Below are 56,914 nucleotides of genomic sequence, written 5' to 3'. Positions count from 1 at the left end.
GTTTGTGCATGGTTTGTTGTTGTCACGTTCTGACCCCGCTCCTGCTGGACATTTGTGCAAAAATAGCTTTTATAGCTCATCGAACGCCCGCTGGCAGGAGGTCACGAGACAGACCCAGGTGCCCTGGGTTGACTGACTGAGATGACTGTGCCGATGCAACACCTGTGCCCCCTTACTGTGCCAACTCATCACAGGGACAGATACACGCGACAGGGACACCACACGGACACACACGTGGGGTGGACGCAGAGATGCAGTGGCGGACGAGGAGTCGGACACGTTGATGATGGAGGAACGCAGGGCACTCCGAACCCGTTTAATCCGGGTACGCAATCACTGGGAGGGAGCAGACGTCATGGGCCCGGCTACGGCCTAACATCAGTAGTGAGCGTGATGCCGGCCCGTGGCGGTGTAACGGTCAGCACACCGAACTCACTCTTCAATCCAGAGGGCCGCAGGTTTCCATTGCATCTTGAGGCCACGGCAAGTTCAATGAATCTCGAGCAATACAATGGCTTCTTCAGCACCGTAGCAGTAGTGAGTGATGTCTGGTTGCCAGAACCGGCAACCAGACATCACTCACTACTGATGTTAGGCCGTGGCCGGGCCCATGACGTCTGCTCCCTCCCAGTGATTGCGTACCCAGATTAAACGGGTTCGGAGTGCCCTGCGTTCCTCCATCATCAACGTGTCCGACTCCTCGTCCGCCACTGCATCTCTGCATCCACCCCACGTGTGTGTCCGTGTGGTGTCCCTGTCGCGTGTATCTGTCCGTGTGATGAGTTGGCACAGTAAGGGGGCACAGGTGGTGCATCGGCACAGTCATCTCAGTCAGTCAACCCAGGGCACTTGGGTCTGTCTCGTGACCTCCTGCCAGCGGGCGTTCGAAAACTTCACGTGGCCTTAAAGTGCACCTAGCCTGGCACAAGCGCCGTGGTGACATCACTGCCACTTAGCGGTTGTTGTTGTTGTTGTTGTGCGGGGGAGCGGTAGCGCAACGGTTAGCGCGCTCTCGCTACGATCCAGCTCATCCACATTCGATTCCCACTCACGGCCAACACCAGTGATGTACGTGCATGTGTACGGGTGTATGTGACGATTAATTGAACTGGTCCTTGGCCTTCCCTAGGTCGACTCAGCCTCAAATGAGTACTTGGTACGTTGTATAAAAACATCGCCACTGGGGAGACAAAGGCTGCCGGGCGTGGTGGTGGCCAACCACCCCCTCGTGTGTCGTTCCGGCACTCATAGGTGCTCGGTAACAGCACTTTGCCCCAAAAGTCTGTTAAAGCTATGCGGGGGATCTTTGTCTTTATTTATTTGTTGTGTACACGCCGCACTCGGAAAGGGCCGTGTGAGCGCCACGTCAAGTGCCCTCGATCTTCTCGACCCCCCACCCCACCCACCCCCTACCCCCCCCCCCTTCCTCCCTCCCCCCTCCCGTTCCCTGTGAGCGCGCACAGGAGGAGCACGGAGCGCGGAGGAGGCACTCAGCCACTCGAACTCAGCCACTCGCACCGGGGACACGGGCGGGGGGGGGGGGCGCGTGAGAACCGTGCCCCCCCCCCCGCTCCCTTTGTTTCTCGAGTGGCATCCCCCGCTCCGCCCCCTGCTCCGCCCCTCCCCCCATTGTCACCCCCCCCCCCCGCCGCCTCCCCCCCCCCCCGGGCTATGGCGACCAGAGTGGCACATTGAGCGGTGACACAGAGAAGGGGGCGGTGCAGGCGAGATGAAAGGGGAGATGGTGGCGGAGGAGGAGGATATGAGAGGGGAGATGAAGGGAAGACGCGGGAAGGAATTAGAGGATTAATAATGATGATGATGATGACGGTGGTGGTGGTGGAGTTGTAAGGAGCGATGGAGGAGGAGGTGTTGGAGCAGGAGGATGAGGTGATGGAGGAGCGACGGAGGAGGATGAGGAGGTGTCTTTTAAAAAAAAAAATCGGAATTCTTCACCCTCGCTCCACTGGCCGCGCTGAGGCTGCGGGAAGCCAGTAAACAGCCCCTGTCTGCGGTCACGGAATTTCCCGGTAGCATTAAGCCACTAAAACATAATGTTTTACCAAGTAAGGCCCACTGAGCTATAACAGCTCTTTTTTCAGAAGCGACCTGGCCTGCAAATAATGACCCAACGAAGTGGCTTATCACGCGGAAATGTACAGCAGCCAAACGCACGTTTCTAAATGTGGTTGGAAAAGTCAGACCACGGGGAGAGAGACACGCAGACTGCAAATATACACAAGCGTCCGGGTCCGGATCGAAACCACGACCTCCCGCATACCGGGCGAGGTAGTAAACATCTCGCCACCGTGGTGCCCCTTGGCCAGGCCAGTGGCAGATTACACTCGGGGCCACGTCCCAGGCCTCCCGCCACCTCCACCGTCAAAGGGGAACACAACAGGCGGCGTCCGCTGCTGTGCGCAGGAGGTGTCTGCCCCCACCCCCACCCCCCAAGGTGTCACGCGCGACGCCACAAAGTCTCCCCGTGTCTGCCACAAGTCCTGGAGGAAGGGCGTGGGGGGGAGGGGGTTGGGGCGATGAGAGAGTTGGGGGGTTGGGGTTGGGGGAGTTGAGACGTGGGGGGTTGGGGGATTGGGGGGTGGGGGTCAAGTGGACGTCAAAGGGTTAAACTGCCGTCCGCTGAGTGACGACGCGCGACTCCCCTGCAGCTGTGGGAATGAGACGTCGGTGGTCGCGGAAGGGGTTAAAGAGTACGTTAGAGATGGTCCTGAGATGTAACGCGCGCGTGTGTGTGTACGTGTGGGTGTGTGTGTGTCTGGGTTGGAAACATTTAGTCTGGCCTGCCTACGATCCATCCTGGGTTTAACCAGACTGGATTGTGTGAGGAGCTCACAAATCCTTGAAAGATCTGGGCAAGGTCCCATCGGTGAGCTCCTCCGGCAGGCAAGGCTGCGTTGGCTGGGTCATGTAGCCCGCATGGCCAGCCACCGCATGCCGAAACAGCTTCTGTTCGGCCGGATGGAGGGGGCTAGACGGGCGCGGCACGGGCTAGAGAAGAGATGGAGTGATCTGGCACAGGAGGACGTGGAGCTGAGTGGACTTGCCAATGACTGGTACCAGCGGTGTCAAGATCGGCCTTTGTGGAGAAGGCTCGTGAAGGACGCTACTGGGCAGTTGGAGGCAGTCGTCCTCCAACATCAACGGAGGGCGGAGGAGCGACGATTACAACAACGAGCGGAGCGCCGGGTGGCTAAAGCACAGCAGGTTGGCACAATAGGGGGCACAGGTGGTGCACCAGCCAGTCATCTCAGTCAGTCGACCCGTGGCACCTGGGTCTGCCCCGTGACCTCCTGCCCGCGGGCATTCGACACTTCACGTGGTCTCAAGGTGCACATGGCATGGCACAAGCGTCGTGGTGACGTCACCGCCACTTAGTGGCGAATGGCGTTTGTTGTTGTGTGTTGGTGTGTACGTGTGGGTGTGTACGTGTGGGTATGTGTGTGGGTGTATGTATGTACCTGATACGATGTATAAACATCGCCACTGGGGAGACAAAGGCGGCCGGGCGTGGTTCTGGCCACCCAACCACTCGTGTACCGTGCCTACCCTCATTGGTTCTCGCTAACAGCACTTGCCCCTATAGATTGTTAAGGCTATACGGGGGATATTTGTCTCGTAGACATTTTGAACTTCATTCGCACCGTACGTAGCCAACCGTGCTAATCGAAGGTGCGGTCATGAATTTTGTTTTTTTTTTGCTCCTGAACTTTGGCTACAAAAATCCAGCTCTGAGAAGAAACAATAAATATTCTTTGGTTCTTTCGGTAAAGTCACGTAGATAGAAAAAAAAAAGTGAATAAAAACTAATGAAATAAATTAATAAATCCGCACTAATGCAAACAATAAATATTGAGTTTCGCCATCCGGCCACGAAGGTTATGCTCGGTGGCAGGAGGGCCGGGTGTGCGTGGGAAAGTGTGCGGACCAGAAGTCCCTCGAAGTGGTCTCAGAAGTAGCTCTGTGATATCCCGCATCGGTGGTCCGTTCCCCCAACGCGAAGGGCGATGGCACTGTCCTGCGAGCGATCTAAATGTGGTGTTTCATCGCAGACAACCTCGCGTCTCGTGTACGAGACGTTACGTGTCTGTTAGGCATGATGTTAATCTGCTCCACGTGACCAGAACTCGACTCCGTAGGTGACCGAAATATTCTCTGAAGACACAGCTTGTTTCCCCTGACCCATTGAGTGGGTGAGTGAGTTGGTGAGTGGGCGAGTCATGGAGTGAGTGGGTGAGTGAGTGGGTGAGTGGGTGAGTCAGTGAGTGAGTGGGTGAGTGGGCTGGTGAGTGGGTGAGTGAGTGGGTGAGTGAGTGGGTGAGTCAGTGAGTGAGTGGGTGAGTCAGTGGGTGATTGAGTGGCTGAGTTAGTGGGTAAGTCAGTGAGTGGGTGAGTGAGTGAGTTGGTGAGTGGATGGCTGGGTGGGTGGGTGAGTGAGTGGGTGAGTCGGTAACTCTGAACCGTGGGTGACCGAGCCTGTGCATGCACTGCGCCAATACTCAGGAACTCCCTGCTGCTGCTGCCACGCGTGGCTAGACAGGCGAGCTCACTCACCCCGTGTTGAGTGGGTGAGTGAGTGAGAGGGTGAGTGGGTAAATGAGTGGGTGGGTGAGTGAGAGGGTGAGTGGATAAGTAAGTGAGAGGGTGAGCGAGTGGGTGGGTGAGTGAGTGGGTGAGTAAGTGGGTGAGTGAGTGAGTGAGTTAGTGGGTGAGTCAGTGAGTGAGTGAGTGGGTGGGTGAGTGAGAGAGTGACTCTGAACCGTGAGTGATCGAGCCTGTGCGTGCGCTGCGCCAATGTTCTTGATCCGCCTGCTGCTGCCACTCGTGATTCGACAGGCGAGGTCACTCGCCCTGTGTTCACGTCTTTTCTAAATACTCAGCCTCGTTCCCCTGGCCCATTGAGTGGGCGAGTGAGTGAGTGAGATGGTGAGTGGGTGAGTGATTGAGAGGGTGAGTGGGTGAGTTAGTGGGTGGGTGAGTAAGTGGATGAGTGGGTGATTGAGTGGGTGAGTGGGTGGGTGAGTCAGTGAGTGAATGGGTGAGTGAGTGGGTGAGTGGGTGAGTGAGTGAGAGGGTGACTCTGAACCGTGGGTGACCGAGTCTGTGCGTGCACTGCTGCTGCCAGCAGTGACTCGACAGGCGAGGTCACTCGCTCTGTGTTCACGTCTTCTCTAAAGACTCAGTCTGGTCCCCCTGCAGGCCTACACCATGTATGATCAGTGGACTCCAGACTACCTGGTAGAATTTCTATTTCCTAACTTCTTGCAAGGCGCACTGAGATCCCTGAAATCAATTGTGCATATAAATCTAATCATTATTATTAGATTCTCTCTGGACACCATTGCAAACGAGATGTTCTATCTAAAGGGATTACCCAAGTAAAATGTTTTATGTATATATTTTTTTAATGATGCCGACAGCACAATGGGGGTGACATTTTTGGTGGAATAAAAGACCACACTTTTTTGTTTAAGTGTTCGGCGCCGAGTCAGTCCCATGACGATTTCAAGAGGGATTACATCATTGGGCTGGCATAGTTCAAAGGGCAAATCTCCCTCTGACCCTCTGGCAGCCTCTTAAGTAAGCAGTGACTGCGTTTTCTATTTTTTTTAATCTATTTGATCTATTGTGCATTTACTTTTACTTCAATTGTTCAATCCTGCCAACTTGCAAAGTGGGACCCTCTGAAGGGAATACACTCCACCGATTAGTCAATAACAATGTTTTATTTGCTTAAATGTGCGTTATTCGTGCAAACTACGTCTCAACGTCGCCGTAGAATCTGTAACGCGTGTAAGTTTCGCAGGGAGGCGCTAGGGGAAAGCACAGAACGGCACCGCCGATGAGCACGCCTTGGCTACGGAGGGCGCGGTCCAGGGCTAATGTTCGAGTTCTGTCCAGGGTTATGGCCGGGGCCCAGCGCTTGAGTTACGGCTGGGTCTGCGCTGGGGTTTGAGTTGTGACTCGACGAGGTCTGTGCAATCTCGCGTCGTCTCACGCCAACACCATCGCAGCCCTGCTCACCCGCTCGTCGCAGCTGGGGGGAGGGCTGGGTGGTGGTGGTGGTTGGGGGCTGGAGGTGACGCTCACTGATAAGGGGCCATCTGCAGTCCACGTCTTTTCTGCCCATTCTCCATCCACTGCTCTCGGAGCGATGAAACTGTCAAGTGGCTTCTAGACGCGGCGGCGGCTGCGATTCGTGGCAGCTGCTCGACGCTTCGCACGGCCATGGGGCAATAGATAAATAAATACACAGATCAACTGAGACACGACACAGACGCGGGCAATTGTAGCCTCTCCCCCATGCGGTCTGCACGTGACGCAGCCTCTGAGCGCACTGAGTTGTTTCAATCCAGCAGTGGTGAGAACGTGGCGCGAACGTGAATTCGATGGATGCCGCTGATTAAGATTGTCAACTTTCCCAACGTCTCTTTATTGCAATTGTTTTCATCCACAATGTCCAGTGTTACCAGGACACCGGAGTCTAAAGTGCAATCTCCAGCCGGCGACAAGTGAGTGAATGACTCACTCTCCCTGTTTCTGAAGAAGGAGCCATTGACCGAAACGTCAGCCTACTGCGGTGTATCCTCACGTCGCACGGCAGCGTTAATGACTGGGACGTGTAACGGTTAGTGCGGTGTGGCCTAAATCCGGCAGCAGCCTGAGTTTGATTCCCGTCCATGGTCAACATCCGTTGAGAGCTACAGTACATCTGAACCGACATCGCACCCCCGCCCAACTTGGTGAAGTATGGTCAAGCAACCCACAGCCCCACGACCCTCACGGCAAAGGGAGTACGTCGTCCGCCTGGGCGAGATGTTATCTCCCTCGCCTTGTGTTCAGGAGGTTCGTGGGTTCAATCCCAACGCTGACGCCTGCTGTATTTTTGTGGTTTGCGTGTCTCTCTCTCTCTCTCGCTGTGGTCGCGTGAGTTTTTCTCCAGGTCCTCCGGTTTTTCCACCCACGTTTAGAAACATGCTTTTAGAGTATTTAATGATACCTCGTTGAATCCCAGCACCTCATCGCGTCTAATATCGGAGATGAAATGCAGAATCTGGACTCGGTGGCAGTCATTCTCTGTACCACGCCGAGAAGCAGGGGCGGGAGGTGGGGGCTGAATTCACATGACCACTTAATTCGTGAATTCGTTCATTCACTGAGTCCCTCGTGGATTCGTTCGCCGAGTCGTTCGTGCATTGGTTCGTTCACCGAGTCGTGCACCAGAGTCCCGCGTTCTGCACAGCGCGTGGCAGCGCATTCCCACCCAACCCAGAGAGAGCTCGCTCGTCTTCTTGTAAAGAGAAACACTGTCCACGGTGCATACATCTCCCCCCCCTCGTCTCTCCTACTTTCCTACTCTCTCACTCTCTCCCACTCTCTCTCTTTTTACGATCAGAGGAAACAAGAAGATGCTCGGTGTAGTCGGCACTTTGCTTCGTTCATCATTTCGGTTTTTTTCAATGCTTTGCTTTATGTACCCTCCCCCCCTTTTTACCCCTTCCCTCTCTCTCTCTCTACCCCTCCATCTAACCTCCCCCCCCCTCTCTTTTTTCCCCACTCTCTGTCAGGCTCTCCGACTCTCCCTCTCTTCTCCCTCTCGCCACTATCTCCCCCACTCGCCAACTCTCCCACGCTCGCCCTATCTCGACCACTCTCCCCCAGTCTTCCTTCCTCCCTCGCGTTGCGCAACAGGCGCGCGTGTTCCTCCTCGCCGCCGCCGCTGCTGCTGCGAGGAAGGGGCGCGCCTCTTTCCCCAAGGGGTGGCGGGGAAACGCGGAATGCCCTCCCAGCAGCAGCAGCCGCCGCAGGGAGCCACAGGTAGCCACAGGAACGAGGAGGGCGGTGGGGCCTCAGGGGTTCACAGCGGGGTGCCGGTGTCTGGGTGCGTGCGAGGAGCGATGGCGCAGCGGTGGGCGCACCGCGCTGCGAAACCTCGGGCGGTAGTGTAGAGGTAACCGCGCTACGCTGCGCTATGAACCTGGCGACCCGGGTTCGATTCTCGCTCACGGCTAATACTCAGTGACGATTCTCTGAACCGGTCCTGGGCCTCCTCTAGGTCGACTCAGCCTCAAATGAGTACCTGGTGCGGTGTGTAAACATCGCCACTAGGTAGACATATAGGCGGCCGGGCGTGGTGCTGGCCACCCACCACCTCGTGTGTCGCTCCGGCCACCATAGGTGCTCGCTAACGGCACTTGCACCAGCAGTCTGTTAAGAATCTTTGTATTTTTATGAGAGAGAGGGGGGGGGGGCTAGCGAGGCGAGTGTGTGAGAGAGAGTCGGGAGAGCGAGGTGAGTGAGAGAGAGGAGAGCGAGGTGAGTGTGAGATAGAGAAGGGGAACCGCTTCCTCCAGGGTTACCGGAGTAACGCCGCTTCCCGTCAGCAGTCGGGGGAGTGCGGCAGCGCAGCTGCACGATTTGCCCCCGTGCGAGCGGTGGCGCAGCGGTTAGCGCGCTGCGCCACGAAACCCCGACCATCTGAGTTCGATTTTTTCGGATCACGCCGAATATCCGAACCGGCTCCAGGCCACCTTTATACCGAGTCGGCGCTCACTGAGTACTTGGTTACTGGGTGTAAAACAAATAAAATATCAGCGGTGGGGAGGCAAATACCCCCACCTCCCACTGGCCTTTCGTAGGTGCTCGCTAAAAGCCCTTGGCCAAAAAACAAGTATGTTGAGGCTATACGGGTGATCTTTCGTGCGTGCGTACGTAGAGTACATGTCCATCTAACTCTGCGTCCAATGAGCACCTGGTGCGGTGTGCAAACATCGCCACGGGGAAGAGAAAGGAGGCCGGGCGTGGTGTTGACCACCCGCCCCCCTCGCGTGACCGCAGTGCCGGCCTGCATAGGTGCTACTCGCTCACAGCACTTGCCCCAACATTCTGTTAAGGCTATACGGGGGACCTTTGTCTTGTTTTGTGTGTCGGGGGTTTCTTCCGATTAATTCTGTTCAGGCTATTCGTGGGGCAATCTGCGTCCTGTTTGTGCGCCTGTACGCACGTGCGCTCGTCTGTTGGGGCAAGTGCTGTTAGCGAGCGCCAATGCGTACGCGCATTTGTCTGCCCAGGCTAACGCAAACGGTGCCAACGTTAACCTCTGTCTAAGTTCACGAGGGGTAATCCGGGATAACAGCTGGACACGCGGCGGTCGTCGTCATCATTAGCCGTCGTATTATTCATCGCGATAATGTCATCATCGTCCTTATTAGTGTTATATTGCCGCTGCTGTTAGAGAAGCGGTTTCAGTCGCAAGTTGAGCGTAACGTTTCAAGGCCGTTCCACTTGCAGTGCAGCCAGGACAATAAATATGACGGGAAACTGGAGCCCTCCAGAATATTCCACAATATAATGCCAAAATAACAAAGGGCCAATAAACCAGCCCCCCCAGCCCCCTTTTTACTGTGGGTGCATGCGTGCGCGCGTGTGTTTCGGGGAGCGGTAGTGTAGCGGAAACCGCGCTACGCTGCGCTATGATCCTGGCGACCCGGGTTCGATTCTCGCTCACGGCCAACAGTCAGTGACGATTGTCTGAACCGGTCCCGGGCCTCCCCTGGTCGACTCAGCCTCAAATGAGTACCTGGTGCGATGTGTGCTCGCTAACAGCACTTGCCCCTACAGTCTGTTAAGTCTATACGGGGGATCTTTGTCTTTATTTCAGCAGTGGCGCTTGGAACCCTTGTTACCTGAGTTCGATACCAGGCCGCCACGGCTATCATAACAGCCAGTGGCGAAGGATATATGAATCTGTGCAGGGGGCACCCCCCCCCCGCCCTTCCAAATCCCACTCTACCTACCGCCACTTCACCAGTAATCCGCACTGACCAGCGTGGTGAAGTATGGTCAAACAACCCCCCATGGCCAACATCGGCCATGCGGTGGATTGATACACCTGATATTGAAATACTCTGCAAGACTCGAATTTCTATTGTATTATTAATATTTTAATTGCCTACATTACCAGCCGTCACTCACAGCCAAGTGACCGTAACTCAATTTCTAGTTCTCTCCTCCAGTCGGCAAACGGCAGTGCGGCATGAGCGACTGTCAACACGTGGCATTGATGGACAGAAGGCGCTCACATGGGCAGGGCACGGGCTGGGGAGGAGGATGGGCTGATGCGGTACAACAGGATGTGGAGTTGGGTGGACGTATCGATAACTCGCTACCTATCAGCGGTGTCAATGTCGGCCTCTGTGGAAGCAGGCACACGCAGGACGCTGCTGCTGCTGCTGGCCAATTGGAGGCAGTCGCCTTCCGGCAACAACGCAGAGCAGAGGAGCGACGCTCACAACAGCGAAGCGGAGCGCCGGGTGGCTAAAACGCAGCAAGTTTGCGCAGCGGGGAGCACAGGTAGCGAACATCTGCCCAGACATCTCAGTCAATCAACCCATGGCACCTGGGTCTAACTCTGTGACCTCCTGTCAGCAGTGAGCCTTCGACACTTCACGCGGCCTCAAAGTGCACCTAGCCTGGCACAAGCGCTGTGGTGACGTCACCGACACTCAGTGGCGAACGGCTGCTGCTGTTTCGCCCTCCCCCTCGTCTCTCACACTCACCTCGCCCCCCCCCTCTCACTCACCTCGCCCCCCCCCTCTCACTCACCTCGCTCTCCACCCCCCCTCTCACACTCACCTCGCTCTCCCCTCTCTCTCACTCACCTCGCTCTCCCCTCTCTCTCACTCACCTCGCTCTCCCCTCTCTCTCACTCACCTCGCTCTCCCCTCTCTCTCTCACTAACCTCGCCCTCCCCTCTCTCTCTCTCTCACTCACCTCGCTCTCCCCTCTCTCTCACTCACCTCGCTCTCCCCTCTCTCTCTCACTCACCTCGCCCTCCCCTCTCTCTCTCTCTCTCACTCACCTCGCTCTCCCTTCTATCTCACTCACCTCGCTCTCCCCTCTCTCTCTCTCACACTCACCTCGCTCTCCCCTCTCTCTCTCACTCACCTCGCTCTCCCCTCTCTCTCTCTCTCACTCACCTCGCTCTCCCCTCTCTCTCACTCACCTCGCTCTCCCCTCTCTCTCTCACTCACCTCGCTCTCCCCTCTCTCTCTCACTCACCTCGCTCTCCCCTCTCTCTCTCTCACTCACCTCGCTCTCCCCTCTCTCTCTCTCACACTCACCTCGCTGTCCCCTCTCTCCCTCACTCACCTCGCTCCCCCCCCCACTCTCACTCACCTCGCTGTCCCCTCTCTCTCTCACTCACCTCGCTCTCCCCTCTCTCTCTCTCACTCACCTCGCTCTCCCCTCTCTCTCACTCACCTCGCTGTCCCCTCTCTCTCACTCACCTCGCTGTTCCCTCTCTCTCACACTCACCTCGCTCTCCCCTCTCTCTCTCACTCACCTCGCTCCCCCCCCCCTTCTCTCACTCACCTCGCTGCCCCCCCTCTCTCTCACTCACCTCGCTCTCCCCTCTCACCTCTCTCACACTCACCTCGCTCTCCCCTCACTCTCACACTCACCTCGCTGTCCCCTCCCTCTCTCTCTCACTCACCTCGCTCTCCCCTCTCTCTCTCACTCACCTCGCTCTCCCCTCTCTCTCACTCACCTCGCTCTCCCCTCTCTCTCTCACTCACCTCGCTCTCCCCTCTCTCTCTCACTCACCTCGCTCTCCCCTCTCTCTCTCTCACTCACCTCGCTCTCCCCTCTCTCTCTCTCACACTCACCTCGCTGTCCCCTCTCTCTCTCACTCACCTCGCTCCCCCCCCCCCACTCTCACTCACCTCGCTGTCCCCTCTCTCTCTCACTCACCTCGCTCTCCCCTCTCTCTCTCTCACTCACCTCGCTCTCCCCTCTCTCTCACTCACCTCGCTGTCCCCTCTCTCTCACTCACCTCGCTGTTCCCTCTCTCTCACACTCACCTCGCTCTCCCCTCTCTCTCTCACTCACCTCGCTCCCCCCCCCCTTCTCTCACTCACCTCGCTGCCCCCCCTCTCTCTCACTCACCTCGCTCTCCCCTCTCACCTCTCTCACACTCACCTCGCTCTCCCCTCACTCTCACACTCACCTCGCTGTCCCCTCCCTCTCTCTCTCACTCACCTCGCTCTCCCCCCGCTCTCTCACTCACCTCGCTCTCCTATCTCTCGCTCACTCACCTCGCTCTCCACCCCTCTCTGTCACACTCACTTCGCTCTCCCACCACTCGCACTTGTGAGTGCAGATACCCAGGGCAAACTATTACAGCCCGACAACCCGGGGGTCAGAAAGGATGGAGTCGAAGGAAAGGGGAGGGGGGAGGTTTGGAATGCTTTATGGAAAGCTGAGCGTTGTAATTCAAAAGCAAGGCAGCAACGTGGCCTAAACGGAGCACCAATAAGAGATGGGAGCGATGGGTGTAACTGCTACCTCGGGCAATGACAACGTGGGATCAGAAACGTCAACGGGCATCGCCCGACATAGAATATTGGAACACAACATTTAAAAAATAAAGTGCACAGAGAAGCGTGGAGAGGTAGGTAGGTGAATAGGGTGCAGAAAGAGGCGCCATGGTGGATAGATGATGTTAGCTACCTCGCCTGGTATGCAGGAGGTCGTGTGTTAGATCCCGACCCTGACGCCTGACCGTGTATTTGGAGTTTGCATGCTCTGCCCGTGATCGCGTGGATCTTTCTCCAGGTCCGCGGGTTTTTTCCCTCCACATTTAGAATCAACATCACCCGTTAAGAGTATTTGGCTGCTATACATTTCCACGTGATATAAGACACTTCGTTGAGATATCATTTTTGGCCAAGTCGCTACTGAAAAACACCTATCTATTTAGCTCAGTGGGGCCTTAGCTGGTAAAAAAAAGTAATGAGGAACACGTGGATCAGAGAACAAAATCGAGTTGGAGGCATCATAGTGTATGCAACAGTGGATAGATTATGGCAGATGGACCACGGTAATTATGAAGTAAAACTTGAGGAGCTTCGAATCAGTGAGCCACTGTTGGACAATGCTGCCACCTACTGTAGGAAGTAGATAATGAGACGTGGGCCCTTTCAGCGGTTGCCACGGCTATATTTTGGCTTCGGTGTCATCGTCTCAAAGTCGCATCGACACCTCGAGGGATGAGTTTCGCAAAAACCAGAACGGCCCTCGGAACCGCCTTGTCCACAACCGAGCGAGCGGCTGCGCAAGCGAATTGCGTCGCGGGTGAATCTCGTTTCATTTTCACAGCTGTGCACGCGCGGGCGCCACGATACGTGTGGGTGGGCGGGTGGCACTGTGAGTTCTGTGCAAAGCAATGGAAAATTATTCGTCATTTATTTTTCGGGTCCGGCGAAATGTAGAAATGATCTGGCCAAATTATTTTTGTTGCAGCGAAACGTCGTAAATTGTCACGTGGTGTCGAAGCATTGAACGCACTTATTTATTCATGTAATAATTATGATGATTCATGATTGTAACAATTCTCACCACCTATGGTTAGTTGACGCGACGTTGTGGCTTAACAACTGCGTCAAGCATCTGCAGGAAGATCCGAGAAGCCTGAATTAAATCCTTAAAGTCAGAACCGACGCGGTACGTTAAGAACTGGACAATACGACCACCAAATCTTACCGCAAATTGATCTGATTTTTTAAAGAGGCGAGTGGGGAGGGGGGTGATGTCATGTATTCACACACCTCCATCATCACCGATGCTCCTGAGAGGTCAATGTATTAAAAAAATCTCTGCTCCAGGTGAGGCTCGAACTCACAACCTCGGCATAGCCATGACAAGTACTGCCTTATAAGTACCGCGCGCTAACCGGTTGCGCCACTGGAGCATTGAGATGCCCTGTGAGTGTAGTGACCTCTTAAAAGTGTCTACAGAAGAATGGCACGGATGAGAGATAATCTGTGAGAGAGCGGTGGCACAATGGTTAGCACGCTGCTATTCGAGCTTGGCGACCAGAGATTCGAGTCCCCGCTCACGGCTATCAACACCAGTGACGATTATGTTCATGAGTCCTTGCGACTTCCCTAGGTGGACTCAGCCTCAAATGAGTGCCTGGTGCGATGTGTAACCATCGCCATTGGGGAGACAAAGGCGGCCAGGTGTGGTGCTCGCCACCCACCCTTCCGTGTGTCGTCCCGGCCTTAATAGGTGCGACTGTGAAGCTCTCTTTTCAGAAGCGACCTGGCCATCACAAATGATAGCTGGACGAAGTGGTTTATCACGTGGAAATGTATAGCAGCCAAATATTCTAAGCGCATGTTGGTTCTAAATTTGCAGGGCGAACCAAGAGGACCCGGAGAAAAATCCACGCCACCACGGGAAGAGCATGCAGACTCCGAATACACCGCAGGCGTCAGGGTCGGGATCGAACACCCACGACCTCCAGCACTATGACCTCGCCAACGCGGCAGAGCCGAATAATAATTCCCACCATCAAATCGAGCTGCGGTTAGGGACGCGACGTTGTGGCTTAATACCTGCGTCAAGCATCTGCAGGAAGATCTGAGAAGCCAGAATTTAATATTGGAAGGTCAGAACCTCCGTGGTAAGTTAAGAACTGGACAATACATCCACCATGCATTCTGCAAATCAAACCGCAGATCGATCTGAAATTTAAAGTGGCGAGTGTGGGGGGGGAGGGGGGTGATGTCACGTGTTTCCACACCTCCACAATTACGGATGCCCCTTAGATGTTAATTAGATTTAAAAAAATCTCTGCTCCACGTGAGGCTCGAACTCACAACCTCGGCATAGCCAGGGCAAGTACTGCCTTATAAGTACCGCGCGCTAACCGGTTGCGCCACTGGAGCATTGAGATGCCCTGTGAGTGTAGTGACCTCTTAAAAGTGTCTACAGAAGAATGGCACGGATGAGAGATAATCTGTGAGAGAGCGGTGGCACAATGGTTAGCACGCTGCTCTTCGAGCCTGGCGACCAGGGATTCGAGTCCCCGCTCACGGCTATCAACACCAGTGACAATTATGTTAATGAGTCCTTGCGACTTCCCTAGGTGGACTCCGCCTCAAATGAGTGCCTGGTGCGATGTGTAACCATCGCCATTGGGGAGACAAAGTCGGCCAGGTGTGGTGCTAGCCACCCACCCCTCCGTGTGTCGTCCCGGCCTTAATAGGTGCGACTGTGAAGCTCTATTTTTATAAGCGACCTGGCCATCACAAATGACAGCTCAACGACGTAGTTTATCACTTGGAAATTTATAGCAGCCAAATATTCTAAGCGCATTTTGATTCTAAATTTTCGGGGCAAAACCGGAGGACCCGGTGAAAAATCCACGCCAACAAGGGGAGAGCATGCAGACTCCGAATATACCGCAGGCGTCAGGGTCGGGATCGAACCAACGACCTCCTAATTCTCACCACCATATCGAGCAGCAGTTATGGACGCGATGTTGTGGTTTAAGATCTGCGTCAAGCATCTTCAGGAAGATCCGAGAAGCCCGAATGAAATTTTGAAAGTCAGAACCGGCGTGGTAAGTTAAGAACTGGACAATACATCTGTAGTGGCCTTATTGACGTCGGAGACTGTTCTTTGGAGGCAACACGTATTTATTACAGACGCTTCGATTACAGTGGCGAATCTGATACTTGAAGAGGTAACGGCCTCTTCACCCGTACTCTATAGAGGGAACGTTCCCCGAGCTTTAGCCCACGCCTGCCCTCTGGTTCCCTCTATCCTGGTCCTATCTCAGGAGGCTGTCTGACCTGGCCCAGCGTGGGCGCAGGTCCCGATCACCAGCCACACGAGTCCGGCCCTCAGAAGGATATCTGGCCTCGCGGCTCTGGTGTCGCACCCTGGCTTGCTTTGCCCGGCACTCAAAAGGACAGCGGGACAACGGAGTTCCAGGGTCTAGCTAGTTGATCTTCTTTCTTCACTGGCTCTTCATCTTGCTTGAGTCGAACTGCCTCTCAGCTCTCCGGGTCCCAACTTTTATACAGTCCTTCACTGAGGGGTGGGGCTGGGAGGGATCACAGCGTCCCCCACAGCCCCCCAGGTTGGTGGCCGAAGCGGACGTGTTTGTGGCCACCGCCCTACAACCGCGTGTCACCCTGCGTAACACCTCTACACATCCACCATGCTTTCTGTAAATCTCACCGCAGATCGATCTGAAATTTAAAGTGGCGAGTGTGTGTGGGGGGGCGGTGGGTGATGTCATGTGTTTCCACACCTCCACAATTACGGATGCCCCTTAGATGTTAATTAAATAAAAAAGCCCTTTGCTCCAGGTGAGGCTCGAACTCACAACCTCGGCATAGCCAGGGCAAGTACTGCCTTATAAGTACCGCGCGCTAACCGGTTGCGCCACTGGAGCATTGAGATGCCCTGTGAGTGTAGTGACCTCTTAAAAGTGTCTACAGAAGAATGGCACGGATGAGAGATAATCTGTGAGAGAGCGGTGGCACAATGGTTAGCACGCTGATCTTTGAGTTTGGCGACCAGGGATTCGAGTTCCCGCTCACGGCTATCAACACCAGTGACGATTATGTTAATGAGTCCTTGCGACTTCCCTAGGTGGACTCCGCCTCAAATGAGTGTCTGGTGGGATGTGTAACCATCGTCATTGGGGAGATAAAGGCGGACAGGTGTGGTGCTAGCCACCCACCCCTCCGTGTGTCATCCCGGCCTTAATAGGTGCGACTGTGAAGCTCTATTTTGAGAAGCGACCTGGCCATAACAAATGACAGCTGGACGAAGTGGCTTATCACGTGGAAATGAATAGCAGCCAAATATTCTAAGCGCATTTTGATTCTGAATTTGCAGGGCAAACCCTGAGGACCCGGAGACAAATCCACGCCACCACGGGGAGAGCATGCAGACTCGGAATATACTGCATGCGTCAGGGTCGGGATCGAACACCCATGACCTCGAGCACAGCAGGCGAGGTAGTAAACATCTCGCCACCGCGGCGTGAGCCGAATAAGACTTCTCACCACCATATCGAGCAGCAGTTATGGACGCGATGTTGTGGTTTAAGAACTGCGTCAAGCATCTTCAGGAAGATCCGAGAAGCCAGAATTATTTTTTTAAAGTCAGAACCGGCTTGGTAAGTTAAGAACTGGACAATACATTTGTAGTGGCCTTATTGACGTCGGAGACTGTTCTTTGGAAGCAACACGTATTTATTACAGACGCTTCAATTACAGTGGCGAATCTGATACTTGAAGAGGTAACGGCCTCTTCACTCGTACTCTATAGAGGGAACGTTCCCCGAGCTTTAGCCCACGCTAGCTCCCTGGTTCCCTCTATCCTGGTCCTCTCTCAGGAGGCTGTCTGACCTGGCACAGCGTGGGCGCAGGTCCCGATCACCAGCCACACGAGTGGGGCCCTCAAAAGGACATCGGGCCTCGTGGCTCTGGTGTCGCACCCCCTGGCTTGCTTTGCCCGGCCCTCAAAATGACAGCGGGACAACGGAATTCCAGGGTCTAGCTAGTCGATCTTCTTTCTTCACTGGCTCTTCATCTTGCTTGAGAGTCGAACTCCCTCTCAGCTCTTCGGGTCCCACCTTTTATACAGTCCCTCACTGAGGGGTGGGGCTGGGAGGGATCACAGCGTCCCCCACGGCCCCCCAGGGTGGTGGCTTCAGCGGACGTGTTTGTGGCCACCGACCTACAACCGCGTGTCACCCTGCAGTAACACCTCTACACATCCACCATGCTTTCTGCAAATCTCACCGCAGATCGATCTCAAATTTAAAGTGGCGAGTGTGTGTGGGGGGGGCGGTGGATGATGTCATGTCTTTCCACACCTCCACAATTAAAAAACCTCTGCTCCAGGTGAGGCTCGAACTCACAACCTCGGCATAGCCAGGGCAAGTACTGCCTTATAAGTACCGCGCGCTAACCGGTTGCGCCACTGGAGCATTGAGATGCCCTGTGAGTGTAGTGACCTCTTAAAAGTGTCTACAGAAGAATGGCACGGATGAGAGATAATCTGTGAGAGAGCGGTGGCACAATGGTTAGCACGCTGCTCTTCGAGCCTGGCGACCAGGGATTCGAGTCCCCGCTCACGGCTATCAACACCAGTGACAATTATGTTAATGAGTCCTTGCGACTTCCCTAGGTGGACTCCGCCTCAAATGAGTGCCTGGTGCGATGTGTAACCATCGCCATTGGGGAGACAAAGTCGGCCAGGTGTGGTGCTAGCCACCCACCCCTCCGTGTGTCGTCCCGGCCTTAATAGGTGCGACTGTGAAGCTCTATTTTTATAAGCGACCTGGCCATCACAAATGACAGCTCAACGACGTAGTTTATCACTTGGAAATTTATAGCAGCCAAATATTCTAAGCGCATTTTGATTCTAAATTTTCGGGGCAAAACCGGAGGACCCGGTGAAAAATCCACGCCACCAAGGGGAGAGCATGCAGACTCCGAATATACCGCAGGCGTCAGGGTCGGGATCGAACCAACGACCTCCTAATTCTCACCACCATATCGAGCAGCAGTTATGGACGCGATGTTGTGGTTTAAGATCTGCGTCAAGCATCTTCAGGAAGATCCGAGAAGCCCGAATGAAATTTTGAAAGTCAGAACCGGCGTGGTAAGTTAAGAACTGGACAATACATCTGTAGTGGCCTTATTGACGTCGGAGACTGTTCTTTGGAAGCAACACGTATTTATTACAGACGCTTCAATTACAGTGGCGAATCTGATACTTGAAGAGGTAACGGCCTCTTCACTCGTACTCTATAGAGGGAACGTTCCCCGAGCTTTAGCCCACGCTAGCTCCCTGGTTCCCTCTATCCTGGTCCTCTCTCAGGAGGCTGTCTGACCTGGCACAGCGTGGGCGCAGGTCCCGATCACCAGCCACACGAGTGGGGCCCTCAAAAGGACATCGGGCCTCGTGGCTCTGGTGTCGCACCCCCTGGCTTGCTTTGCCCGGCCCTCAAAATGACAGCGGGACAACGGAATTCCAGGGTCTAGCTAGTCGATCTTCTTTCTTCACTGGCTCTTCATCTTGCTTGAGAGTCGAACTCCCTCTCAGCTCTTCGGGTCCCACCTTTTATACAGTCCCTCACTGAGGGGTGGGGCTGGGAGGGATCACAGCGTCCCCCACGGCCCCCCAGGGCGGTGGCTTCAGCGGACGTGTTTGTGGCCACCGACCTACAACCGCGTGTCACCCTGCCGTAACACCTCTACACATCCACCATGCTTTCTGCAAATCTCACCGCAGATCGATCTCAAATTTAAAGTGGCGAGTGTGTGGGGGGGGCGGTGGATGATGTCATGTCTTTCCACACCTCCACAATTACGGATGCCCCTTAGATGTTAATTAAATAAAAGAGCCCTTTGCTCCAGGTGAGGCTCGAACTCACAACCTCGGCATAGCCAGGGCAAGTACTGCCTTATAAGTACCGCGCGCTAACCGGTTGCGCCACTGGAGCATTGAGATGCCCTGTGAGTGTAGTGACCTCTTAAAAGTGTCTACAGAAGAATGGCACGGATGAGAGATAATCTGTGAAAGAGCGGTGGCACAATGGTTAGCACGCTGATCTTTGAGCTTGGCGACCAGGGATTCGAGTCCCCGCTCACGGCTATCAACACCAATGACGATTATGTTAATGAGTCCTTGCGACTTCCCTAGGTGGACTCCGTCTCAAATGAGTGTCTGGTGCGATGTGTAACCATCGTCATTGGGGAGACAAAGGCGGCCAGGTGTGGTGCTAGCCACCCACCCCTCCGTGTGTCATCCCGGCCTTAATAGGTGTGACTGTGAAGCTCTATTTTGAGAAGCGACCTGGCCATCACAAATGACAGCTTGACGAAGTGGCTTATCACGTGGAAATGAATAGCAGCCAAATATTCTAAGCGCATTTTGATTCTGAATTTGCAGGGCAAACCCTGAGGACCCGGAGACAAATCCACGCCACCACGGGGAGAGCATGCAGACTCGGAATATACTGCATGCGTCAGGGTCGGGATCGAACACCCATGACCTCGAGCACAGCAGGCGAGGTAGTAAACATCTCGCCACCGCGGCGTGAGCCGAATAAGACTTCTCACCACCATATCGAGCAGCAGTTATGGACGCGATGTTGTGGTTTAAGAACTGCGTCAAGCATCTTCAGGAAGATCCGAGAAGCCAGAATTATTTTTTTAAAGTCAGAACCGGCTTGGTAAATTAAGAACTGGACAATACATTTGTAGTGGCCTTATTGACGTCGGAGACTGTTCTTTGGAAGCAACACGTATTTATTACAGACGCTTCAATTACAGTGGCGAATCTGATACTTGAAGAGGTAACGGCCTCTTCACTCGTACTCTATAGAGGGAACGTTCCCCGAGCTTTAGCCCACGCTAGCTCCCTGGTTCCCTCTATCCTGGTCCTCTCTCAGGAGGCTGTCTGACCTGGCACAGCGTGGGCGCAGGTCCCGATCACCAGCCACACGAGTGGGGCCCTCAAAAGGACATCGGGCCTCGTGGCTCTGGTGTCGCACCCCCTGGCTTGCTTTGCCCGGCCCTCAAAATGACAGCGGGACAACGGAATTCCAGGGTCTAGCTAGTCGATCTTCTTTCTTCACTGGCTCTTCATCTTGCTTGAGAGTCGAACTCCCTCTCAGCTCTTCGGGTCCCACCTTTTATACAGTCCCTCACTGAGGGGTGGGGCTGGGAGGGATCACAGCGTCCCCCACGGCCCCCCAGGGTGGTGGCTTCAGCGGACGTGTTTGTGGTCACCGACCTACAACCGCTTGTCACCCTGCCGTAACACCTCTACACATCCACCATGCTTTCTGTAAATCTCACCGCAGATCGATCTGAAATTTAAAGTGGCGAGTGTGTGTGGGGGGGCGGTGGGTGATGTTATGTGTTTCCACACCTCCACAATTACGGATGCCCCTTAGATGTTAATTAAATAAAAAAGCCCTTTGCTCCAGGTGAGGCTCGAACTCACAACCTCGGCATAGCCAGGGCAAGTACTGCCTTATAAGTACCGCGCGCTAACCGGTTGCGCCACTGGAGCATTGAGGTGCCCTGTGAGTGTAGTGACCTCTTAAAAGTGTCTACAGAAGAATGGCACGGATGAGAGATAATCTGTAAGAGAGCGGTGGCACAATGGTTAGCACGCTGATCTTTGAGCTTGGCGACCAGGGATTCGAGTCCCCGCTCACGGCTATCAACACCAGTGACGATTATGTTAATGAGTCCTAGGTCGACTCAGCCTCAAATTAGTGCCTGGTGCGATGTGTAACCATCGCTATTGGAGAGATAAAGGCGGCCAGGTGTGGTGCTAGCTACCCACCCGTCCGTGTGTTATCCCGGCCTTAATAGGTGCGACTGTGAAGCTTTTTTTTCGAAGCGACCTGTCCATCACAAATGATAGCTCAACGAAGTGGCTTATCACGTGGAAATTTATAGCAGCCAAATATTCTAAGCACATGTTGGTTCTAAATTTGCAGGGCAAACCCGGAGGATCCGGAGAAAAATCTACGCCACCACGGGAAGAGCATGCAGACTCCGAATACACCGCAGGCGTCAGGGTCGGGATCGAACCCACGATCTCCAGCACTATCACCTCGCCAACACGGCAGAGCCGAATAATAATTCCCACCATCAAATCGAGCAGCGGTTAGGGACGCGACGTTGTGGCTTAACAACTGCGTCAAGCATCTGCAGGAAGATCTGAGAAGCCAGAATTTAATTTTGGAAGGTCAGAACCTGCGTGGTAAGTTAAGAACTGGACAATACATCCACCATGCATTCTGCAAATCAAACCGCAGATCGATCTGAAATTTAAAGTGGCGAGTGTGGGGGGGAGGGGGGGTGATGTCACGTGTTTCCACACCTCCATCATCACCGATGCTCCTGAGAGGTCAATTGAATAAAAAAAATCTCTGCTCCAGGTGAGGCTCGAACTCACAACCTCGGCATAGCCAGGGCAAGTACTGCCTTATAAGTACCGCGCGCTAACCGGTTGCGCCACTGGAGCATTGAGATGCCCTGTTAGTGTAGTGACCTCTTAAAAGTGTCTACAGAAGAATGGCACGGATGAGAGATAATCTGTGAGAGAGCGGTGGCACAATGGTTAGCACTCTGCTCTTCGAGCCTGGCGACCAGGGATTCGAGTCCCCGCTCACGGCTATCAACACCAGTGACGATTATGTTAATGACTATTTGCGACTTCCCTAGGTGGACTCAGCCTTAAATTAGTGCCTGGTGCGATGTGTAACCATCGCTACTGTGGAGACAAAGGCGGCCAGGTGTGGTGCTAGCCACCCACCCCTCCGTGTGTCGTCCCGGCCTTAATAGGTGCGACTGTGAAGCTCTATTTTTAGAAGCAACCTGCCCATCACAAATGATAGCTCAACGACGTAGTTTATCACTTGGAAATTCATAGCAGCCAAATATTCTAAGCGCATTTTGATTAAAAAAAAAATTCGGGGCAAAACCGGAGAACCCGGAGAAAAATCCACGCCACCACGAGGAGAGCATGCAGACTCCAAAAATATACCGCAGGCGTCAGGGTCGGGATCGAACACCCACGACCTCCAGCACAGCAGGCGAGGTAGTAAACATCTCGCCACCGCGGCGTGAGCCGAATAAGAATTCTCACCACCATATCGAGCAGCGGTTAGGGACGCGACCTTGTGGCTTAATAACTGCGTCAAGCATTTCCACACCTCCACAATTACGGATGCCCCTTAGGTGTTAATTAAATAAAAAGCCCGTCTGCTCCAGGTGAGGCTCGAACTCACAACCTCGGCATAGCCAGGGCAAGTACTGCCTTATAAGTACCGCGCGCTAACCGGTTGCGCCACTGGAGCATTGAGCTGATTTGTGAGTGTAGTGACCTCTTAAAAGTGGTTAAACGAGAATGGCACGGAAGAGAGATCATTTTTGAGAGAGAGAGAACGGTAGCACAATGGTCAGCACGCTGCGCTTCGAGCCTGGCGATTCCAGGCGTGGTGCTAGCCACCCTCGTAATGGCATTAATAGGTGTTAGCAAACAGCACTTGCCCCAACAGTCTGTGTGTGTGAGACAGAGGTGTACGCTTGCAAATGCACCGAGAGACACATACTGAGAGAGAGAGAGGACCCAGAGTTTCAGAGAACGAACGCAAGTCCAGGACATGAGTTTGACTCTGGATAAAAGGTGTGCAAAAAGTGTAAGAGGTAAAACGAACAAAATAAACACATTTTTACTTGACCAGGTAAGGCCCACCGAGCTATCCATCTCTCTTTCATATGCGACCAGGCCACTAACGACGGAGCAGCAGCCAACACTGCCTTATCACGTGGACATTTACAGCAGCCAAATACGCTGAGCGCACGTTGATTCTAAATGTGGAGGGGGGACATGAGAGCACCCGGAGAAAAATCCACGCCACCACTGGGAGAGAGACACGGAAACTCCAGGTATACAACAGGCGTCAGGGTCGGGATCGCACCGAGGACCTCCTGCATACCAGGCGAGGCAGATAACATCTCCTAGCCACCGTAGCATTGGGAATTTGGCTGGACACGTCCCTTGAAGGGTTGATAGGAAGGTGTGGAATTACCCCCCCCACCTACCACCCCACACCTCCCCGAATCCCCGGGGACTCGGTCTCGGGTGTGTGGGACGAGAGTTGTGAATTTCATCTTCCCCGGCCACGATGCCCCCCTCACCCCCAGTGCGGTGCGCGAGCGGCCCCTGCTGGTCAGCTCCACCCGAGACACGTTGGTGGTTCTCGGCGTCCCGTTTTGACAGGCGCAGCCCCTGCAAGTGACGGCTCACGCCACTGCTGGCGGAAGGGCGTCCACTAGAGGGAGCACTTTCCGTCTGTCTTCCTCTTTGTCTGTCTCTCTGGTTATCGAAAGAGACGGTGCACTGAGGCCACTATTCCACGATCGCCTAGACGTTTTGGAAGACCCACGTCTTACCCCACCGCAAGCGACCTGCTGGCCATCGACTGAAGTGCAGCGATATACGGCGATGGTCCAGATGTCTTATGATCCCACCAAAAACGTATTACTTACAAAAATATCAAATTTTAGATAATTAAATGCGGGTCACAAGACATCTGGACCACGCTGGGTCCACTGCTGGGTGGTTAGAGGAGGGCCTTGGCGCGGTGCGGTGGGGCTGAGGCTGAATTCAGGAAACGGGCACCGTCGTTTTAAGTGCCGCTCCGGGAGGTCGCATGGCACCGGCGACCTCTGGAATGCACGTCCAGGCTGCTGAGCCATCGGTGTAGAACACTACACCCGCTGCTGCGCGTGGTCCAAAAAGAGACGCAGGCATAGAAGAAGGAGAAACGAGAGCTGAGCAGTGTGCCGCGGTGGCGAGATGTTAACTCCATCGCCTGGTATGCAGGAGGTCGTGAGTTCAATCCCGACCCTGACGCCCGCTGTACACATTTGGAGTTGGCATGTGCTCTCTCGCCCCCGAGGTCGAGACCAACGATGGAGCGGCAGCCAAAAAGGGGCTTAGTGCGTGGAAATGTACAACAGCAAAGTTCTCCACACGTGTGTTGGTGATTCGACGTGTGGAGGTGAGCTGGAAACCCGTAGGGACACGGAGAAAAAAATCCACGTGGCCACGGGGAGAGAGAGAGAGACATGCAAACTCTAAATATTCAGCAGACGTCAGGGTCGGGATCGGGATCTGGATCGAACCCACGATCTCCTGCATACCAGGCGCTGGAGATAACATCTCGGCACAGCGCCACCCATAAGCAAGGCAACACGCCCGAGAGGACATACATCGCGGAGATGGAGCGATGGAATCAGCTCGCGCTGGGGGAGGAGGGGGATCGTGAGATCACATCGCATGACCTTGAGAGATGACGGCAATGGATTGGCGGAGGCTTTCATCCAGCGGTGGATTGATTATGCCTGATGATGGTAATGGGCATTCGTTCAGCCGTGGCTGTAAAATAGCCAATAATCATGATAAGAGATATTTTATTCGTGATTATAATCATTCATTGATGGTGGAGAGTGTGCGCGTCATGTACATCGCGAGAGGGAATTGCACCAAAAACAATGTGACGACGACGATGACGACGCATCCGAACAAATCGATTCGCCGATGTTGTGTCGTTAGCTTGTGGGTCAACAATAGTCGGAGTGTGGAATGCGCTGAGCTCGCAGAATCCAAGAGCCAATGGTGGGGGGGGGAGGGACGAGGGGGGAGGGGCGCGGTGGGGAGACGCCCCTCCCCGCAACCCGCCCCACCCCCACCCTAATCAGCTGATGACCGACACCCCCAAGACGACCATCACCTACACCGCTTGGCATTGCCATCATCGCGACATCACCAGCAGCACGGGCAGCACCGCCACCGCTCGTATCGCCATCACCGCGACATCGCTAGCATCGCCATCGCAACCATCACTCACGCCACTAACATCACCACCACAGCGACATCGCCAATAAATATTAATAAAATATCAATTACATAATTGCAACTCCCTTCCCCCGCCCCTCGAATCAGCCAGGGCACCAATAACAACGGCCGCCAGTCGCTACTGAGTGGCGCTGATGTTAAACCACAGTGCTTGTGCCAGGCTAGGTGCACCTTGAGCACACGTGAAGTGTCTGAGGCTTTCTGCTGGCAGGAGGTCACTGGACAAAGTGACAGACCCAGCTGAAACGGGGTTGACTGATTGCGACGACTGGCAGATGCGCCACCTGTGCTCCCCACTCTGCCAACTCGCGGCGCTTTATCCGCCCGCCGCTCCGCTCGTTGTTGTGAGCGTCGCCCCCCCCCACCCCCCAACGCAGATCAGCCGTTTATGCGACCACGAGTACACGAATTATCGTCTCGCTGAGGTTTGAGTCGAATGCACGAATCCACGCCTCTCTCCGCCTCCCACGTCAAACTCTCTCCCCGATTGCATTCCGCGGCGGAGTCAACACACCCGCCACTCACAGCGGCGCGCTGTTAGCCGACGGGACTCACGGGGCCCTCGCCGGACGGGACGACGCTGCTGTTGTTAGAGTTGGTGGTGGTGAACTTGGTGGTAGCGGTGGTGGTGGTGGTGGGGTTTCTGGTGGAGTTGCTGGTGGTGGAGTTTTTGGTGAAGTTGGTGGTGGTGGTGGTGGAGTTTCTGGTGAAGTTGGTGGTGGTGGAGTTACTGGTGAAGTTGTTTGTGGTGGAGTTTCTGGTGAAGTTGGTGGTGGAGTTGCTGGTGAAGTTGTTTGTGGTGGAGTTTCTGGTGAAGTTGGTGGTGGAGTTGCTGGTGAATTTGTTTGTGGTGGAGTTTCTGGTGAAGTTGGTGGTGGAGTTGCTGGTGAAGTTGGTGGGGGTGGCGTTTCCGGTGAATTCGGTGGTCATCTTGGATTATGGAGCTTCAGGTGGTGGCCGTGAGAAGGTGGATCGAGGAGAATTCGCGTTTCTTCACTCCTCCCGTGTGCAATAAACTAATGTGAGTGACGCCGACGCGGGATGATTGGTGGGCTTACAGCTACATTCACTCACACGGGGTGGGCTTCATTGATTTTCTCAGTGATTAAGGCACCGTAATGGGAACCACGGCCATCGCGAGATGTATACTGGATGTGGGTGTGCCGCATGCTGACATATGTTCTCGGTAACCGCTCGTCTCGAGTTGATGGCATGTGATTGGCTGGCATAGCGAGAGGTGCACTGGTTGGGGGGTTGTGGAGGATTTGGACATTTCCTCCATACCTGAACGTCGCGATTTAATCTGTCGTGAATTTGATGAGCCTTCCAAGAAAAAAAATAACATCACCATTCGTAAATGGGCGATATACTTTGACCTTCGTGGAAAAAAACGAGGTTTCTTGTAATGCTCATTGAGTCTCTTGACTCGTTTTCCAGGAGGGGTCCTGCCACGTGGCAATGTTTGTTCCATTCTGAAAGAACATTGCTCGCGTTAGGGGTCATGGTTAGCGTTCGTTAAGAATGTGTGTGTGGGGGGGGGGGGGTATGGCTGGTTAATATTCTTCTTTATTTCGTATGGCTTATGGAGCTGTAGAGAAACAGCCACACTTTCACATTCAGGTGGTCCAGCCAGTTACCTACGGCAGGAGCAGCGGTGTGTTGGTATCTTCCTCGCCTGGTATGCAAGGAGGTCGGGGATTCGATCCCGACCCTAACGCCTGGATGTTTATTTCTTTCTCCGGGTCCTCCACATTCAGAAGCATGCATCTCGAGTATTTCAGATAATTTTGCTGCTAGAAATGTCCAAAATGATAAGCCACTTGATTGAGCTATCAATGGTGGCCATGTCGCTACTGAAAAATAAGTTGAAACCTCAGTTGGCTTTGCCTGGTAGGATCGGGATTGTTGAGTTTTTTTCTTCTATGTTTTTCGGGGTGATTTGTTTTCCTTTCTCGTACTTTGCACTCCTACTATGTGTTTGTGCTGTTTGGTGTTGTCACGTTCTTGCCCACCCCGACTGGACATCTGTGTAGTGGAGTACGAAGGTGTGTTGTGGAAACTGCACGATTGCATGATCACACGGACAGTGTGGGTTATCTAGGGTCAGCCTGTGGAGAAGGCGAAAACAGTGTGGGTCGTTTCGATTTAAAGCTTTCGTGACTGCAAGGATTCATCTTCTTTGGTTCTTTTGGTAAAGTCACGTAGAATGAGAATAAAATAATAAATTGATAAAATAAAATAACACAATAATATTCTCACGACGTTTCGGCCACAACACAAGCGGCCTTCATCAGGTGAAGGGACGAGACTGTCTGGAGGACAGCGCTGGAGTCACGTGACTTTACCGAAAGAACCAAAGAAGAAAAAGTGTGGGCCGTGTTAGGACAGCCAGGTGCAAAGGCTGGGATGAGGAGGTAACGGTTGGGCGAATTAAGCCAGAGGATCAGCAACGGTTGTGATTGGTTGGTACTGTTGCCGGGGTTGGAGAGGCGTCGAGAAGTCTGGCGAGAAACAGGTGCGATGGTCACGCGGAGCGCCGGTTGAGACGCGGGTTAATTAATTGGGGGTGTAATGAGAGCGGGTATAAGAGCGGGAGTCGGAGTCAACAGAAGGAGGTGGTTGAATGGTGAAGAGCTTGGAGATGGGTTGAAGTTGAAGAGCTTAGGGGAGCTGGAGTGGGAAGTTGGAGTTGGGAGCTGGACAAGGAAGACGTGGAGTTTGGAAACAGAGTTTGGAAACAGAGTTTGGAAACAGAGTTTGGAGACAGAGTGGGAAATGGAGTTGGAACAGAGTGTGAAGCAAGACGACGAAGTAGTTAGCAGTGGAGAAAGCGTAGCGATAGCGGAGTTGAAGATGCTGTGTGCGGAGTGTGCGAAGTCGCTGTGTGCGAAGACGCTGTGTACGGAGTTGCTGAACGGGGAGTCGCTGAGTGCGAAGCAAGTGAACTGATAGTGGGGAGACAAAGGTGGTGAGCAAGATGAGCGGAGCACGGCGAGCGAGCCGTGGTGACCAGGATACTGTGGAGTGTGGAGGACATGTTGAATGTTGCAAATAAAGCGGTGTATGAAGAAAGACAGAAGTTGTCCGCGTAAAGTCGAACACTACATCTGTGAAAAACAGAGCTTCATAACTCATCGGATCCCTCCAGTGTAAATGCAACATTCTGATTCTGTATCGCTGCGATGTCTCCTTCGTATGTGTGGATCGGTCGTTATATAATAATTATTATTATGTAAATTACGTCTCTGCCCCCCCCCCCACCTGCCCTGTCTGGTTGACTCAGGCACGCGGCCCAGCTCAAGGTGATGTTCGTCGGGGGGCTTAACCAGCGCGAGGATTACCACATCGAGGAGGGCGAGGAGGTAATCCACGGCGGAGGGGGGTGGTGGGAGGGGGGGTAGATCGTTTCATCAGAGGGTGGGGGGGGGTGAACCCCCACCCCACCCCCCGTCTACTGAAGGCGAAGCCCTCCCAAGTACGGCGAGATGTTAACTCCATCGCCTGGTATGAAGGAGGTCGTGGGTTCGATCCCGAGCCTGACGACGCCTGCTGTATATTTGGAGTTTGCGTCTCTCTCTCTCTCATCATCATCATCTCTCCGGGTTTTCCCTCCACGTTTAGAATCGACATCACGCGTTTAGTTTGTTTGGCTGTTTTGAATGTCCACATGATTAGTCACTTCGTTGACCTATCATCTGTGATAGCCAGGTCGCTTCTGAAATAGAGCTAGATAGCGCAGTGATCCTTACCTGGTAAAAAAATATATATATAGTTCAGTTAGAGTACATTCTTGAAAATATTGGTAGAAAACTGATTTCATGCATTCATAAATAAATAAGAAACATTGTGAATGAGTGATTTGATTTTCGAAGCAAAATGTTTCACGTCTAAACTACCAGAGCTCGGAATTGGAATTCAGCTCCTGTACACGTTCTTTACATACATCTTGCCATCGTACGCGAGGATGGAATAAACATTAGTAACCCACACCCAACTGAACTTGCAAAGGACATTGAGACGCACGGGAGGATACCTGAGAGAGAGCGAGAGCGCGAGAGGAAAGCGAGTGAGAGAATTGTGCAGTGAGTGGAAGAGAGGGAGTGGATTCCGGAGGAGTCGCGCACCCTGCAAGGCGGCGTTCTTCATCGCAAGGCCCGCGGTCCACTGGCGGCCCCTGGCGGCCTTTAGTGCGGCCCCTGACGTGCGGAGCCGCCGACAGTCTACGACGAGCGACACCATCGCCCATCACCTTCACCCTGATGCTGTCAAACCACAACAATGGTTTCAAATGTGTGGCGGCCCTCACGCTGCTGATCTCTTAGCGGCGACAGTAGTAGCCCCCCCCCCTCCACTTAAAATTGTGTGAAGAACACTGCTGTAGAACTTAGTGAAGAACACTGCTCTAGAACTTAGTGAAGAACACTGCTCTAGAACTTAATGAAGAGGACTGCTGTAGAACTTAGTGAAGAACACTGCTCTAGAACTTAGTGAAGAACACTGCTCTAGAACTTAGTGAAGAACACTGCTGTAGAACTTAGTGAAGAACACTGCTCTAGAACTTAGTGAAGAACACTGCTCTAGAACTTAGTGAAGAACACTGCTCTAGAACTTAGTGAAGAACACTGCTCTAGAACTTAGTGAAAAACACTGCTGTAGAACTTAGTGAAGAACACTGCTCTAGAACTGAGTGAAAAACACTGCTCTAGAACTTGTGAAGAAAACTGCTCTCGAACTTAGTGAAGAACACTGCTGTAGAACTTAGTGAAGAACACTGCACTAGAACTTAGTGAAGAACAATGCTCTAGAACTTAGTGAAGAACACTGCTCTAGAACTTAGTGAAGAACACTGCTCTAGAACTTAGTGAAGAACACTGCTCTAGAACTTAGTGACGAACACTGCTCTAGAACTTAGTGAAGAAGACTGTTATAGAACTTAGTGAAGAACACTGTTCTAGAAATTAGTGAAGAGCACTGCCCTAGAACTTAGTGAAGAACACTGCTCTAGAACTTAGTGAAGAACACTGCTTTAGAAATTAGTGAAGAACACTGCTGTAGAACTTAGTGAAGAACACTGCTCTAGAACTTAGTGAAAAACACTGCTCTAGAACTTAGTGAAGAACACTGCTCTAGAACTTAGTGCACTGCTATAGAACTTAGTGAAGAACACTGCTGTAGAACTTAGTGAAGATCACAGCTCTAGAATTTAGTGAAGAACACTGCTCTAGAACTTAGTGAAGACCACTGCTCTAGAACTTAGTGAAGAACACTGCTGTAGAACTTAGTGAAGATCATGGCTCTAGAACTTAGTGAAGAACACTGCTGTAGAACTTAGTGAAGATCACGGCTCTAGAACTTAGTGAAGAACACTGCTGTAGAACTTAGTGAAGAACACTGCTCTAGAACTTAGTGAAGAACACTGCCCTAGAACTGAGTGAAGACCACTGCTTTACAACTTAGTGAAGAACACTGCTCTAGAAATTAGTGAAGAAAACTGCTCTAGAACTTAGTGAAGAACACTGCCTTAGAACTTAGTGAAGAACACTACAGTAGAACTTAGTTAAGAACACTGCTCTAGAACTGAGTGAAAAACACTGCTCTAGAACTGAGTGAAGAACACTGCTTTAGAACTTAGTTAAGAACACTGCTGTAGAACTTAGAGAAGAACACTGCTCTAGAACTAAGTGAAGAACACTGCTGTAGAACTTAGTGAAGAACACTGCTCTAGAACTTAGTGAAGAACATTGCTCTAGAACTTAGTGAAGAACACTGCTGTAGAACTTAGTGAAGAGCACTGCTCTAGAACTGAGTGAAAAACACTGCTCTCGAACTTAGTGAATAACACTGCTCTAGAACTGAGTGAAGAACACTGCTCTAGAACTTAGTGAAGAACACTGCTCTAGAACTCAGTGCACTGCTATAGAACTCAGTGAAGAACACTGCTCTAGAACTGAGTGAAGAACACTGCTCTAGAACTGAGTGAAGAACACTGCTCTAGAACATAGTGAAGAACACTGCTGTAGAACTTAGTGAAGAACACTGCTCTAGAACTTAGTGAAGAACACTGCCATAGAACTTAGTGAAGAACACTGCTCTAGAACGTAGTGAAGAACACTGCTCTAGAACTTAGTGAAGATCACTGCTCTAGAACTCAGGGAAGAACACTGCTCTAGAACTTAGTGCACTGCTATAGAACTTAGTGAAGAACACTGCTGTAGAACTTAGTGAAGATCACGGCTCTAGAATTTAGTGAAGAACACTGCTCTAGAACTTAGTGAAGACCACTGCTCTAGAACTTAGTGAAGAACACTGCTGTAGAACTTAGTGAAGATCACGGCTCTAGAACTTAGTGAAGAACACTGCTGTAGAACTTAGTGAAGATCACGGCTCTAGAACTTTGTGAAGAACACTGCTCTAAAACTTATTGAAGAACACTGCTCTAGAACTTAGCGAAGAACACTGCTCTAGAACTTAGTGAAGAACACTGCTCTAGAACTGAGTGAAGAACACTGCTGTATAACTTAGTGAAGAACACTGCTCTAGAACATAGTGAAGAACACTGCTGTAGAACTTAGTGAAGAACACTGCTCTAGAACTGAGTGAAGAACACTGCTGTAGAACTTAGTGAAGAACACTGCTCTAGAACTTAGTGAAGAACACTGCCATAGAACTTAGTGAAGAACACTGCTCTAGAACGTAGTGAAGAACACTGCTCTAGAACTTAGTGAAGATCACTGCTCTAGAACTCATGGAAGAACACTGCTCTAGAACTTAGTGCACTGCTATAGAACTTAGTGAAGAACACTGCTGTAGAACTTAGTGAAGATCACGGTTCTAGAATTTAGTGAAGAACACTGCTCTAGAACTTAGTGAAGACCACTGCTCTAGAACTTAGTGAAGAACACTGCTGTAGAACTTAGTGAAGATCACGGCTCTAGAACTTAGTGAAGAACACTGCTGTAGAACTTAGTGAAGATCACGGCTCTAGAACTTTGTGAAGAACACTGCTCTAGAACTTATTGAAGAACACTGCTCTAGAACTTAGTGAAGAACACTGCTCTAGAACTTAGTGAAGAACACTGCTCTAGAACTTATTGAAGAACACTGCTCTAGAACTTAGTGAAGAACACTGCTCTAGAACTTAGTGAAGAACACTGCTATAGAACTTAGTGAAGAACACTGCTCTGGAACTTAGTGAAGAACACTGCCCTAGAACTGAGTGAAGAACACTGCTCTACAACTTAGTGAAGAACACTGCTCTAGAACTTAGTGAAGAACACTGCTCTAGAACTTAGTGAAGAACACTGCCTTAGAACTTAGTGAAGAACACTACTGTAGAACTTAGTTAAGAACACTGCTCTAGAACTGAGTGAAAGACACTGCTCTAGAACTGAGTGAAGAACACTGCTTTAGAACTTAGTGAAGAACGCTGCTGTAGAACTTAGTGAAGAACACTGCTCTAGAACTTAGTGAAGAACACTGCTGTAGAACTTAGTGAAGAACACTGCTCTAGAACTTAGTGAAGAAAACTGCTCTAGAACTTAGTGAAGATCACTACTCTAGAACTCAGTGAAGAACACTGCTCTAGAACTTAGTGCACTGCTATAGAACTTGGTGAAGAACACTGCTCTAGAACGTAGTGAAGAACACTGCTCTAGAACTTTGTGAAGATCACTGCTCTAGAACTCAGAGAAGAACACTGCTCTAGAACTTAGTGCACTGCTATAGAACTTAGTGAAGAACACTGCTGTAGAACTTAGTGAAGATCACGGCTCTAGAATTTAGTGAAGAACACTGCTCTAGAACTTACTGAAGACTACTGCTCTAGAACTTAGTGAAGAACACTGCTGTAGAACTTAGTGAAGATCACGGCTCTGGAACTTAGTGAAGAACACTGCTCTAGAACGTAGTGAAGATCACGGCTCTAGAACTTAGTGAAGAACACTGCTGTAGAACTTAGTGAAGATCACGGCTCTAGAACTTAGTGAAGAACACTGCTCTAGAACTTATTGAAGAACACTGCTCTAGAACTTAGTGAAGAACACTGCTCTAGAACTTAGTGAAGAACACTGCTATAGAACTTAGTGAAGAACACTGCTCTAGAACTTAGTGAAGAACACTGCCCTAGAACTGAGTGAAGAACACTGCACTACAACTTAGTGAAGAACACTGCTCTAGAACTTAGTGAAGAACACTGCTCTAGAACTTAGTGAAGAACACTGCCTTAGAACTTAGTGAAGAACACTACTGTAGAACTTAGTTAAGAACACTGCTCTAGAACTGAGTGAAAAACACTGCTCTAGAACTGAGTGAAGAACACTGCTCTAGAACTTAGTGAAGAACACTGCTCTAGAACTCAGTGCACTGCTATAGAACTCAGTGAAGAACACTGCTCTAGAACTGAGTGAAGAACACTGCTCTAGAACTGAGTGAAGAACACTGCTCTAGAACATAGTGAAGAACACTGCTGTAGAACTTAGTGAAGAACACTGCTCTAGAACTTAGTGAAGAACACTGCCATAGAACTTAGTGAAGAACACTGCTCTAGAACGTAGTGAAGAACACTGCTCTAGAACTTAGTGAAGATCACTGCTCTAGAACTCAGGGAAGAACACTGCTCTAGAACTTAGTGCACTGCTATAGAACTTAGTGAAGAACACTGCTGTAGAACTTAGTGAAGATCACGGCTCTAGAATTTAGTGAAGAACACTGCTCTAGAACTTAGTGAAGACCACTGCTCTAGAACTTAGTGAAGAACACTGCTGTAGAACTTAGTGAAGATCACGGCTCTAGAACTTAGTGAAGAACACTGCTGTAGAACTTAGTGAAGATCACGGCTCTAGAACTTTGTGAAGAACACTGCTCTAAAACTTATTGAAGAACACTGCTCTAGAACTTAGCGAAGAACACTGCTCTAGAACTTAGTGAAGAACACTGCTCTAGAACTGAGTGAAGAACACTGCTGTATAACTTAGTGAAGAACACTGCTCTAGAACATAGTGAAGAACACTGCTGTAGAACTTAGTGAAGAACACTGCTCTAGAACTGAGTGAAGAACACTGCTGTAGAACTTAGTGAAGAACACTGCTCTAGAACTTAGTGAAGAACACTGCCATAGAACTTAGTGAAGAACACTGCTCTAGAACGTAGTGAAGAACACTGCTCTAGAACTTAGTGAAGATCACTGCTCTAGAACTCATGGAAGAACACTGCTCTAGAACTTAGTGCACTGCTATAGAACTTAGTGAAGAACACTGCTGTAGAACTTAGTGAAGATCACGGTTCTAGAATTTAGTGAAGAACACTGCTCTAGAACTTAGTGAAGACCACTGCTCTAGAACTTAGTGAAGAACACTGCTGTAGAACTTAGTGAAGATCACGGCTCTAGAACTTAGTGAAGAACACTGCTGTAGAACTTAGTGAAGATCACGGCTCTAGAACTTTGTGAAGAACACTGCTCTAGAACTTATTGAAGAACACTGCTCTAGAACTTAGTGAAGAACACTGCTCTAGAACTTAGTGAAGAACACTGCTCTAGAACTTATTGAAGAACACTGCTCTAGAACTTAGTGAAGAACACTGCTCTAGAACTTAGTGAAGAACACTGCTATAGAACTTAGTGAAGAACACTGCTCTGGAACTTAGTGAAGAACACTGCCCTAGAACTGAGTGAAGAACACTGCTCTACAACTTAGTGAAGAACACTGCTCTAGAACTTAGTGAAGAACACTGCTCTAGAACTTAGTGAAGAACACTGCCTTAGAACTTAGTGAAGAACACTACTGTAGAACTTAGTTAAGAACACTGCTCTAGAACTGAGTGAAAGACACTGCTCTAGAACTGAGTGAAGAACACTGCTTTAGAACTTAGTGAAGAACGCTGCTGTAGAACTTAGTGAAGAACACTGCTCTAGAACTTAGTGAAGAACACTGCTGTAGAACTTAGTGAAGAACACTGCTCTAGAACTTAGTGAAGAAAACTGCTCTAGAACTTAGTGAAGATCACTACTCTAGAACTCAGTGAAGAACACTGCTCTAGAACTTAGTGCACTGCTATAGAACTTGGTGAAGAACACTGCTCTAGAACGTAGTGAAGAACACTGCTCTAGAACTTTGTGAAGATCACTGCTCTAGAACTCAGAGAAGAACACTGCTCTAGAACTTAGTGCACTGCTATAGAACTTAGTGAAGAACACTGCTGTAGAACTTAGTGAAGATCACGGCTCTAGAATTTAGTGAAGAACACTGCTCTAGAACTTACTGAAGACTACTGCTCTAGAACTTAGTGAAGAACACTGCTGTAGAACTTAGTGAAGATCACGGCTCTGGAACTTAGTGAAGAACACTGCTCTAGAACGTAGTGAAGATCACGGCTCTAGAACTTAGTGAAGAACACTGCTGTAGAACTTAGTGAAGATCACGGCTCTAGAACTTAGTGAAGAACACTGCTCTAGAACTTATTGAAGAACACTGCTCTAGAACTTAGTGAAGAACACTGCTCTAGAACTTAGTGAAGAACACTGCTATAGAACTTAGTGAAGAACACTGCTCTAGAACTTAGTGAAGAACACTGCCCTAGAACTGAGTGAAGAACACTGCACTACAACTTAGTGAAGAACACTGCTCTAGAACTTAGTGAAGAACACTGCTCTAGAACTTAGTGAAGAACACTGCCTTAGAACTTAGTGAAGAACACTACTGTAGAACTTAGTTAAGAACACTGCTCTAGAACTGAGTGAAAAACACTGCTCTAGAACTGAGTGAAGAACACTGCTTTAGAACTTAGTGAAGAACACTGCTGTAGAACTTAGTGAAGAACACTGCTCTAGAACTTAGTGAAGAACACTGCTGTAGAACTTAGTGAAGAACACTGCTCTAGAACTTAGTGAAGAACACTGCTCTAGAACTTAGTGAAGAACACTGCTGTAGAACTTAGTGAAGAGCACTGCTCTAGAACTGAGTGAAGAACACTGCTCTCAAATTTAGTGAATAACACTGCTCTAGAACTGAGTGAAGAACACTGCACTAGAACTTAGTGAAGAACACTGCTCTAGAACTTAGTGCACTGCTATAGAACTTAGTGAAGAACACTGCTCTAGAACTAAGTGAAGAAAACTTCTCTAGAACTGAGTGAAGAACACTGCTGTAGAACTTATTGAAGAACACTGCTCTAGAACATAGTGAAGAACACTGCTGTAGAACTTAGTGAAGAACACTGCTCTAGAACTTAGTGAAGAACACTGCCATAGAACTTAGTGAAGAACACTGCTCTAGAACTGAGTGAAGAACACTGCTCTAGAACTTAGTGAAGAACACTGCTGTAGAACTTAGTGAAGAACACTGCTCTAGAACTGAGTGAAGAACACTCCTCTAGAACTTAATGAAGAACACTGCTCTAGAACATAGTGAAGAACACTGCTCTAGAACTGAGTGAAGAACACTGCTCTAGAACTTAGTGAAGAACACTGCTGTAGAACTTAGTGAAGATCACGGCTCTAGAACTTAGTGAAGAACACTGCTGTAGAACTTAGTGAAGAACACTGCACTAGAACTTAGTGAAGAACACTGCTCTAGAACTTAGTGCACTGCTATAGAACTTAGTGAAGAACATTGCTCTAGAACTGAGTGAAGAAAACTTCTCTAGAACTGAGTGAAGAACACTGCTGTAGAACTTATTGAAGAACACTGCTCTAGAACATAGTGAAGAACACTGCTGTAGAACTTAGTGAAGAACACTGCTCTAGAACTTAGTGAAGAACACTGCCATAGAACTTAGTGAAGAACACTGCTCTAGAACTGAGTGAATAACACTGCTCTAGAACTTAGTGAAGAACACTGCTGTAGAACTTAGTGAAGAACACTGCTCTAGAACTGAGTGAAGAACACTCCTCTAGAACTTAATGAAGAACACTGCTCTACAACATAGTGAAGAACACTGCTCTAGAACTGAGTGAAGAACACTGCTCTAGAACTTAGTGAAGAACACTGCTGTAGAACTTAGTGAAGATCACGGCTCTAGAACTTAGTGAAGAACACTGCTGTAGAACTTAGTGAAGATCACGGCTCTAGAACTTAGTGAAGAACACTGCTGTAGAACTTAGTGAAGATCATGGCTCTAGAACTTAGTGAAGAACACTGCTCTAGAACTTATTGAAGAACACTGCTCTAGAACTTAGTGAAGAACACTGCTCTAGAACTTAGTGAAGAACACTGCTATAGAACTTAGTGAAGAACACTGCTTTAGAACTTAGTGAAGAACACTGCCCTAGAACTGAGTGAAGAACACTGCTCTACATCTTAGTGAAGAACACTGCTCTAGAACTTAGTGAAGAACACTGCTCTAGAACTTAGTGAAGAACTCTGCCTTAGAACTTAGTGAAGAACACTACTGTAGAACTTAGTTAAGAACACTGCTCTAGAACTGAGTGAAAAACACTGCTCTAGAACTGAGTGAAGAACACTGCTTTAGAACTTAGTGAAGAACACTGCTGTAGAACTTAGTGAAGAACACTGCTCTAGAACTTAGTGAAGAACACTGCTGTAGAACTTAGTGAAGAACACTGCTCTAGAACTTAGTGAAGAACACTGCTCTAGAACTTAGTGAAGAACACTGCTGTAGACCTTAGTGAAGAGCACTGCTCTAGAACTGAGTGAAGAGCACTGCTCTCAAATTTAGTGAATAACACTGCTCTAGAACTGAGTGAAGAACACTGCACTAGAACTTAGTGAAGAACACTGCTCTAGAACTTAGTGCACTGCTATAGAACTTAGTGAAGAACACTGCTCTAGAACTGAGTGAAGAAAACTTCTCTAGAACTGAGTGAAGAACACTGCTGTAGAACTTATTGAAGAACACTGCTCTAGAACATAGTGAAGAACACTGCTGTATAACTCAGTGAAGAACACTGCTCTAGAACTTAGTGAAGAACACTGCCATAGAACTTAGTGAAGAACACTGCTCTAGAACTGAGTGAAGAACACTGCTCTAGAACTTAGTGAAGAACACTGCTGTAGAACTTAGTGAAGAACACCGCTCTAGAACTGAGTGAAGAACACTCCTCTAGAACTTAATGAAGAACACTGCTCTAGAATATAGTGAAGAACACTGCTCTAGAACTGAGTGAAGAACACTGCTCTAGAACTTATTGAAGAACACTGCTGTAGAACTTAGTGAAGAACACTGCTGTAGAACTTAGTGAAGAACACTGCTCTAGAACTTAGTGAAGAACACTGCTCTAGAACTTAGTGAAGAACACTGCCTTAGAACTTAGTGAAGAAGACTGCTGTAGAACTTAGTGAAGAACACTGCTCTAGAACTGAGTGAAGAACACTGCTCTAGAACTGAGTGAAGAACACTGCTCTTGAACTTATTTAAGAACACTGCTGTAGAACTTAGTGAAGAACACTGCTCTAGAACTGAGTGCACAGTTATAGAACTTAGTGAAGAACACTGCTCTAGAACTGAGTGAAGAACTCTGCTCTAGAACTGAGTGAAGAACACTGCTGTAGAACTTAGTGAAGAACACTGCTGTAGAACTTAGTGAAGAACACTGCTGTAGAACTTAGTGAAGAACACTGCTGTAGAACTTAGTGAAGAACACTGCTGTAGAACTTAGTGAAGAACACTGCATTAGAACTTAGTGAAGAACACTGCTCTAGAACTTAGTGCACTGCTATAGAACTTAGTGAAGAACATTGCTCTAGAACTTAGTGAAGAACACTGCTCTAGAACTTTGTGCACTGCTATAGAACTTAGTGAAGAACACTGCATTAGAACTTAGTGAAGAACACTGCTCTAGAACTTAGTGCACTGCTATAAAACTTAGTGAAGAACACTGCTCTAGAACTGAGTGAAGAACACTGCTCTAGAACTTAGTAAGCAATTGGGGAGTCGCAGCCTTTCCCCGTGTGCTGTGAGCACAGTGGCGCGTCTCTTGAGAGCCAGGCCCGAGTGCGGGCTCGAACCCATGCGAGGTGCATCTCGCGGACTCGTTCCGTGCAGCCTTGGACTTCTCCTTAAAGTTAATTTAACGTCGGCCTTATTGCCAACGAGCCGTTGAATGCCCCTCTCTTTCAAACTAGGTCAAGCTACAGGGCTGCGTGGGTCGGGCCAGCAAGGGGGGTCAGTTGACCTTTGGCTACGGAGCCGTACGCGGCTCTTTAAGGACCGCTTCGTGACAGTTATTTCTTTGCATTGAGGATCCAACACCGTCTCGTATTCAAGCAGGCGCATTGCGGATCTTGAACTATCGAGTTAATTTTTTTTTATCGAATTGTCAGGTTGGTTGAGGGTCAAGGCCAGGTCGCAGGTGGGGGGGGGGGGGGGGGTTGTGGATGGGACTGTAGTCAGACTGGGAAGATGACCAATAGCCCCTTTGCTCGGCCCCCACCTTCATCCAGCAGTGGATTAACGACGGCGTTGTCAATGTGAGCGAGTAGAGAACCACCCCTTAGTCGTGGTTGTTGTGGTTGTTACCCTGCAAGGCAAAACAAGAAACTGATGTCACTGTTCATAGTCGTTGTATCGCGATGCTCCTGTGATAATCGGAGCACTACAAGTTATCTGCTTTTGTGTAGTCGAGTAGTAATAACAAAATGCCAAGATAATGTATTATAGGTATTTTTTTTAACACATTCCTGCGGAGGGAGCTGGTAGGAACGTTGGGTTGCTCGGTCAATGGCCAGGGTCAACGGCGGCACCACGTGGTGTATTCCGCAAATATGCCCCACTGTGAGGGCGGGCACAAGCCGGCGTGAAGGGTGGGGACCGAGTGGGGACCTGGGATGATGGAGAGAAAAGAAAAGCTGTTCCTCAAAAGAAGAGAGTACAATACCCACGAATTGGCGGCTTATAAAGTAGAGATTGAGAGCAGCCGCCATACTCCAGACGCATGTTGTTGTTTCTCCACGTGGAGGGGAAAATGTCGTGAAGATGGCCGGACGTGGTTGGTGGCCACCCACCCCCTCGTGTGTGACGTGTCCGCCTTCCCCACCCAGCCCCTCCCTCCCCACCCAGCTCCACCCCTCCCCACCCAGCCCCTCCCCACCCTCCCCTCCCCACCCAGCCCCTCCCTCCCCACCCAGCCCCTCCCTCCCCACCCAGCCCCTCCCTCCCTCCCCACCCAGCCCCTCCCTCCCTCCCACCCCACCCAGCCCCACCCCTCCCAACGCAGCCCCTCCCCACCCTCCCCTCTCCACCCAGCCCCACCCCTCCCCACCCAGCCCCTCCCCTCCCTCCCTCCCCACCCAGCCCCTTCCTCCCTCCCACCCCACCCAGCCCCACCCCTCCCAACGCAGCCCCTCCCCACCCTCCCCTCTCCACCCAGCCCCACCCCTCCCATTTTTGGATGCACGGCGGACGGACGGACACAATAATCCCCTGTGGGCTGGTGTTTAACCAGGAGGCTCCTACCAGTAAAATCTATTCTCTACGATTTTAAAAAATATTCCGGTGAAAGAGGAGCACAGACTGAAAAGGTAGAGCAATGTTAAATGAACCGTGGTGAGTCTTCTGTGTTCGTTTTCCCGCCTCATCGGTGTCGCTATCTATTTTTATAATCTTTGCGACGTCTTCCAAACTCCTTCTTCCGCCGTTTCAGCTCAACCCAGTGTTGACTTGTTACACAGAACAACCCACGTAGCCAGCTACCCAGCTAGTTTTGGTGGCGACGGCCAACAGCGGCAACTCACAACAGAGCTATCGTCGGCGTGGAGAGGAGACCCAGCCAGTAGCCAGCTAAGATACTCGAGGAATATATATTTTTTGTTGAATAGCAGCTTCATGGCGATTGCTGTGCATACTTTCCCTATCAGTCCACAGTTCACGTGTACCTCGAGTTACTAATTCACCTGCGTCAACTCAGGCCATGTTACATATGGTTCAAGGCAAACGTGTATATATTCCACATTCCATACAGGCAAAAACCTTGACCAATTTCGTGCTCTTGTAAATCATCAGAGAGCCACAATAATTCGCAACGATCACGGTCCAGATTGATATTTAAACGCAGCCAAATCTGTCAATGCCACCACTACCATCACCAGGGTCGTCCATGGGGGGTGGGTGGTGCGAGGGGCGGGGCACGGGTGTGTGTGTGTGCGGCGCAAGGGATAACGCGCTGCGCTACAAACCCGGCCACCCAGGTTCGATTCACGTTCACGGCCAACACCAGTGACGAAAATCTAAACCCGTCTTGGGTCCTCCCCTAGGTCAACTGAGCCTCGAATGAGTAGCTGGTGAGGGCGGTGTGTAAACACCAGCACGGGTGGTGGAGACAAAACAAAGGCGACCGAGCGTGGCTTCCTTACCGTGGGTTCCTTACCGTGGGTTCCTTACCGTGGGTTCCTTACCGTGGGTTCCTTACCGTGGGTTCCTTACCGTCAGTTCCTTACCGTGGGTTCCTTACCGTCAGTTCCTTACCGTGGGTTCCTTACCGTGGGTTCCTTGCCGTGAGTTCCTTACCGTCAGTTCCTTGCCGTGAGTTCCTTACCGTGGGTTCCTTACCGTCAGGTCCTTACCGTGGGGTCCTTGCCGTGAGTTCCTTACCGTCAGTTCCTTACCGTGGGTTCCTTACCGTCAGGTCCTTACCGTGGGTTCCTTACCGTGGGTTCCTTGCCGTGAGTTCCTTACCGTGGGTTCCTTACCGTCAGTTCCTTACCGTGGGTTCCTTACCGTGGGTTCCTTGCCGTGAGTTCCTTACCGTGGGTTCCTTACCGTGGGCTCCTTACCGTGGGTTCCTTACCGTGGGTTCCTTACCGTGGGTTCCTTACCGTGGGTTCCTTACCGTCAGTTCCTTACCGTGGGATCCTTACCGTGGGTTCCTTACCGTGGGTTCCTTACCGTGGGTTCCTTACCGTGGGTTCCTTACCGTGGGTTCCTTACCGTCAGGTCCTTACCGTGGCTTCCTTACCGTCAGTTCCTTACCGTGGGTTCCTTACCGTGGGTTCCTTACCGTGGGTTCCTTACCGTGGGTTCCTTACCGCACCACCCCGTCGTGCGCCGCGCCTGCTGTGATCGGCGCTCGCTCACAGCACTCCCTCCTCCTGCTTCCAACAGTCTGTTGAGGTGACACGGGAGCCCTTCGCGTCTCTCGCTGTGTTTGTGTTGCCCACCGCTCTGTGGCGAGCAGCTCTTCTTCCAGATCAAGGGCGACATGTGTCTGAAGATAATGGAACGCGGCCAGAGGCGGGACATCCACATCAAGGAGGGAGAGGTGAGGAGCCGTCGCTCGGCTACCCCCAGTGGCGCCGTAACTAAACTAAACTACTAGACTCTTTAAACCAGGTGAGGCCCACTGAGCTGTCTCGCTCTTCACCTGGGGTGCACGCTGCACCCCCTGGGGGTGTGAGAGTTTTTTCTTTAGAAGATATATAATCGAAACACAAATTGAGCACGGTTAGTTACAACTACTAATTGAGCACGTTAGTTACAACTACTCTGTTTGATCAAAACCAATGTATTTTGTTAACATCATAATTTATTTTTTTTACGATTGAAAACCTTTACTGCAAGGCTGCAGTTAAGAACCACTTATCTAAACGCGCGCTGATTCTAAATGCGGAGGGGAGAACCCGGAGAAAAATCCACGGGGAGAGAGCAAACTCCAAGTATACAGGCGTCGGGGTCGAATCCACGACCTCCTGTATACCAGGCGAGGTAGTTAACATCTCGCCCAATATTTGATGTATCTCACACGGTCGCACCTCGGCTATTATACCGCGCCTCCTCTTGCCCAATCAAACATTTCAACGCTTGCAGGGGCGCTCCGCGTTCAACCAAGACCCAGCGTTCGCGATCCTTGAGTTCACGAGCACGCTGCTGAACTCACGAGCGCCGCTCATTCTCCCCAAGCCGCTTTTGTTCACGCGTCTAAATGCATGGGGGCGTTTTGTTTGTTGTTGAGACCACGGACTGTCACTTCACTGTATAGCGTGGTTTTCATCACATTGGCTTTTTGTCAGTGCAGAGGTCTCTGTGTAAGTCTATGGGACTCTATGTGAGTCTATGCAAGTTATCGGCGACCGGGATCCCGGTGTTAATCGCAATGACGTCTATATGCAGAGTCTATGGATCTCCGAGTGAGTCTGTGGGCCTCGATGTGAACACGTGCTTCTCCACGTGAGCCATTGCTGCCCTGGCCGAGGCCATCAATTCACTACAGTGCAGTGCAGTCACCTCGAGGCTACTACTCCAAGCAAGTGCTGTTCGCCAGGGCAGGTTCAGATAATCATCACTGGTGTTGGCCGTGACCGGGAATCGAACTCGGGTCGCCGGGTTTGTAGCGCATGCACGCTAACCGCTGCACTACCGCTCCCCACACACATTCACACACGCGTACGCATTGACACACACACACATACAAAGATCCCCCGTATAGCCTGCACAGGCGAGCTGGGAAAGTGCTGCTCGCGGGAACCTCAAACCGGAGAACCCGGTTTAATCACGGGCGGCTGAAACCTCGATTCAAACGCAGAATCAAAGCGGTGCCGACTAACCTCCCTGACCTCTGACCTCCGCGGCTGCCTCATGCATTCCCAAGTCCCCCCCCCCCCATCACCACCTCGTGAGCCCCCTTCCACTCGTCCCGTGTCTCTGCCCCCCCCCCCACCCCGTAGATGTTTTTGCTGCCAGCTCGCGTCCCGCACTCGCCCCAGCGCCGCGCGGGCACCATGGGTCTCGTGATAGAACGCGAGCGCCAGGAGTCAGAGCTCGATGGCCTCAGGTTTGTGAGGGAGGGGGGGCTAGGGTGGGGGGGGGCGGTCGAGGGTGAGGGGAGGGAGGGTGGGGGGACAGTCGAGGGTGGGAAGAAGGGGGGATGATGATGATGGAGGAGGGGGGATGGGTGGGTGATGTGGGGGGGTATCATCCGTGACGGTGGTGCCCTCTGTGTGATGCCACTTGGCCACATGGTTATGTTGCCACTGATATTGTAGAGAGAGAGATTGCCAGTCATAGGCACAGCAGTGGAGTCTTGAGCCTGAGCTCTAAGAGTGGCAGGGAGTCCACAGCACGGATTGCTGGGGGAGGAAGTTCCAGGCAATAGGGGCAGCATCAGCAGCAGGGGCGACGCTGGTAATGTTGCTAGGGCCATTGCCTTGGTTGTGGCGATCAGCCCCAATCTTTTTAAAATTTATTTTTTTCCTTTCCTTTAATCTTTATTCATATTTATCCAGGAGAGCCACACTGAGACGTCAGAGTATCTTTCAGGAGGGTCCTGCTGCTGCTACAGTGGGCTTTTATCATTTAAAGATGCTTCCAGCTGATTAATGATGGGTGTGTTTATTATTATACACGTGGGAGGAAACCGGAGGAACCAGGAGGAAACAGACGCCTTCCGCGAGGGGGCAACGCTCTATCCCCGTACAGATGGAAACAGATGGCGACTAGTCCACTTGCTCTAGCCAGGGTACGGCACCTTCTCGACGCCCACACGGGAAGAGAGTTTCACCGCAACATCTGTGCGGTGGTGATCCACCAACCCTTCGCTGCTCCATCACAGGCAGCAGCCACGTGCAGCAGCTTAGCCACCACCACCGCCACCGTCAATCGGCAGTCTCCCAGATCTATCACGACACCGTGGTCGATCCGCTGCTGGATGACGGATGCCCACACCCCGTTGAAGCCTTGTCGGTCAGAGGGGTTGTTTGTCCACACTTCCCCCACCCCGTGTCTTCCACGCTGGTCACTGCGGGTGGGTTGTGTCGGTGGTCGTGCCGTGGAGTCGACCTCGCCTTCCAACGGGCTCGGCGGCGTTTCTTCCTCGCTTTATTTGCACGCCCTTGTTTCGGCGCAAATCTATTCAGCCGCGCGGCCCGACGGGATGCCGCAGTCACTCCCCCCCGCCCACCCCCCCGAAGTGACTGCGGCACAGATCCAATCGGCGCCGCGGAAAAACCCGAACCGGATCATCGGCCCGCGGCACGCTGGACTGGAGTCGCACCCGTGACCCCGGGGATGAGGGTTACCTAACAGGCAGAACAAAGAGACGGGCACACACACGCACGCACGGGGGCAGGGAGGGAGGGCGCAGTAGGAACCAATGGGAGCACGAGAATCCATGCAGCCCAGGGAAACGCCCATCGAGAAACCTGCCCTGAATGAGGGGCATCAGTGTGTGCGCGTGTGTGCACGCGTGGAGAGCGGTGGCGCAGTGGTTAGCGCGCTGCGCTAGGGACCCCCGGCAACCAAAATTCGATTCCCGCTCACGGCCATCAACACCAGTGACGATTATCTGAACCGGTTCCTGGGCCTCCCCTAGGTCGACTCAGCCTCATATGAGTGGTTGCGGTGTCTAAATGATTAGCACTGCATTGCACAACACTGGGGATATAAAGGCGGCCGGGCGTTGTTGTGGCCCCACCACTCTCTCGTGTGCGCCCTGTCGGCCGTCAAGGTGCCCGCTAGCAGCACTTGTCCCGCCAGCCTGTGTAAGCCAAATGGGGGATATTTGTGTTTGTGGGCATCGATGTGTATGCGTGTGTGCACACTTGTGTCAATTGTGAATGTGCGTGGGGAGAAGTGGCCTCGAGGCGAATGTACTGACCCGAGTTCAGTGACGAATATGTGATCTGGTCATGTGCCTCCTCTAGGTCGACCCTGGCTTAAATGATTACTGCCGTGTGTAAATGATTAGGGGGCCACGGTAGGGAAATGCTAACTACCTCGTCTGGTATACAGGAGGCCGTACGTTCGATCCCGACCTTGACGCCTGTTGTATATTTGGAGTTTGCATGTTCTCCCCATGGTCGCGTAGATTTTTCTCAGGCTCCTACTGTTTTTCCCTCCACATTTATGAACACGCGCTGAGATTATTTGGCTGCTAAACATTCCCACATGGTAAGCCGCCACTTCGTTGAGCTATCATTTGTGAGAGCCGGGTTGCTTCTGAAAAAATAACCATATCGCTCGGTGGGCCCTAGCTGGTTAAAATAAAAAAAAAATCGTTTAAGTAAACATCACCACCGGTTAGTGTTTCTGGCCACACCACCCTTCGTGGCCCATGCCATCCGTAACAGGTGCTTGCTTACTAGCAGCACTTGCCCGAATAGTCTATGTAGGCTACATGTGGAGATGGGATCTTTATCTTTGACCCCAGGTACTACGTTGACGGATCACAGGAGGTGCTGTTCGAGCGATGGTTCCGCTGTGAAGACCTGGTCACCCAGCTCGCTCCCATCATCAAAGAGTTACGTTCGGTCTCGCCGAGTGCCAAGGCTGATTGCCAAGAGGTGTCCTGCCGTGGTTCGTAATAGATTTCTGGGTCGTAAGATGGTGTGGCACTGCGGAGGTGAGATGTTAACTACCTCGCATGGTGTACAGGAAGTCGTGGGTTAGATCCCTATCCTGACGCCTGCTACTTGGAGTTTGCGTGTCTTTCTCCCAGTGGTTGTTCTTTGTCCAGCTCCTCTGGTGTTCCCTTCCACATTTGGAGTCAACATGCGTTTAGAGGATTTGGCTGCTATACATTGCCACGTGATAAGCCATTTCGTTGGGCTCTCATATGCGGCCAGGTCGCTTCTGAAAAAGAGCTACTTAGCTCAGTGGGCCTTATCTGAACAAATAAAAATAGTTTCGTTTGAGCTTAGTGTGTCGTAAACCCTCATCCACCCCACATAGCTGATTAATAAAGCGATCGATGTATTACTACTTTAGCAGCAGCACTGTTAGAGAGCGATCAACAACATTTGACAATATACGCATGGCACGTTTACTCGAGGTATCTTCATCACGGACATCATCGTCATCATAATCATCATCGTTGTGATCAACATCATCATTCGCGTCATCGTGACTATCGGCGTCATCATCATTGGCATCATCGTCGGCGTCGTCATCGTAATCATGATTATAATAATCATCATCGCCGTCGTCTCCATCTTCGGCGTAATGAGCATTATTGTCAGCGACATCATTGGCGAGCCTTGAACATCATTAGACCTCCTTTGCCAGTACCAAAATATAATAATAGGGTTTTCCCCTTTTTTCTGGAAACAAAACTGAAACCTGTTTCCTAGGAATCATGTCTGCATGAACCACAATACTTGTGGTCAAAATGCAAACAAAAAACACACTATGATAGTATATGCATTGGCATTGAAACTGATTGGTCCACACCAGAGACGGCTTTCTTTTGAGCCTCGTCTCAATTTCTGCTAGACCAGAGGACGCCAATGCATATACTATCAGTGTGTTTTTTGTTTGCATTTTGACCACAAGTATTGTGGTTGATGCACACATGATTCCTCGTAAAAAGGTTTCAGTTTTGTTGCCAGAAAAAAAGGGGAAAACCCCTATTATGAGCTTTGAACACTTTCATCCTTGGCATTACATTTGTATTGCTCGCCTTTTGGCTTCGTCTGGTCTAACACTGCGGGTGAGACAAGGCGATAAAGAAGGCTGTGTCTGGTGTAGGTCAATCAGTTTCAAAGACAATGCATATATAATTATCAGAGCATGATTGTTTGCATATTTAACCACGAGTATGTTTATGGAGACTTGATGCCTTACAATGGGTATCTATTAGATGTTTCAACATCCTAATACCCGTTTTATTGCCAGAAATGGTGAAGCCTATTTTTAAAAATCCATCATCATCATCACCGGCGCCTTCATCGTCACCGTCATTGGAAAAGGTAGGGAACCAGATTTTGAGTGTCCCCAGTGCGTATTGGCCCAACTCCAGTACCGGCACCTCAGCCAAATACTTGGGTTGCCCGGTGACACAGACCAACCCTGGCCAAGTGTCACCTAGCCAGATTCACTGCCATAAATTTGCCTGTGTGTGTGTGCCTGTGTGTGTTGTGCTTGCGAAACGTGGACCCCCTTAATGGAACATCTTCGCCAGTTAGAAACATTTAGGCTGGCCTGCCTACGATCCATCCTGGGTTTAACCAGACTGGATTGTGTGAGGAGCTTACAAATCCTTGAAAGATCTGGGCAAGGTCCCATCGGTGAGCTCCTCCGGCGGGCAAGGCTGCGATGGCTGGGTCATGTAGCCCGCATGCCCAGCCACCGCATGCCGAAACAGCTTTTGTTCGGCCGGATCGAGGGGGCTAAACGAGCGCGGCAGGAGGACGTGGAGCTGAGTGGACTTGCCGATGGCTGGTACCAGCGGTGTCAAGATCGGCCTCTGTGGAGGAGGCTCGTGAAGTACGCTACTGGGCAGTTGGAGGTAGTCGCCCTCCAACAACAACGGAGGGCGGAGGAGCGACGCTCACAACAACGAGCGGAGCGCCGGGTGGCTAAAGCAGAGCAGGTTGGCACAGTAGGGGGCACAGGTGGTGCATCAGCCAGTCATCTCAGTCAGTCGACCCGTGGCACCTGGGTCTGCCCCGTGACCTCCTGCCAGCGGGCGTTCGACACTCCACGTGGCCTCAAGGTGCACATGGCCTGGCACAAGCGTCGTAGTGACGTCACCGCCACTTAGTGGCGAATGGCGGTTGTTGTTGTTGTGCCTGTGTGTGTGGAGCGGTAGTGTAGCGGTTAGCGCGCTGCGCTATGAACCCGGCAACCCACGTTCGATTCCGGCTCACGGCCAACACCAGTGACGATTATCTGAACCGGTCCTGGGCCTCCCCTAGGTCGACTCAGCCTCAAATGAGTACCCGGTGCGGTGTGTAAACATCGCCACTGGGGAGACAAAGGCAGTCGGGCGTGGTGCTAGCCACCCACCCCCTCGTGTACCGTTCCGGCCTTCATAGGTGCTCGCTAACAGCACTTGCCCCTACAGTATGTTAAGCTATACGGGGGATCTTTATTTTGTGTGTGTCAGTGTGTGGAGCCTCAAATGAGTACCTGGTGCTTTGTGTAAAATAACCGCCACTGGGGAGACAAAGGCGGCCGGGCGTGGTGCTGGCCACCCAGCTCCTCGTGTACCGTTGCTGGCTTTAATAGATGCTCATGAACGACACTTTACAGCACTTGGCCCAACAGTGGCTCATAGCTTGGGTTTGCATGGTCACAGTGTGGCACATGGTGGCTGTACTGTAAGTCCAACTTTCGCGACAAATTGCGTGCTGACCCTGCCTGAGCGACAACCCCCTCCCCTCGTCCTCCTTGTATTCGTCTCCCTCAGGTTCTTCACTTCTGAGCAGTGCCGGACCAGGACACCCCTTACCGGTGAGGATTTCGCCGTTTTGCAGGCATAGAGTCAACAATAGTTGTCGGGTGGAGAGACTGGCATCTTTTTTTTTTTCCAAGAGAAGTTTCCATGCGCGCGGCTTGCAATGCAACACTCTTGAGACGCAAGCGCCGGTGGATCACCGCACGCGTGACAAAGTTTGCGAGACTCCCTTTCCATGGGAATCGAGTTGCAAACACTATGATTTTTAAGATGATGTTGGAATTTTCATTGTGAAAAATCGCCCACCAGGAGGAGGAGGCGTTCGTCAATCCAGCAGTGGATTGACAGAAGGGCTTGTACCTGCATTATGATGACTGTCGCTTGCTCGTTTTCCTGATTCATCACTGTCCCCCCCCCCCACGCCTTATCCCTTCCCGCCCGCCATAGCTGCACAGAGAGTGGATCCCCCGTTCCCGTTGGAGGTGGAGCGCGAGGTGGAGCCTCCGTTGCCCTTCTCCCCGTGGCTGCAGCGCCAGCGCGTGAACCTGCTGGAGGGGCGTGCCCAGCGCCCCTTCAAGGGCCGCTACGAAACCCAGGTGGGCAACCCCCCCCCCATGTCCCCCCTCCTCTAAATCACCCGCCCCAAGTTCTCCCCAACCACCCCCCCCCCCAAATAAAATCCCCCCCCAAATCGCCCCTCCCCCAGACGTAGCCGGACCAGCTCCATTACAAGGGTTTACACAGCTCGGGGCGCGTGGGGGACACCCCTCTGTCTCCCTTAGCAAACGCCCACTGACCGGCGCGGTGAAGTATGGTCAAATAGAGGCCACGACCCCTCGCGGCGTAGATCGGGCCCCTCGTCATCCAGCAGTTGATTGACAAAGGGGGGGGGGGGGGAATTTGGCGCCGAGGGTAAAAGACAGCGGCAGGAGGTTCGGTTGTTAAATGTGCGTTTTTTAAAATCGTGATATGTTGTGTTGTATAGCGTACGTGTTGTGTTTGTTTGTGTGTCGCAGCTTAAAATCTACGGAGCCGGGCAGAGCGAGGGTGACGGGGAGGAGGCTGACACGTGGATCTGGCAGATGGTGCGTCCACTTTGGCTGCGATGCTCGCTGAAATGTTAGCTCCCTCGCCTGGTATACATGAGGTCGTGGGTTCGATCCCGACCCTGACGCCTGCTGCATATTTGGAGTTTGCGTGTCTTTCTCCCAGTGGTTGTTCTTTCACCAGGTCCTCTGCTTGGTTGCGTAGACTTTTCTCCGGGTTCTCCAATTTTGCCCGCCACATTTAGAATCAACGCACGTTTAGAGTATTGGGCTGCTGTAAATATCCACGTGATAAGCCACTACTTCGTTGAGCTATCACTTGTGGCCAGGTCGTTTCTGAACAATAGCTATACAGCTCAGTGGGCCTTGTCTGTTAAAATAAACAAAATGGTGTAGTTTATAGTTTAACATGTTTAATATGGTTAATGAGGCTCATCCTCATCCTAGTCTCATGGGTTCTAAAATAATAAACTAAAAACTATTTTATTTTACCAGGAAAGGCCCACTGAGCTTCACAGCCCCTTTCCAGAAGTAGTCTAGCCACAAATGATCGCTCAACATTTATAGCGGCCAAATGTTGAGCCTAAACGCGGAGTGGAAAAACCGGAGGACACCGTGAAAAATCCATGCGACCACCACGGGGAGAACACGCAAACTCCAAATACACACGGGTCGTCAGGGTCGGGATCGAACCCACAACCACCGGCATACCAGAGGCGAGGTAGTTACAATCTCGCCGCCGCGGTGACACAAAACCACCTTGAAACTTGTCGTGCGGACGCTGCAGGAGGGGACTTCTCGAGTGGCAGTCGGAGACGTGACTCTGCCCCTGGGTCCCGACGACAGCTTGCTGATACCCGCAGGGACCAGGTACACGCACTCTTATTCCCTGCTCTCCCACCCCACGTTTTGTTTCACGATTCGTATTATTATTGCGTAGTTGCGGAACACAGGCCGAGGGGCCTAATATGTTAAGCGGCCGACAGCAAACTGTCGGCATAGTTCAGAATCAGAGTATGTATTCACACTGGAGGGATCCGATCAGCTACGAAGCTCTTTTGTCACAGATGTCCAGGAGGGGCGGGTCACAAAGTTACAACAACAAACAACGCCAACAACGATAGGAGTGGAAAGTATAGGACAAGTAAGAAAGTCACACGAAAAAACATTGTAAAAACAGATCAAGTATATAAGTTAAAATTGCCTACGTACATTAATACCCAAGCGAGGGCAAGGCAGCAGAACAGCAGCAAAAAGAGTCCCAGACCACACCAAAACAATGACACACATCCCACCATTAAAATTGCACATTAAGAGTCTGACTCGCTTATGGAATTGAGCGAGATTATCGTTGTTATAAGCTCGTTGGGGGGAAAGAGACGACGATGATGACGATGATGGGAAGTGCGAATTCCAGAGTGGAGCAGTGCGAGAGAAGAAGCAGATAGAGAAGTGAGATGACCTGCAGTGTGGTGAGTGGGTGAGTAAGTGCGTTGTTGTGACCTGCAGTGTGGTGAGTGAGTGGGTGGGTTGTTGTGACCTGCAGTGAGGTGAGTGGGTGGGTGAGTGCGATGTTCTGACTTGCAGTGTGGTGAGTGGGTGAGTAAGTGCGTTGTTGTGACCTGCAGTGTGGTGAGTGGGTGGGTGGGTTGTTGTGACCTGCAGTGAGGTGAGTGGGTGGGTGAGTGCGATGTCGTCACCTGCAGGGTGTTGAGTGGGTGATCTTCCTAACTTTGATTTAGCTGTACAATTCATGTATCGTATAAAACAAAAAAACGGGAACTTACATAACCCGTTAATATACCAACGTCGAGTCAACGTTGAGCTAACGTTGAGTCAACGTTGGCATGTGGTTTGGACCATTCAATCAACCTCTAGCCCAGCGTTCCATGTCTCCTGGGAACCAAGGTGAAAAACAATAGTGTTTAGTATCAAGGGAAGGAATTGTATTTCATACGAAGAAAGCCCCCCACCCCAAACAACTATATGAGAGCCCCCTAGATCTATAACAGCCTTTGGCCCCCAATAACACTCATTGCATAGCCCTTTGGAGCCCTGGCAGAGATCAACTATTGGCGCTCGAAATGTATTGCTACGGAAGGATACTGCACCTTAACACTTCACCCAAAAAGTGACCAACGTGGAAGTAGCAACAAGGTCGCACGCAGAAGAGGACCTCATGATGCAGGCAGCGATGAGAAGGAAACTGGAACGAGTTGAACACACGTGTAGGATGGACAGCAACAGGCACATTTAAAAGGGCGCTGTTCGGAAAAATGTAAGGAAACAGAACGAAAGGAACTACCGAACAGAGAATGGCTTGACGATGACGTCATAAGAGATTGGTGCCAGAAAGATGTGGCCACTACTTGAGTTTATTGGCACAAGACAGAGGAAAGTGGAAAAAACAAATGACGAAATGTGCAGTGGACACCTTCGAGCTATCTGCCCATGGATCCTGATCATGATGACGATGGAGCCCTATTGCCACGAAGTTACATTTCCTTAACATGGGCCCTTTGGCCTGTCATGCATCCCTGTGGAGGTGAAGGTTGGCAGAATTGAGTCGAATTTTGGGAACGTTTCAAAAAGCCCCCTGGGGCTGTGAGGTGGCAGGCAGTACAGAGAGCGGGTCGGTCAACCCGCGTGTACAAGAGCATTGGGTGTTGTTATCTCAGGCCCCGCATGTGGTACCGTTGGTCTTGGCCGCGTGGGTTTTTAATCTCTGCGCTGCAACCGTTGTTTGTAAAACGCCAAAAAAAAAACCTGCTTGTTCGCTCAGTTCTGAAATCTTTCGACGGAGGAAATTTGACGATCGCTCAGAGTCACCAGAAGCTTTCACGTGGCTAAAGCGACGCAGGTGTACGTTTGCAATCGTTGAAGTTGAAACGCAGCCATACGCACGAAAACCACAGTGCGGGCTTTCCCTTGCTTCATGCGGCAGTAGTAGATGCATTCCAAAAAAAAGGACGCGCAAAGCATAATCGTGTAGCGTGGACCGCACAGTCACCCGACCCACAATGCACCGTACGAGACAGCCGCCTGCCGACTAGTGTATACAATACAGTACACACACACAATGTTGTCCCACGTCCGACCTGAGCACGGTTGGCTACGCACGGTGCGAAAGAAGTCCTATATGCATACGTCGAATTCAATAGGCATGTAGCGAATTTTGGGTTGCAATATGTTGAGCCGCACATACGGGGAATCGTACAAACGGAACCCGCACAGAGCGAGGAAAGCATGTGCTCGTGTCCCCCCCCCCCCCCTCTCTGGTCCGTGCCGCACCAGGTACCAGTGGAAACGAGATGTGGGCTGTACGAGTCTCTACCTGGTGCAGAATCCCTCTCGCAAGCTGCCCTACAATTCCCACTGACGCAGCTAAAAATCAAATCAAGCTCTCGAATCATTTGTCCGTTTGGTATGAACGCCGTAAAAATGTTTAACTATTTAAATTTGACAAGGCCCACTGAGCTATATAGCTCTTACTCAGAAGGGACGTGGCCACAAATGATAGGTCAATGAAGTGGATAATCGTGTCGAAATGTATAGCAGCCACATTACACTCACCGCATGTTGATTCTAAATATAGAGGGAAAAACCGGAGGACCTGGGGAAAAATCCACGCGACCGCGGGGAAGAACACGCAAGCTTAACATATACAGGCGTCAGGGTTGGGATCGAACCCACGACCTCCTGTATACCAGGGGAGGTAGTGAACATCACGCCAGAGCAGCGCCATTCTTATAGCGCGAGGCTATCTCGCGAAGGAAGGCGTGACGCTTCACAGACGGGGATTGTCCGCAAATGTTCTCGCAGTAGGGGGCGATGTCGCAACGTGGTTTTACTCAATTAGATCATTTGCGAATCTTTTTTTTTATTTCGCAACATTTGTGTTGTGACGCCAGCAGGCGTGGCCTTACTCTCTTTTGAGAACGTCGTGCGATATTTAAGGTCCACCGTAAAGCTGACAGTGCATGGTATTAATTGTTAATACACCCGATTAGTATGGTTGGCTACGTACGGTGCGACAGAAGTTCAACATGCATGCATACACTCAACAGTGTTAATCAGGACGGCCTCTGAGTTTGAACCGCGAACCTTTGCAACAAGCGGTAAACGCGCTACTACCGCTCAGCCGAGAGACAAACGAGTCGTGTTACCGCAATATCGGACGATATAAAATCCACGATAATTGCATCGCCCATTTTAAATATATATCGGCGTCGTGATTATATAATCGTTTATAATTTTACGAAAATAGATATTTAATCCTGAAGTGATGTTTTATTGAAATAACAAACTTGATTATTAAAGTTGCAAACAAAACACCGTTATCCATTCAATTAATGCTTTGTAAAAATGTGTTCGGTAGGAACTGATGGCATGGCGATTATGTGATGTCATCACTTGCGTAATTCATTGAATTGTTCAAATAGTTTTACTCTGACAGCACTGTGCTTTACAAGCGTTATAAGTCATAACGACTCGACATACGTAACGGCTGCCTTAATTTGAGCGAACTGCAGTTGAAAAACGTGAATGTCATCTGTGTTTGTACTGGACGTACAGCACAGCACAAACACAATACAACAATTAGGGGCCGTGCATAAATGACGTCACGCACCTAGGGGGGGGGGGGGGGTCAGACATTTGTGACGATGTGTGACGAGGCGGGGGGGGGGTTGAGAAATGTGACGTCACATCAAAATGCGCAACTTTAAATAAATATAGACAACACGTTCTACTTAATTAAATAGACTTTTTAAGAAATGTTTTCTCTTACAACATCAGAGTGCAGCGGCACATTAAATACGCACTACAATGACAATAGTTTAAAGTGATTTGAAGCATGTTTTATATTTGGGGGGGGGCAGAGCTTTGTGATGTCATATTTGAGGGGGGTCTGACTTTTTGTGATACCGTGTGACAATGGGGGGGGGGGGTTAAAAATCGGCCAAAATCGCGTGACGTCATTTATGGACGGCACCAAACACAATACAACGATTATGCTATATCCAAATGAGAGTGTTTTGCATGTGGGAGGGAATTGGCGTGTGCGGAGTAAACGCGCGAAATGGATGATAAACCGAACATTGTGCACAGATGGGTTCATGAACCCACTTTGTCCAAATCTCGACAAATCTGAGGGCAGCTCAAACCTCGCGGGCAAAACTGCGATGGCAACGTCCAATAGGATCACAGATGGAGGTCACGTGACGGTTATGCGATATGTCGACCAATCAAGATGGCAGCCTCCACGTGGCGCCTCTCTGTTCAGTGAGAAATGCCATCAACGTGGCGACCGAACATCGATCTCCCGGTCTCCGAGGCAACAAAACGCAATTGCTCATCAATTTTTCACAACTGTTTTCACTGAATAGACACAATTGTGCCAGTTTTTTGGCATCGCCTTTTATCGAACCGATTTTTTTTGTTGAGATCGAGTGGGCTTGGACATGACTCCGTCGGCTCGAAGGGATGATGGCCGGTGGACAAGACTGATCACCGAATGGCAGCCGAAGGAGCGAACGTGCTCAAGAGGACGATCACCGCGGAGATGGAGTGACGAAATCAACTCGCGCAGGAGCTGGATTGTGGTATCGCGAGAAAATCGAAGGGGATGGTGACAGCGTGGGTAGGCCTTCATACAGCAGTGGGTAATTGTGGCATATCATATATCATAAATGCAAATTTAAATGACATTTTACGCGAATTGAGTAAAATGACGAACATTGCTTTCAGATGAAAAAAAATGCCGTTGAAATTTCGTAACTTTATTTTCTCTACTGCGTGCAATATTTTGTAGTTTTATCAGAAAATTTAAGCAAAAATGTTTCCGCCATCTTCGACCGTAGACGGCACGTACGAGCAGATCATAATTTTTTGGCCCAAATACTCTTCCTCAGTATGCCTCTCTTTTTTTAACAATATTTAGCATATTAAATTATTGAATATATTCGACAAAATTTCATTTTTTGAATAAGCTAACGGAATTGTCAGGTTTTTTTGGGCAATTTTTTTTCAAACAATTGAAGCGATTGGCGGGACCCCGGGGTCCCATCACTGCCCCGGGGGTGGGAAAAACCGCGTAGCAACACGAGTCTTGTTGCCTTACCGACAACAAAACTAGTGGTCAATCGATTGCCCTCGTCGAGAGCTACTCGGGGCACTAAGTTTCGTACAAAGTTGAACAATTACATAAACACGTTAATTTCACTGCCTGGGGGGGCGGGCTCGCCTTGGCAAAGAAGCTGAGGATCGACGGCTGACCGGAGGGCGTTGTGCGCGCGCGACTGCGGCGGAAGCCCCCCGGGGCTTGCGTTTGGCCGGTGGGGTGGCGCCCATCGTGTTGATCGCCACCTGCTGCTGGCGCTTGTTGGCGCGAGTCTGGGCGGGCGGCGCGTTGCTGTCGGTATCACGAGTGGGGCGGACTGAAAAATAATAATTATTGACCTGATTTTTGCGGGACCCCGGGGTCCCGCCAAATGATTCAATTGTGAAAAATGCTGTTCCACACTGTGTA

The 56,914-nt window shown here is 51.0% G+C and overlaps 1 protein-coding gene and 8 non-coding genes across 11 annotated transcripts; 1 reads left to right on the top strand and 8 right to left on the bottom strand.

Annotated features, from left to right (window-relative positions):
• The first annotated feature begins 7,687 nt into the window (after positions 1–7,687).
• On the top strand, positions 7,688–54,717 carry HAAO (3-hydroxyanthranilate 3,4-dioxygenase). Of its 3 annotated transcripts, XM_032963774.2 has the most exons (13): positions 7,688–7,836; positions 10,225–10,371; positions 14,218–14,485; positions 21,350–21,615; positions 28,565–28,643; positions 42,407–42,490; positions 43,893–43,999; positions 46,373–46,462; positions 49,352–49,395; positions 49,787–49,935; positions 50,356–50,424; positions 51,173–51,255; positions 53,680–54,717. In XM_032963774.2, the coding sequence occupies exons 5-13, from the start codon at positions 28,587–28,589 to the stop codon at positions 53,762–53,764; spliced, it is 768 nt and encodes a 255-aa protein (XP_032819665.1). In that variant the 5' UTR covers positions 7,688–7,836; positions 10,225–10,371; positions 14,218–14,485; positions 21,350–21,615; positions 28,565–28,586; the 3' UTR covers positions 53,765–54,717. The 3 variants fall into 3 exon arrangements, with proteins under 3 accessions (XP_032819665.1, XP_032819667.1, XP_032819662.1); XM_032963776.2 differs by lacking the exons at positions 7,688–7,836; positions 10,225–10,371; positions 14,218–14,485 and adding an exon at positions 19,780–20,068; XM_032963771.2 differs by lacking the exons at positions 7,688–7,836; positions 10,225–10,371; positions 14,218–14,485; positions 21,350–21,615 and adding an exon at positions 25,704–26,302.
• On the bottom strand, positions 13,675–13,768 carry TRNAI-UAU (transfer RNA isoleucine (anticodon UAU)). Its single transcript has 2 exons — positions 13,731–13,768; positions 13,675–13,710 (listed from the first exon to the last, which is right to left on the bottom strand). It is a non-coding gene; the product is annotated as a tRNA-Ile (tRNA).
• Positions 14,657–14,750, bottom strand: TRNAI-UAU (transfer RNA isoleucine (anticodon UAU)). The gene is made up of 2 exons: positions 14,713–14,750; positions 14,657–14,692 (listed from the first exon to the last, which is right to left on the bottom strand). It is a non-coding gene; the product is annotated as a tRNA-Ile (tRNA).
• Positions 16,174–16,267, bottom strand: TRNAI-UAU (transfer RNA isoleucine (anticodon UAU)). Its single transcript has 2 exons — positions 16,230–16,267; positions 16,174–16,209 (listed from the first exon to the last, which is right to left on the bottom strand). It is a non-coding gene; the product is annotated as a tRNA-Ile (tRNA).
• TRNAI-UAU (transfer RNA isoleucine (anticodon UAU)) lies at positions 17,722–17,815 on the bottom strand. Its single transcript has 2 exons — positions 17,778–17,815; positions 17,722–17,757 (listed from the first exon to the last, which is right to left on the bottom strand). It is a non-coding gene; the product is annotated as a tRNA-Ile (tRNA).
• On the bottom strand, positions 19,243–19,336 carry TRNAI-UAU (transfer RNA isoleucine (anticodon UAU)). Its single transcript has 2 exons — positions 19,299–19,336; positions 19,243–19,278 (listed from the first exon to the last, which is right to left on the bottom strand). It is a non-coding gene; the product is annotated as a tRNA-Ile (tRNA).
• On the bottom strand, positions 20,820–20,913 carry TRNAI-UAU (transfer RNA isoleucine (anticodon UAU)). The gene is made up of 2 exons: positions 20,876–20,913; positions 20,820–20,855 (listed from the first exon to the last, which is right to left on the bottom strand). It is a non-coding gene; the product is annotated as a tRNA-Ile (tRNA).
• TRNAI-UAU (transfer RNA isoleucine (anticodon UAU)) lies at positions 21,786–21,879 on the bottom strand. Its single transcript has 2 exons — positions 21,842–21,879; positions 21,786–21,821 (listed from the first exon to the last, which is right to left on the bottom strand). It is a non-coding gene; the product is annotated as a tRNA-Ile (tRNA).
• TRNAI-UAU (transfer RNA isoleucine (anticodon UAU)) lies at positions 22,621–22,714 on the bottom strand. The gene is made up of 2 exons: positions 22,677–22,714; positions 22,621–22,656 (listed from the first exon to the last, which is right to left on the bottom strand). It is a non-coding gene; the product is annotated as a tRNA-Ile (tRNA).
• Positions 54,718–56,914: the final 2,197 nt, after the last annotated feature.

Source organism: Petromyzon marinus, chromosome 31 (assembly GCF_048934315.1).
Source record: "Petromyzon marinus isolate PM22_M1 ecotype Great Lakes invasive population chromosome 31, UKy_Petmar_22M1.pri1.0, whole genome shotgun sequence".
NCBI lineage: Eukaryota > Metazoa > Chordata > Hyperoartia > Petromyzontiformes > Petromyzontidae > Petromyzon > Petromyzon marinus.
This window is presented reverse-complemented; position numbering and strand designations above follow the sequence as displayed.

Excerpts from the sequence above, each read along its gene's own strand:
- HAAO (XM_032963771.2), top strand. The coding sequence starts at position 26,220 with ATGGAGCTTCAGGTGGTGGCCGTGAGAAGGTGGATCGAGGAGAATTCG. Across the intron at positions 44,000-46,372 it reads TCAGAGCTCGATGGCCTCAG|GTACTACGTTGACGGATCAC; the intron begins GTTTGTGAGGGA and ends CTTTGACCCCAG. Across the intron at positions 49,396-49,786 it reads GACCAGGACACCCCTTACCG|CTGCACAGAGAGTGGATCCC; the intron begins GTGAGGATTTCG and ends CGCCCGCCATAG.